Genomic DNA, 72089 nt, shown 5'->3' with positions numbered 1-72089 from the left:
AGTCGAAGTTCAGAGTAATGTTGGTTGGACAGGACCAGAGAGGCAATTCCTGTGCCTGTTCCCGTTGCTCCAAACCCCAGAAGGACTGCTAAGGTGATGGCAGTAACAGGCTCCTGTAAAGGCAGTCGTCTCATTGTGGCTTCTCTTCCTAGAGATCTAGGAATTGATCTGAGGAATAATAGGTTAGTCTAGGTGGAAGGGACCTAAGTGCCCTGAGTGGCATCTCTGGTGCTACCCTGTTTGCTGTGCTACCTGCCAGCCACAGGCTGTGTCAAGCTGGCCCAACATGGCTATGACTACCTGTTTCACCAAGGCCAGCAAGTCCACCAAGCCTTTCTGATACCTTGAATAAAAATTCATCACTGCCCTTGGAAACATGACCCCTGCTGCCAGACTGGATTTGTGACAAGCAGTGTCCCTGCTCATCCCAGAACATGATTGACTATGGGACTTGTATACTGTGTGAAAGGTCTCAAACACAGTTTGATATAAAGTTCCCACTGTCCCCCCACAGGAACTCTGAGCAGAGTGATAACAGGGTTAAAGGGCTGGTGGGTGTTGCTGTGGGCGAGGACAACAGCCTGGAGGGCTTGCCTGAGGGACAGCATTTGAAACAGAATTAGTTTCCTCAGGAGAGGAGCTATCTCTCCTGGGCAGATCAGGTATATTTACAGCTCTAAGCAGGCGTTCTGATAACCATCTGGGAGCAGAGTGTATCTGGTCAGGAATGCAGGCCGAACCTCGTCCCTATATAAGGACTGGGTCAGGGCCCTTCCAAGGACCCGTGAGGGGATCTTGCCACATGGCTAGTGGCCGGGTGGCATCTGGAGAAGGGTGCCAGTGCCTGTCAGCGCCAGAGTGCCATGCAGCATCTAAGGTGAGGAAGTTGAGAACAAACAGAGCATGGCTCAATTGATCTCTGGAGGAGGTAAAATGAAGGTTACAAGACTTGAGGCGAGCCAACCAGGTCTTTAGGGTCTAGTGGGCTCGTTTTATTATGCCCTGTCCCTGGGGATTGTAAGTTATCCCTGTGGTATGAATAATTTGTAGACTCTCACAAAATTTTTGAAGCCTGTGCTGGTATAAGCAGGGCCATTGTCTGTCTTTATCTTAGCTGGTTTTCCCACGGCAGAAAAGGCAAGAATTAGGTGAGAAAGAACATCCTTTGTGGCTTCCCCAGCATGAGGAGAGGTGAAGATAAAGCCACTAATGGTAGCTATAGAGACATGGGGCAATGAGTAACATGTGTCTGCCAGATTTGGTTGGTAAGGAGGCCTTGAGGGTTGACTGCCAAGTGTGGGGCAGCGTGAGAAACAACACAAGAGGGACATTGTTTGACAATTTCTCGGGCCTGTTGTTTAGAGATCTTAAAAAAGATAGAGGGTCTGAGAATTTAAATGGTGGATCTTATGAGCAGTTTGGGCCTATAGGACTGAGCCGACCATGACAGGGAAAGTTAGCCTGGTGGCGGTATTGGCCTGTGTATTGCCATCAGTTAACAGTCCAGGAAGATCACTATGGGCTCTAATATGGCCTATAAAAAATGGGTGTTGGCGAGTCAGGACAAGCTGTTGAATCTGGGAGAAAAGTGGGGTGGTGTTGGAGGTAGGCCTTATGGCTGGAGAGGTTTCTAACAAGGGGATGGAAAAGGCAATATAGGCACTATCTGTATAGATATTAATAGGTTTATCAGAATAAGTCTGAAAAACCTTTAAAATTGCTGAAAGTTCAACCAACTGCGAGGACTGGAAAGGCGTTAGGGAGGAGGTAGGGTGGCCTTGGGCCACAAAAGCTGCAAAACCATTAGCGGAACCATCAGTAAAGACGGTAAGTGCACGAGAAATGGGACCAGTTTTTGTAATTTTTGGAAAAATGAAGGGATGTAGCCGGGCAAAATGGAGCAAGAGGACATCTGGGAGGTGATTATCCAAGGTCCCCATAAACCCTGCCAAGGCAACCCCCCACTTATCTAAGGTTTGGAACAAAAACTGGGTTTGATCCTTGGAATAGGGTGTGAGTATGATATCAGGGTCCTTACCAAAATATTGGCAAGAGTTCTGTCGTCCTTTCATAATGAGTGAGGCCACCTGTTTGAGGTAGAAGGAAATGATTCTTGAAAGGGCAGCAGGCATGTGGACTCTTAGGAGTATCTTGCCCTTATGTTTTGGTTTCTGAGCATGTTGCCAAAAGACTCCTGTGGGTGTGTGTGGTGTGAGCAGAACTATAAAATAAAGAGGTATGGCATAGGAAATCTGAAAGCAAGACTGTTGGTTAATGGCAATGGCTATCTGAATCAAAGCCTCGTTGGCTGAGGGGAAAGCACACAGGGTGATGTGGGGTCAGGGTCGCCCCGGAGGATCTCATAGAGGGGAAGGAGAGAATCCGTAGGAAGTTTAAGATAAGACCTAAGCCATTGGATATGGCCAAGCAATTTTTAGAAATCACTTAGGGTATGGAGATGGTCAGTGCGTAACTGGATTCGAGGAAGGAGGACCCTGTTTGAATGGAGTTCCCACCCCAGGTAATTGAAAGGATCCTGGGTTTGGACTTTATCTGGAGCAATCTGTAGTCCCAGTCCATTAAGGGCTCTACTGAATTCTGAAAAACATCGCTCAAGGGAGATGGGGTCAGGTGCAGTGAGGAGAAGGTCATCCATGTAATGTAAGATATATATCTGGGGCCAATTAAGTCTGACAGGGTCCACAGCCTAAGCCACGAATTTCTGGCAGAGAGTAAGACTGTTGGCCATGCCCTGGAGTAATACTTTCCATTGTTAGCGAAGCATGGGTCCCTGAAAATTGGGGCAGGGAAGGCTGAATGCAAAATAGGCTCTGTCCTCGGGGTGCAAGGGAATAGTAAAGAAACAATCTTTAAGGTCAATGACCATCTTGTAAAATTTAGTAGGAATAGCCACAGGTGAAGGCAATCCAGGCTGAAGTGCCCCCATAGGCCTCATTACCTTATTTACTGCCCTTAAGTCTTGAAGGAGCCTCCATTTTCCTGACTTCTTTTTGATAGCAAATATAGGTGTATTCCAAGGGGAGTTGGAAGGCTCAATGTGACCAGCCATAAGCTGCTCCTGTACAAGCATAGTGGAGGCCTATAGCTTTTCTTGAGTAAGGGGCCACTAATCCACCCACACAGGGGTCTGTGTCATCCAGGTAATTTTGTCTGCATGGGGTACAGGAGGGTCAGTGGCCACTACTAAAAACCCAAATATCCCAGCCCATGTGTATCCTCCTTGGGAACGGGCTGAATTGGTTGGACTCTCTCCTGAGCTGCCTTGCCCAAGCCTGTGCCAGGGATATAATTCATCCATAGCATTTGTTGTGTGACTGTAGAGTTTGGGCTATATAAGATTATGTGCATTTGTGAAAGTATGTCCCTTCCCCAAAGAGTAACAGGCAGGCCCATAACCACAAAAGGAGTGACAGTCCCCTGGTTTCCTTCCTCGTCCTTTCAGAAAAGTGTCCTTGAACTAATTAAAGGATTATTAGACTGACCGATTCCTTTTAAATCGGTGAGGGATGGAACCAGTGGCCAAGTGGACGGCCAGTGAGACTGTGAAATGACTGTGGTGTCTGCCCCTGTATCCAAGATACCCTGAAACTTCTTTCCCTCTATAGTAAGGGTGAGAGTAGGGTGATCCTGAGTAACAGGCTGGACCCAGTAGGGGTCCTAGGAGCCCAATCCAGCTGACCCCCAAGGGGTGTTTGTAATTGAGGGATTATCACAGACAGAGGAGGGTAGAGGAACTAGCTGTGCCAAGCGTGTACCTTGAGGAATCGTGACCATGCCATTTACAGCAGTGGCCAGAATCTTACTTTCACCTGTGAAATCATTATCTATTATGCCAGGGTAGACCTGGACCCCTCAGAGGGCCTCAGAAGCATGGCCAAGGACAAGCACGCAAACATTAGGAGGTAAGGGCCCTGTCACCCCTCTAGGGATGACCTGAGCCCCTTCAAGGGAGTTTAATACTGTTTCGGTGGCGGCACACAAGTCCAATCCGGCACTGCCTGGAAGGAGAAGAATGGAACTGGGGCAGGAGAATTTGTTGAGGCTGGGGAGGCAGGAGGTGAGCAGACCTCAAGGCCCCAGGGTGCACTCTTGGAGGCATTGTGGCCAGGGGCTGGCCCCTTTGGAAGTTTCCCGGCACCCGCGGAGTTGTTTACAGAAATAACAGGTGCGGGCTCCAGGCTGTTGTGGAGCCCTGAGGGCAGCACCTATAGCTAATCCCATGGCATGGGCGGTGCCAACACCTGAACAGAGTCTCACATATTCAGGCAGGTCTGCTCTGTTTTTATGAGGGCAGAGGACTTCCTGGCAGGCAGGGTTTGCATTTTCAAAGGCCAAGTGTTTAACAAAAGTACTTTCGTGTTTGTTTGGCCCAAAAAGTCTTTCAGCTGCATCATTTAAGCGAGAGACAAATTCACTAAAAGGTTCATCAGGGCCCTGATGAATCTTTGCTAATGAGGTGGTAGCCGAACCCTTTAGGGGCAGGCGTTTCCAGGCCCGGACCCTGAGTTTTGAATCTGGGCCAGGAGGCCAGAAGGGAATGTTGCTAAAGGGGGTTGCTGAGGAGTTTCTTTAGTGTCCATGTTTTTGAGGACAGCTGTTCAATATTTTTTTGAGCAACTTCTCGACAATTTTCTGTAAATTCTATTTTCCAGAGGACAAAGTCACCCCCTGAAAGAGCTGCACAGGCCAGAAAATACCAGTCATTAGGGGTCAATCAATGTTCACTCTGGTTTACCACCAAGGCTAATGTAAAAGGAGCCGTAGGACCATACTGAGCACAGGCAGATTTCAGCGGAAACTTAATTTTTGATAAGTCTGTCCTGGCGGGGGTCCTCTGGTGATGGCTCCTCCTCCTCCTCTGCCTCCCCCTCCTCCCCCTCCTCATTTTGATCTTCCAAACCTCCTGAGGGGCTGCTCTGGGTGGCCACCTCTGACGAGTCCCCAGAGGTCTGTCTTCTGGTAACAGGAAATGCCAAGACAGGCTGAGGCTTACTCTTCGATTTACTAGATTTTTGAGATTAGCGGGCCAGGATCCACCACCTCAAGGGCAAGATCTTAAAATTCTTTGTCAAGAGTTTTCAATTCCCTTAAAAGCTCAACATGTTCCCTACGAGCCTGGAGGGCCCGTCCCAGTGAGCCGAGATCTGGGACAGGGGGAGCCAACTCATCAAGAATAGGCCCACAAAAATGGGAAGAAGGAGAAACATAGGGAGGGGGTATTGTGGAAGAGGGAACTGCTGGAGATTTTTGAGGTGGTATAAAAGGGCCCAAGGACTCCTGTGTTAAGGGGATATTTTTGCAGGGGGGCCCATCTGGATTATGATAACGGGCCACCCCTTTCTCTAGGGAAGCCTCCTTGGTGGGTTCTAGAAGGGAGATAGAGGTCAAATTAACAGAGGGATGAGGATGGGCAGGATCAGATAGATTCCTGGTGATTGTTAGGTTTAAAAGTCGTGAGCATCCCCTCTTCCATAGAGCTCAGGTCGTGAACCGAGGGACAGACTGAAGGCAGACCAGAAAGCGCTGGGGGGGGGGATGTGTCTTAGGGCAGGTAGAGAGGGAGCAAAAGGCTTCTTTGAAGATTTTTTTCTCCTATATTAATAAGCTTTTGTATGTCAGGGGAATATTTATAGACCCTGAGAATGTCATTAATAATCAACAAAGGCTTTAAGGTCTTTTTTCTTTACCCTAGTTCCTTGTATCTTGAGGGGCTCATTTAGGCCAGAAATAAATAAACCTTGTGACGAAGTTGCCTGTCCTATGGCTCATCACTTTCTTAAGTGTGTCGTCTCTGCTCTCATCTGGGATCCTGTCCTGAACCGGGCGATTTCAGGGGGATCCAACAACTTCACCAAGGCCTTGGTCTTCCTCCGGGAAACAACATTCCAAATCCTCAAGAGGTGGTTTCATCCATGTTGGGCGCCAGTTGACCCACCTGCAGGGTTTCAATGGGTTCTCAACCACCCTAAGGACGGAATGATAGGGAAAGGAGATACAAAGGAAATACACCAAGTCTAGATTCTGATCAAAGTGCCACTTTATTTCTCTCCAAGAAGGTTTATATAGTTCCTGCAGGGTGGGGGGAGAAAGAAGCTGTTATTTACATAAGGTGGGGTAAGCTAACAGGATGTTTGTATAGGATATTGACAGGGTGAAAGGGTCAAGGGCTCTGCCTCAATGTCCTGTTGTTTGGCAACCTAACTGTAAGATGATCTAGTTGCCTGTCCTTAGAGATTCTGTCCTTGTCCCTGACATTGTCAGGGCCTTGGAAGGCTAGAATGCTAGTCAAAGGTAAGGAGGCAATTTAGAAACCACTGGTTCATTGACCAGTTGAAGAAACAGCCTTTGCATCAGTTGGATTAGTTTATATCAGCTTTCATGAAGTTCAGGGCTCATACTCATGTGGAGCAGATGTCATTAACAATTGATGCTTGGATGTGTCTGTCAGCAAAGTGCAAACCTGTGGAAACAGATATAAACTAGGAACAGAATTAAAAATTTATGACCTTATTTGGAACTTTTAGACCCATATAATGCAAGCCTTTATGTCATCAGACCTTCATATTTCTCAGACCCTTGTCAGGACCAGCCAACCCGTCAAACAATACCTGAATAGGGGAGTGTAGATTAAGAAAAGACAGAAAAAACAGAGACATACAAGAAAGACAGAGACATAGGATAGATTTGGGAGGACTATCACTGAATACTGTTCTATCCTGTTTATTCCACCCAGTGCTTACATACAGCTGAGCAATAGACAAGGGAGCATCATCAAAGAATACTACATTGTTACAGACTTCTTTATCTGAAGGTTCTTTGGCTTCAAGGAGCAGTTAAGCCACTTCACTGCAACACAGATCTTAAAAGGTCTTATTAATAAAAAACCAAGAGCCAGATATTGGGGTAAAAGCTAAAAGATTAGAGAGGTAGAGAGCAAGCTACTACATCTTAGCCCTATGAAATCCTCTACCAAAAGAGAGAGTTAGCTCCACTATGCACCCTGCCTTATCACTTCCTCTCTTCAGAACCTTTCAACATAGTCACTGAATCTCAGTATGCAGAAAAAGTGGTCCTACATATTGAAACTGCAGAATTTATCCGTGATGAGTCAGAATTAACTGTTATTTATTCATTTACAAGATATAATCAGAAACAGGAAGTATCCCTTATATATAACTCACATCCAATACCATATGAGTCTGTCAGGCCCTTTAGCACAAGAAAATGAGGAGATTGTTCAATTATTGATAAGAAATGTACAGAAGGCCTCAGAGTTTCATAAAAAAAATCATGTCAATAGTGAGGTTTTAAAAAAGGATTTTTCCATAACCTGGAAACAAGATAAGGAAGTTATATGAAAATATCCTACTTGTTCATTTTACAATCAGAATCCACTACCCAAAGGATGTAACCCAAAGGGCACTCAGAGGAATGAAATCTGGCAGATGGATGCATTTCATTTTGTAGAATTTGGAAAATTGAAACATGTGCACCACACCATTGATACCTACTCAGGATTTCCATGAGCAACTGCTCTGAGTTTCAAAAAGGTTGATTCTGTAATCCAGAAATTGCTAGAAGTTATGGCCATCATGGGTATACCTATATATGTTAAACCTAACAATATCTAGCCTATGTCTCTGGTAAAATGAAACAGTTTTTTGCTTATTACAATATAAAACATATTACAGGTATACCACACAATGCTACAGGAGAAACAGTCATAGAAACATCAAATTGAACTCTAAAGAGTATCTAAATAAAGAAAAAGGAGCAACAAAATACCCCAGAAATAGATTACATAATGCTTTATTAATTTTGTATTTTCTCAATGCTAATGAGAAAGGAATAAACCTGCAGAGAGACATTGGATAATAGAAAAAAAAATACAGAGTTAAGTCAGCCTGTATATTTTAAGGATGTGCTGACCTCAGAATGGAAACCAGGATATGTGTTACCTTGGGGATGAGGTTTTGCTTTTGTTTCTATCAGAGAAGGTAAGCTATAAATACCATCAAAATTGATAAAGGGCCAGGCGGTGGTGGCGGCGCATGCCTTTAATCCAAGCACTCGGGAGGCAGAGCCAGCAGATCTTTGTGAGTTCAAGGCCAGCCAGGTCTACAGAGCGAGATCCAGGAAAGGCACAAAGCTACACAGAGAAACCCTGTCTCGAAAAAAACCAAAAAAATTATGGGCTTGGGGATTTAGCTCAGTGGTAGAGTGCTTGCCTAGCATGTGCAAGACCCTGGGTTTGATCCTCAGCTCCAGAAAAAAAACTGATAAAAGTTCGATTTGAACAAGACAGACATCTTAATTAGAAGAGGTGGTAATTCCTCAACCATCAGGAGCATCCAATTTAAAGTAACTTGGCCTATTGGTATTACATCACACATAAAATTCATAAGTCTTCCTAAATGTTTGTTTTTAACTCTTCTCTACAAACACTTATCACAAATGGTGTTTATGTAGTCCCAGATCAATTAAAAATTAAAGCTGGCTTTGAAGTTGGATAATGACTCTCTCATTCTTTAAAGCCAAGCATTTTGTTAAAAAGAAAATGCATAATCTCTGTATCATGTCAGAAGAATCAACTGATATGGGGCAGAAGAAAGCCAAAATTAAGGGACGATTCTATTGCCACTGTTCTCATAATACTTTGATGCCATTTTGATTCTTTAAACTTTCCTTAAAGTATGAATTTTATATCAAAATGTATATATATATATATATATATTTGTAACTCAACATAAATCCAGTTACTCTGATCCTAATAGGAGAAAAAGTAGGAAGTAGTCTTGAACACATTGGCATAGGAGATCACTTCCTAAATATAACACCAGTATCACAGTCACTGAGAAAAACAATAAATCAATGGGACCTATTATACCAGAGAAGCTTTTGTAGAGAAAAGGACACAGTCAACAAGACAAAGTGACAGCCTACAGAATGGGAAAAGATCTTCAGCAACCCCACATCTGACAGAGGGCTGATATCCAGAATATATAAAGAACTCAAGAAATTAGACATCAAAATACCCCACAGTCCAATTAAGAAATGGGCTACAGAGCTAAACAGAGGATTCTCAACAGAGGAGGCTCAAATGGCTGAAAGACATTTAAGGAATTGCTCAACCTCCCTAATCAGCAGGGAAATGCAAATCAAAAGGACTGTGAGATACCACCTAATCACATCAGAATGGCTAAGATCAAAAACATTGGAGAGGATGTAGAGCAAGAGAAACACTCCTACATTGTTGGTGGAAATGCAAGCTTGTACTTTTCCACTTTGGAAATGAATATGGCGATTTCTTAGAAAATTGGGACTCAATCTCTCCCAAACACAGCTATACCACTCTTGGGCATATACCCAAGAAATGCTCAATCATACCACAAGGGCACATGCTCAGCTATGTTCATAGCAGTATTTTTTGTAATAGCCAGAACCTGGAAACAACCTAGATGCCCTTCGACTGAAGAATGGATAAATAAAATGTGGTGCATATACACAATGGAGTACTACTCAACAGAGAAAAACAATGACATCATGAGGTTTACAGGCAAATGGGTGGATTTAGAAAAAAAATCATCCTGAGTGAGGTAACCCATACTCAGAAAGACAAACAAAACGAAGGATGACTAGAGTTCCAGGGAGGCTACCTAGAAAACAGAACCCTAAGAAAGACACAGGGATCACCCAACAACGGAGAAATGAATGAGGTCTACATGAGCAAACTGGACATGAGGGGAGTTAATGAAGGGCAAGTGTCAGGGGAAAGAGAGCTTAGGGAAGTGGGAGGTCCAAGCTGGATCAGGAACAGAGAGGGAGAACAAGGAAAAAGAGACCAAGATAAATGAAGACCCCATGGGAATAGGAAGAAGAAAAGTGCTAGAGAAGTCCCCAGAAATCAACAAAGATACCTCCACAATAGACTGCTGGCAATGGTCAAGAGAAAGCCCGAACTGACCTTCTCTGGTGATCAGATGGCTAACCACCCTAACTGTCGTGCTAAAACTCTCCTCCAAAGACTGATGGAAGTGGATGCAGAGATCCACGGCCAGGCCCCAGGTGGAGCTCCAGGAGTTCGATCAGTGAGAGAGAAGAGGGATTGTGTGAGCAAGAGATATTGAGACCATCATTGGAAAAAGCACAGGGACAAATAGCCAAACTAGTGGAAGCACATCAGCTATGAACCAATAGCTGAGGAGCCCCCAACTGGATGAGGTCCTCTGGATAAGTGAGACAGTTGATTAGCTTGAATTATTTAGGAGGCCCCGAGGCAGTGGGACCAGAACCTATTCTTAGTGCATGAGCTGGGTTTTTTTTGGAGCCCAGAGCCTATGCTTGGACTCTTTGCTCAGCCTGGGTGAAGGGAGCAGGGGACTGGACCTGACTCCACTGAATCTACCAGGCTGTACTGAATCCCCAGGGGAGTCCTTGCACTGGAGCAGATGGGAATGGTGTGTGGATTGGGGGAAGAGTGATGGGGGGGGACCTGTAGAAGGGACGACAGTGGAATATATGGCTGATACATAAAATTAAATTAATTATAAAATTAAAGAAAATGAAGTGCTTCTTCCATCAGTGCTAAAAGAAAAAAAAATCTGTTTTTGCAAGCTTTGCTGACTCTGATGTCTGCCCCCCAGCATGTAACAGGATCCTCTTAAATTCTGATTTTTTTCAGTGGAAAAACTTTTACAACTCCCAAACATATTCTGTTACAGTAGTTTATTGAAAAATTTTTCTCCCATTTAAATTGGGGCAGTTCACTTCCACTCAAACAAATGTTCCAAATAAGAATAGCAAGACAGAGAAGAAAATATTAATAGCTGAACTCAATACATACTACATGAGGTATAGTAAGTCACCAAAATCGTTTATGTGCTTTTATTAAAATACAACAATGGGCACAGGTGGCATTTATTTTTTATTAGATTAGCCAGATAAGGATTAGAATTCTGAGATTGGAACAGGCAAACACAACTCTATATTTAGGATCAAACAAGTTGATTTCTACCTTCCCTCTCCATCTTCTTTACTTTTAGCATCTGAAAGTGGCTAATCAATAAAGAATAGCCAGCTGGTGAGTCTTTCCAAATGGCAAAGGACAGGAGCCACGCACAATATTTGGTAATGGTCATGAAGAGAAGTGTTAATTTTTTTCAACCAAGTGAAGTGATTCTCTGCTCTGAAGCATAATTTTCAGCATTTTTGTAAGTTTAATATCTGATTCCTTTGTTCCCAGAAAGAGATGTTCTCCAGAAATAGACGTGAGGCTTAGCTCATATAAATGCTAGCTTGTAACCCCACACACAAAAAGAAACATAAAAAAACAAAGTCCCACTTATGAAGGAAGTGATTTTGTAAGTCATGCCTTGTGACAGCACCCATCTCCATGGTGTATCCCAACCCATCTTTCTCTAGGTAGAAGAAACTGGCATGCAGAGAGGCTAAACTGCCAAAGACATAACCAAGAATTTCCTGGGTGTGCCTGCTTGTCCTGCCCTTGTTTTGCACACTGTTCCTCAGACCTGCATTCTAAAGCTTTACCTGTGGCTATTTCAGACCTTATTCTCCTTGGATAACCTTTCATGTAACTCAAAAGGGCCTGTTTCATGTCCTAGGAGGAGAAGGAAAAAATCAAAGTGACTTTTCACATCTGATAAGGTCTATTTACTTTCAAAGGAGAAAATTTGTCAAAGATCCATTTACAGAAACCCTGTTGAAGAGGCACAGAAGTTAGAGTGATACCGACAAGTTTTTATAGGGATCTATGTACATCAGCCCTGGAGTTAATCTCCAACATAAGGTAACTAGTGGACACATTGCCAATCATTATTTATACCCCCACATACCTGGAATTTATGGTGCTACATTGCTCTCAGCTTTAAGGAGCCTCTTATGACCTTCAAGGAAGGACATAACATAAGATTGAGATTCATTTTCAAGGCAGTGAATTCAGACCCAGTTCCCCATATCTGAAAATTCCAATGATCAGGAAATTCAAGGAATAATACATTCGTTGAAGTGAGGCTTGTATATAACACATTAGAAGAATTTAGCATGGTACTTGTTATGGCAAGACAATATCAGAGGACACTTGTTGACAGGGTGAAGTGGTTTGTGAGTCTTTGGGTGTCTCTGGGTCTTTGTAAAACTGTGACAGGGAAACACAGGTTGGGTTCAGGAGGAAGTAGGATCTCTTCTTCTGAGACAGATAAGGTGCTGTTGAGCATTTCATGAAACACACATCTCACTGATTGTGAAAATCCCTCTGTCATATAGTGCTTTCTTAATATCTTTATTGCACTGAATTATCAGGCACAGCAACTTAGAATGAGAAAAATTGATCATAGCCCACAATTCCAGGTAATAGTTCCATTTTTAGAAAATCAGAATAGGAACTCAGCTAATCATAGTGCTGTGGGATGGTCTGTATGTCAAATGTGTTGCTGATTGGTCAATAAATAAATCACTGCTTGGCCAGTGGCCAGGCAGGAAGTATAGGTGGGATAACGAGGAGAATAAAGCTGGGAAGTGGAAAGCTGAGTCAGAGAGACAATGCCAGCCTCCACGATGACAAACAGCATGTGAAGATGCCGGTAAGCCACGAGCCATGTGGCAGGGTATAGATTAATGGAAATGGATTAATTTAAGCTGTAAGAAAAGTTAGCAAGAAGCCTGCCACGGCTATACACTTTGTAAGCAATATAATTCTCTGTGTTTACTTGTTCGGGTCTGTGCGACTGTGGGACTGGCAGGTGAGAGAGATTTGTCCTGACTGTGGGCCAGGCAGGAAAACTCAAGCTACATCATATCATATCCACAGCCAAGAGCAGAGATAAACAAATGTACCCATGCTGCCTGTTTGCTTATGCTTATGCTCTAGCTTCTTCATACTTACACAGTATAGGGTGCAGACAATGAAATATTCTGCCCATTTTAGGGAGTCTTATCTCAATTAACAATTAATAAAATCCCACAGAGACAAGTTCAAAGAAAAATCTGATCTATATAATTCCTCATTGAGGGTCCCTCTTCCCAGGTGACTAGTTTGATTCAGTCTGATAATCAAAACTAAGAATCACACTGCCATACCATCACTGCCAGGATTTGAGATTTCTGCCTGCATTCAGAGCTGTGGTCCTCAGCCTGTGTGAGTCACCACCCCATTGGGGGTCACATATCAGATATACTGCTCATCAAATATTTGAATTACAATTCATAACAGTAGCAAAATTAGGGCTGGAGAGATGGCTCAGAGGTTAAAAGCACTGCTTGATCTTCCAAAAATCCTGAGTTCAATTCCCAGCAACCACATGGTGACTCACAACCATCTGTAATGATATCCGGTGCCCTCTTCTGGCCTGCAGGGATATGTGCATACAGAATACTGTATACATAATTAATAAATAAAACTTTAAAAAAAACAGTAGCAAAATTAAAGTTAAGAAACAACGAAGTAGTTATGTTTATGGCTCACCACAACATGAGGAACTACTGTTCATGCTATTTAAAGATTTATTTATTTATTTATTTATTTATTTATTTATTTATTTATTTATTTATTTTTTGGTTTTTCGAGACAGGGTTTTTCTGTGTAGCTTTTTGCCTTTCCTGGGACTCACTTGGTAGCCCAGGCTGGCCTCAAACTCACAGAGATCCACTTGGCTCTGCCTCCCGAGTGCTGGGATTAAAGGCGTGTGCCACCACCACCTGGCTATTTAAAGATTTAAAGGGTCAGAGAATTGGAAAAAAATACCATTGATCTAGAGTGTTCAGTGGAACCCGAGTATCTATGTTGCTAACTATGAAGGGGCTAGCAAAGGATTTTCCTGAATATCCTTTGCTCTAAGGGAAACTCAAGTTCTGTGGGGAAGACTCCAGCTATCTGGCCACCTTTACTACCCAGTAATAGCAGACCACTTTGAGCTACTGAACAGAGAGTACAACACCCACTACACACATGCTGATGACACAGATTTTAGTCACAGTGGTCTCCATGACCATATCACGCTCCTATGAGTGCTTGTTCCTAGACTGTATCAGCCTCTTCCTCTAGCATAACTCTGCCTAGCTGTTTCCTGTAGACTCTTTACCAAAATGTTGTTCAACAAGTGTCCTTCTCAGTCAGCATTAAGTCTATAATGTCTTGTGGCTTAAGGAGATAAGGAGATGTAGGTACTTTTTTTTATTTTACATCTTTTTTGTATTGTTTTTTTTTTTCATTTTTCATTATTAAGAAATTTTCTCCTCACCCCACATACTGTCCACAGACCCCCGTTCATCCCTCTACCCACCCCCATCCTTCTCTCCCAAGCCACTGCACATCCCCACATCCCCCAAATCGAGGTCTTCCATGGGCAGTCAGCAGAGTCCAGAACACTGAGCCTAGGCAGGTCCAACCCCCTCCACATAAACCAAAGCTGTTCAAGGTGTCACACCACAGGCACTGGGTTCCAGAGGCCTGTCCATTGACCATGGATTGATCCCTGTCCCATGTCTGGGTGCCTCCCAAACAGTTCGAGCTGAACAACCATCTTCTGTATCCACAGGACCTAGTCCAGTCTAATGGGGGCTCCACAGCCACTAATCCACAGTTCATAGGTTTCCACTAGTGTGGCCAGTCACTTCAGATGCGGTACTTATGATGAACTTTAGCATATATAAATTTCTATGATATTATTACCTTGTGTACATAAAATTTCAGTAGGAGATAAAGATTCAGTTCTACACAGGGAAAGAACTGAAGGATGTTCAATCACTCAGGGAGAGATCTCTGGGTTTGGATGAAGGGGATGCTGAAGGGCTTCCTTTGTATCCCAGCAGAGGCTCCTGCAAAGGAAAACTTGACTTCCAGTGCAAGGAAAGCTCTTACCAATATCAGTTCCCATGACATCTGCAGCTCCTCCCTATACATTCTATTGTATCCTAGAGAACCCTGGCATCCTCTGTGATGTCACTATGTTGTGGCCACACTCACTGTCCTTGGGAAGTTTATTCAGTGCCTTCACCATTTACTGATGAACATGATGGCATACTGAAGAGTCTAATTCAGAAAGAGAATGGAGAGGTTAGAGAAACCAGAGAGTGACTGAAGAAAGCTGACCTTCAGCCTCAATGTAAAACGTCAAGAAAAAATGGTCAAGAGAATCATGTAATGAGTTCTGTGCAAGAAAAGGGAATCTTCCTGGAGGAAGTGGGCTTGTGCTGAATCTTCCAGTAATGGGGAACAGAAAGCTGGAGTCTCTGGGAACCAACAGAACTTCCATGCTTGTCATGCCTCTTGAAATTCAAGGATTCCAGGATATTAATTGTTCTGGCTCAGAAGTCAGGAACTGGTTAGGCCAATGCTTTATGCTGGGAACTCTTGGCTTTCATTCCTTTTGGTAGATAGGCATTGATGTGTGAACATGAGACCGACATTAAAGCGGGAGGGATTAATGAGGTGTGCCCATTTCAAGGCAAGGCATCACTCTACTTCAACCACAGTGGCTAACTTTAGGTACTTCCCAGCTGCTGTGTTCCTCAGTTGTCAGTGAGGAGACTTGTTGAGTTTGGTGACCATGTTCTGCCCTTATATGTCTTCTCCATAAATAGTTATATGGTTAGAGTGACCTGTCAAGATATTTGGGGAACCTCTAAATGACTGGGGTGATTATGAACTATGGCAATTTTTTCCTGACTTGTAAACCCACAGGCTTGTGGACTCTGCAGCCAAGTTGAATTCTGAGTCTGCAGCTGTGAATGAGCCTAAAGAGGCTATCTCCTAGGTTACTTGGAGCATGTGCTATGAGGGCAGAGAAAACCAGATAGCTGGGAAAACCACTTCCCTTCAAATAGAGGAGACAGCTGAGTTCCCCAGAGGGGGCATCTGAAGCACAGGACAAAATAATTTGGGGTGTCACCGAGTCACTGGTAAACAAGCTTTCTCAAACATTTGATTAGGACTCAGTGTGTTCTGTCCATTATCTTTGCCTTGTGATACTGCAAGTTTATTTATGTTCATCTACCCACAAGGAGCACCTGAGTGCCACCATCCCACCAAACCTTCCTCACCAAGATACAGGTGAAGCCGAAGGTGCAGACTGGCCACTCAGCTACAGGAAATGACTACTGAAAAATATAACAGTGATTTCGCCTGATGTTTATCACAGGAGAGAGCATGAAGATTAGGTATCCATTCTTTCAAAACCTGTGGTTTCAATCTCAGGTCCACTCTGTCATCATTACTTTATTTTATATAAGGTCTGTGATTCTGGTAGGCTGCATCTTCAGGGTATGCCTTCAGGGTATGCCAAAATCATGTCTCTGAACTCCTCCCAAAGGCAGAACCTCAAATGTGGACAGGAATGATATGAGGACATAGACTATTCTGCTTCCTCTAAAAAGAAACAAAAACAGAGCCTGTGGCATGAGTCATAGTACTCATGGACTGAGGCAGTAGTAGGTGAGTTATCAGCATGAATTTGAAGAGATTCTATAAAGTGCTGGCGAGTGTGAGATGTTAGTTGCTGTGAGTTTGAGTTAATTTTTTTGTTACTTACTTTAAAAGGCCTTGTAAATTTGATTCTCCAAGCAGCAGTTGGAGAGGCCTAGTCACATATCTAAATGTGTCCATACAGGGACTCAGACTGATCCCTGCTCCTTTTGTTCCCCTCTGAGAGGACACACCTGCAGGCATTTGTTCAGCATCCAATTGATAGAGTTCTCCCACTCTCATTCAGTCTTTCTTTCTCTGTCTCTCTAAGTATCTCTTTGTCTCTCTGTTTCTTACATACATGTGTTTATGTTATGTATTTTTCTATGTGTTTGTGCATGTATTTCCCTATAGTCCCTGCAGTCAGGGATTTGTGGTTGGGCATGAGCACTTCCCTATCTCACAGTTCCCAGGTGATACATTGGTGAAAATTGGGAGTACCAATTTGAGTATTATAGTTCCACCAGTATACTTACTTTAGTGACACATAGATATTTCCATGCAGGTGTTTATAAATCTGTCATGATGTTGACTCCCATCCTCAAAACTGTTCATGATGTTATTTTGGTCTCCATTGTGACAGGTCCCATCATAGACAATTTGTTTTTTAAGACAGAAGATACATCATCACAGACTCTGGAGGGTACACATCTGTGGAGTAGACACCAGGGAAATTCTTAGACAGCTATTTCGGCAAGCCTCCTGAGAGAGCTCATGCAGCTCCACCTCCCATCATCTACACAGGCTGCCTCTACCGGTGTAGGGTCAGCATAGGTATAAGTAAATTGTTTTCAAATCTGTGGGCTGGTCCCGGGTTTGGGTACCAACAATATAAGTAAATTTGTTGCAACAACTCTGGGGAAAGGTGTCCTGACTACCTGGGGTGTCAGGCAACGCCTTGATCTGCTTAGGACAGCTCTGATGGCTGGAACTGCAAGGAGACAGTTTATCCTGGAGGACGAGGAATCCCACACACCTTGAGCTGATCATAACAGCAGCTCTGCCTTGAAGGTGCCCTGGACACCTGAAGTTGTTTAGCACAGCTCTGATGGCTGAAACTGCAAGGGACAGTTTAGCCCTGGAGGGTGAGGTATTCCGGACTCCTCAAGCTGCTCACAACAGCTCTGCCCTGAAGGTATCCCAGAGACCTGGAGCTGTTGTGCACAGCTCTGACAGCTGGAACTGCAAAGAAACAGCCCAAAACTGGACGGGACAATTTTCTTACTTCTTGGGAAATTCAGGCCTGGCACTGATGGGGGATGATCTTCTTGCAGGATACAAAAATCCTGCTCTTCTCCTGGAGAGCTGCTACAGCTGAGTTTTGCTCAGTCCCCTCATAAGGGGGCTTCCTAGTAGAGCTCTGCTTCTCTTGCCTATGCTGTGGCTTTCTTTTGCTTCACTCTGCAAAAAGGGAAAAAAAAACCTTCAGAAATGTAGCAATGTACTATGGCTCTGGAGAAAAGTGTTACTTTTTAGCTCTTTATGGCTCTGTCCACTGAGGGACGTCTCATCAAAGATCTTCTGTTCAGCTCCTCCTTGCTCTGCTCTTTCAGCTCCCTCTTGCTCTGTCCACTGGGAGACATCTCAACAAGGATCTTCTCTATGCCAGTGAATGAAGATCATCACACCCAAAATTTTTTTGAGAAAGATATTTATTTAGGAAGGAGGAGTCCAGGAGAGTAGCTGCCTCTACCAGGGTGGACAGAACAGCCTTTTTTTTTAAATGACCAGTCAGGGCCGTTTATACTGGATGTTTTAGAGGTGTAGTCAACCACAGGTTGACTTGGGGCCCAGGGTTCTACTGTTCTGCTCTGTGATTGGTTGATTTCACAAGTCAGTTGGCCAGGGGCAGAGACAGCTCTGATCTGACTGAGACAGTGTGTTTCTTTCTGCCCTGATCTGAGTCTTTCCTCCCTAGTTCTGGGCTCCAGGGTCAGGGTGGGTTTCTTTAGCCAGTCCCTTGACCCTATAATAGCAAGTTTAATAAATACCAGAAGTTCCCAGCACTTAATAGACAGGATGTGGCGTCCCATGACATCCAGTAGTCTAGAACACACCCTGAATTCCTGTGATACTTGAGGACTATGTTCATGGAGTTCATTACCTCTAGGTCCAGGACCTACTACCAGCCAAATCCTTTCTATGAAAAGCTCAAGATGGGACATGAGCAGGTTATGTCACACATGCAGAGCTTAAAGAATGAGAACACCAAGGCCTCAGAGAAATTAAATAGTCTGGCCGAGGAGTCAGTCTTCCATTATTAAGTGCCTGTTGTTCAGGGGACCACAACATTGTGCAGTGGCCATCTCTGGCTTTCCTTGTTGCTGTACTGCAGAGTCTGAAGCTCTGGCTCCAGCCTTTCTGCCTCTTAGCAAGCTTCCTTAGCAAATAGTGCTTTGTCTTATGCATCTCATTCTCAGCATTGCCAATAGTGAAAGAGACTGTTAGATACTCACAACCCCATATTGTCATACTTAATAGCCTCCAGAACTACTATTTTTAACCATCCTAATGGCTTGAACATTGAATAATAATTCCTCATGTTTTGACATTTCACCATAAAATTATTTTTCTTGCTATGTCATAACTGTAATCACTACTGTGATCAATCATAATGTAAATATCTGTTATGCAGATTATCTGAGATGCCTCCCCCTTGAAAGAGTAATTCCATCACCAAATGAGTCATGACACTTAGAAGTCCAGTTTGCAACATGAGATGGATATCATGTATGGTTTTGTGCAGGGGTCTTTTGCCATAGGATTGCTATACCACCAGTGTCTCCTACCCTCACTCAGACAGAATTTGTTCTCTACTTGCTGATGTTTCCCCATTTCCATGGTCAGAGAAGGGTAGATGGGCAATCTGTTTTCTTACAATAGGTTCTTGGATTTCTTTTGTTGTTGGAGTTTTCAGAAATAGTATGATTCTTTCTGGAATTCCCTTTTCTCTACCAGTGGCCAAGAGGAAAATGTCAGAGACCCCCCAGACACAGAAAGAGCAGGTAAGAACAAGCAGCTGGGTCAAGGTTAGGTCCAGCACCATTTCCTCCTGTAACATTAGCCTCTTTAACCTTCAACCCACTTGTGTTTAATTCATCACTTTACTCATACACACATACCTCCCCACACACACATTCAACCCCATCACCACTTTCATGACAGTCAATTGTTTATTTTTTTGTCCATGTACCAGTAGTTCTGGGAAGTGAGTGTTTTGTGAGAATCATTTGGCAATCAATCCCTGCTTCTCTGCCTGAAGCTGAAGTCCAATGATGCAGATGGATCAGTCACACATGACATATCTTCACGTCATTATGAGGAGAGAGGTGCTATGAACAGCCTTGAGGGAATAAGTACAAAGTCCAGCACCATTTGCTTTTTGGACATTTGCTTTTCAGGGTTTATGTATGATCACAGTGGGGATAGCAGCTTGCAAGTAGAAGAGCCCTCTGCAAAGGTCAAGTGAGTCATTCTCTTTGTCACCTTGTTGGGTGGCATGTGGCCTTCTTCCTCCCATTCTCTGCATGCCAAGGTGGTCTCTTCACTTTGACAAGCTGTTAGTTCACACTTATAGAGACGTCAGAGGGAGATAGGCAGCAGTGTTTACTGTGTGTTCTGTTCTCTTTTCTTTTGTCCTCTCCCATCGTTGTTGACCAAATTCCCTATCTGATGCTCTCCAAAATGTTGGAGCCACAGTGTCAATAACACTAGGGAAGACAATGTATTGTCACTTTTGAACGTGATGCCCATATTACCACTGAGGGACTGTTTTACTCTCCTTGTCAGTATGTAGCTCTGCCATGCTGAGAGGTCTTGAGCTCTGCTCCCTGACTCAGCATCAGTGATTTTTTTTTCTGAAGCTTCTGGGCCCTGACCAGGTAATTGTGAGGTTCCATTCATCCTTCCATTTGTGTGGTCTTTTAACTTGAAGTGGTGTCATTCTTATTAGAGGAGTGTGTTATATACGGCGATCCTTTTTTATAGAACTAAGTGTTTTACTGGTTCTTTTGTATGATTTGTCAGGTTTGATTTTATTAGTATTGGTAGAGTATTCTCTTGTGCTGTATGGGTTGAGATTCAGAACTCATTGACTTGAGTTCTGATCATTGTTGTTTCTTTCTGACTAATGATATTTCATTTTTATGTTTTCAACACATAGTTATTTGTGAATGAACTCATACACATAGCATTCACTCAGTTGTGCACACACTATAACTCACATGTAGATGGTGTATGGGAATAGTTTACTAGTGTTCAATGCCTTTATTCTACCATGTTTCCCAGGATTTGAATTCAGACTTGTTGGCATGTACCTTTACTTGCTGAACCATCTACTAGTCCCTAATTTTTAAATGTATACCTTTATATCAAATAGACTTCGACTTCCCTCTTGCAACACTTTATTTTTTGTAGATTCCAATGCTCTGTTATTTTCATACATTTCAAGAATGTTATGCTCTATTCCTACCACCATTTGTGTCTAAGAACTTTGGAATCCACTCCCAATTTCTTTAGCATTTCACTGATTGTTCAGTGTTTTGTTTTCTAGCCTCCATGTGTTTACATATTTTCTATAGTTTATTTTTGTTCTTTTTTGTATTTTTTATACTGTGATCTTATAAAAATAAAAATTATTTCAATTACCTTGTTTTTGAGAAGATTTGCTTTGCATAAAACCATCTTGAAAAGTAACTGCTCAGGCTGCTGATAAAAATGAATTCTGCTACTGTTCCATGGAAAGTTCTGTAAATGTTAAATCAGTCCACTTATTTGTATATCAGTTGTTCATTGCTTTTCTTTTGTTTTGATAACTGATATAATCATGTATTAAAATCACCCCAAATAATGATGAGTTCAATCTGTTATCTCATATTTTATAGTGAGTGCTTTATAAAATTGGGAACATCAATGTCACAAGAACATGTGTTTATGGACTCTTGTTGAATTTCTCACTTTATCAATATGTAGTGACCTTCATTTTCTCATTCACTAATTTAACTTTAAAGGGTAAATTGTGGACTATCAGTATGGTTATACCTGTTTGTTTCCACATGTGATTTTCTGCCTATTACTTTGGCACTGAAGTTCATTTGTTGTAGGTACCAAGTAACTCTATGTAATAGAATATTATTTTAAGGTGTACTGCTTTTGTTCATGTTGAATTTGTTTAAGTCTGTGAAGCTATGTTACTGTGCCTGTGTAAAACACCTGATGATTTAATAAAGAACTGGCCAATAGCAAGAAAGGAGAAAGGATAGGTGGGACTTGCAGGCTCAGAGCATATATAGGAGAAAACTGGGTAGAAAGCTCTAAAATCAAGGAGTCAGAGGAGGAGGAGGAGGAGGAGGAGGAGGAGGAGGAGGAGGAGGAGGGCTCCAGGAGCCAGCCACCCAGCTACACAGCAAGCCACAGAGTAAGAGTAAGAATTGCAGAATTTAGAGAATAAGAAAAGCCAAAGGCAAAAGATAAAAGGGTTAATTTAAGAAAAGCTGGCTGGAAATTAAGCCAAACTAATGGCTGAGTACTCATAAGTAAGAATAAGCCTAAATGTATGATTTACTTAGGAGCTGGATGGAGGACCATCAAAAGAGCAATAACCTCCAAAACCAGCTCTCTTTCACTTATACAGACTATTCTGTCAGGCTATTTCTTCTAATTGGAATGTAAGACACTTAAAAGTCAGAATTATCTCAAGTTATAAAGTAATTACTATCAGTTTATTATATCTCCTTTATGCTGTGGATATCGCTCTACATAAATAAAGCACTGATTGGCCAGTGACCAGGCAGGAATTATAGGTGGGACAAGGAGAGAGGAGAATGGAGGAAGGAGGAAGGAAAGAGAGACCAGCTGGAGCCACTGTCAAGACAAGAAAGATGTAAAGTACTGGTAAGCCATGAGCCACGTGGCAAAGTAAAGATTAATAGAAATGGGCTGAATATAAGAGTGAGAGTTAGACAATGATAAGCCTGAGCTAATGGCCAAGCAGTTTAAATAATGTAAGAGTCTGTGTGTTTATTTTATAAGTGGGCTCCGGAACTAGCGGGACTTGGTGGTGGGAGCTGGAGAAAAATTCTCCAGCTACAAATGGCGCCCAATGGCTCGAGTTTCCACCTTAAACCTAACAATATATTTTTTTAAAGATTTATTTATTTATTATGTATAGAGCATGTATGACTGCTGGCCAGAAGAGGGCACCAGATCCCATTACAGATGGTTGTGAGCCACCATGTGGTTGCTGGGAATTGAACTCAGGACCTCTGGAACAGCAGTCACTGCTCTTAACCTCTGAGCCATTTCTCCAGCCCAAAAGGGAAAGCTCTTCTTTTTTTTTTTTTTTTGGATTTTCGAGACAGGGTTTCTCTGTGTAGCTTTGCACCTCTCCTGGGACTCAATTGGTAGCCCAGGCTGGCCTCAAACTCACAGAGATCCACCTGGCTCTGCCTCCCGAGTGCTGGGATCAAAGGCGTGCGCCACCACCGCCCAGCAAACCTAACAATATTTAATAACCAATTCTAAACAGAGCCAAAAACAGGTTCCTGCTAAATGTCTCATATGGGCAGCTAGATGCTGCAAAACGCAGGTTTGAGTACTGGCAGGTTCCTGGCATGTGCACTTGACCTGCAGTATGGCGTGAATGAGACGTGTGCCAGCGGTACATTACACTGTGTGGTAGATTTAGTCTTTACTAGTATTTTTAAAAAAAAGAGAAAGAGAGCTTTCTGGGCTACACGCTGCTTTGATAAAAGCATAGACCCAATATTTCTGAGACTTGATGGCTCCCAGAGCTGGCAGAACCGCCATATTGGGAAGCTAAAGTGGGCAGAGCCAACAGCCACAGTGCCGTAGGCTTCAAAAAGAGATAAAAAGGAATATATACAGTTATATAAACAAATAGTTTTTAAAAGTAAAGTCTTTAAAGAAATAATAAAGGTAATGAGTCACGTAAAGATGGCTATCACACAGAGAATCTAGATTATGTTGTCTTTGATATTTGTAACTGAAGAAAAACATTTAATTGTAAAAGCTGTTCAGTTATGCCAAAATGTAAATTTTAAAGGTACCTTGACTTCAAAATTTGGATATAAGGATATGTTACTTTGGAAAAGAGGTTCTGCTTTTGTTTCCACAGAAAGCCAAGGAATGCTCAATCATACCACAAGGGCACTTGCTCAGCTATGTTCATATCAGCATTGTTTGTAATAGCCAGAACCTGGAAACAACCTAGATGCCCTTCAACAGAAGAAGGGATAAATAAAATGTGGTATATATACACAATGGAGTACTACTCAGCAGAAGAAAACAATGACGTCGTGAGGTTTGCAGGCAAATGGATGGATCTAGAGAAAATCATCCTGAGTGAAGTAACCCAGACTCAGAAACACAAACATGGTATGTACTCACTCATAGGAGGATACTAGATGTAAAACAAAGGAAGACTAGACTGCTACTCCCAACTCCAGGGAGGCTACCTAGAAAACAAGACCCTAAGAAAGACACAGAGATTGCCCAATGACAGAGAAATGGATGAGATCTATATGAACAACCTGGACGTGAGTGGGGTTATTGACGGCAAGGGTTGATGGAAAGAAAGCTTAGGGGAGCAGGAGATCCCAGCTGGATCAAGAACAGAGAGGGAGAACAAGGAATAAAAGACCAAGATAAATGAAGACCACATGAGAATAGGAAGAAACAAAATACTAGAGAGGTCCCCAGTAATCCACAAAGATACCTCCACAATAGATTACTGGCAATGGTCAAGAGAAAGCCTGAACTGACCTACTCTGGTATAGGATGGCCAAACACCCTAACTGTTGTGCTAGAAATCTCATCCAATGACTGAGGGAAGTGGATGCAAAGATCTACAGCCAGGCCGCAGGTGGAGCTCCAGGAGTCCAATTGGTGAGAAAGAGGAGGGATTGTATGAGCAAGAATTATCGAGACCAAAATTGGAAAAAACACAAGGACAAATAGCCCATGAACTATGAACCAATAGCTGAGGAGCCCCCAACTGGATCAGGCCCTCTGGATAAGTGAGACAGTTGATTAGTTTCATCTGTTTGGGAGGCATCCAGGCAGTGGGACCGGAACCTGCCCTTAGTGCATGAGCTTGCGGTATGGAACCTGGGACTTATGCAGAGACACTTCTCTCAGGCTGGGAGTAGGGGACTGGACCTGCCTGGACAGAGTCTACCAGGTTGAGCTGAATCCCCATGGGAGTCTTTGCCCTGGAGGAGATGGAAATGGGTGATGGGCTGGGAGGAAGTGGGGAGTGAGAGGGGGGAGGACAGGGAAATCCATGGCTGATATGTAAAATTAAATCAAATTATAAAATAAAAAATATATACATATAGAACATAGTTAGGTAAATGAAAAAAATTCTCCTCTGATATAAGTCTAATAACTATAAAATATATTGAACACAGAGGATTAAATAGAAATTTTTATCTGATAAAAGTCTATTATCCAAAATGTACATATTAAACACAAAAATTCCAATAAAACAAAAATTCTCGTCTGATAAAAGTCTAATAACTAAAATAAATATACTTGTTGAACACAAAAAATTAAATAAAATAAAAATTCTCATCTGATATTGGTCAAATATAAAAATATACATTGAACACAAGAATTCAGATAAACAAAACAAAAATTCTCATCTGAAAAAAGTCTAATATCCAAAATGTACATATTGAACACAGGAAATCATAAACAGGACAAAATTCTCATGTGATAAAAGTCAAATATCAAAAATATACTTATCGAACACAAGAATTAAATAAAAGAAAAATTCTCTGCAGGTAAAGTTCTAATATCCAAAATATACACATTGATGACAAGAAGAAAACAGATAAATAAAACAAAAATTCTCAAATGTTAACAGTCTAATAACCAAAAAAACACACTGAACACCAAAAATCAGATAAATAAAATGAAAATTCTCATCTGATAAAGTTCAAATATTAAAAATGTATTTATATTACACAAGAAACTATATAAAACAAAATTTTTTCACTGAGAAAATTCTAATATCCAAAATAAACATATTGAACACAAGAAGTTCAATAAAACAAAATTTCTCATCTTGTAGAGGTAGAATATCAAAAATATACACATTGGACACAAGAAATTAGGTAAATAAAACAAAAATTCTCATCTGATAAAGGTCTAATATCAACAATATCATTATTGAGCACAAAACTAAAGAAAAGAATTCTAATCTAATAAAAGTTTAATATTAAAATTATACATATTAAACATAAGTAAATAAAGCAAAAATTGTTATCTGATAAAGGTGTAATATCAACAATATACATATTAAACTCAAGAAATCATAAAAAGACAAAATTCTCGTGTGATAAAAGTCAAATATCAGACATATAGTTATTGAACACAAGAAATTAAATAAAACAAAACTTCTCAACTTATAAAAGTCTAATATCAAAATTATACATATTTGTATATTTCTAACTGTATTTATACCATTCATTTAACAATGTAATACAATTTTCTGATCCTTGAATGTTATTATTACCAACTATTAGGATATAAAGAAAAGAAAGTTAGTAGTTAGACATTATAATAAAACTTGTAGCCAAATTTGGTATGTTTTCAAAATTGAGCAGATATATTTTAGATAGACAGGTCATCTTCAAACCCTTCAGAGATCTACAGAATATGGCATTTAAAATGTTTTAATAACTTGGAAATTTTTTCTTTTTTGTTATGACTATGAGACATGTCAGATCCTGGCAGTACCAATCTACTTCAGAGAAAATGTGGGCATTGAAAAAACTGCAATTAGGGTTAACTTTCATTGTGGCAAAAGGTAGCCACTGGACAACAAAGTATCCCCGAATCAATTGCTGACAAACAGGATAGACAGGACACGAAACAAAGGACTACTGATTCTTGCCAAATCAAGTGTGGTTATGGCTTTATCAAAAGGCATTTTCTGAGGCCAGGATAATATGGCACCATCTCTGAAGTGGCCTTCACAATCCAGAAAGGGTACAGTGCCCTTTTCTTCGAAGGCAGCTGAACAGGCAGTGGGCCGATGGCTTCTGAGGTGCAATGGAACAGCAGCTGAAACAGTTATTCTTGAAGAGTAATTAAGCTTACGCCTCTCAATAGTAGAATGGCATTAAAGAGAGGGATGTGGAGAAGAACAGGATGCTGAGATGAAGCCACATACACACATAGCCAAGAAGAATGGACAGCTGCATTCAAAAAACATCAACAATTTCCAGAATTTAAAATCCTGAATCATGACATGACACTAGTGGAATTCAGGTTTTTCTGGTACATGGACTGCTCTCACCCAATGTGATGTTGAACTGTTGACCTTGTGTCCATCCTACTTCACAAATGAGTCTGTCAGATATGCTAAGCCTATAGGCTGAAGATGATGCCTCAACACTGCGGAGAAACCTCAGGTGATTGTCCAAGAAGCTGGCTGTTTCTTTCAACTCACAATTTTTTGGAAGTTGCTTGCATGTACTTCCTGTTTTTATTTTTGTTAGCTAATATTATTTCCTTCTTGGGTCTCTGAGGGAGTCGAAGATTAGTTAATCATAGTTGAAGATTAATTAGGATAGAAAGTGAATTAGATACATTTTGGACTTAACAAAATAGGATAGATAATGGAATTATTTTCTCTGAATTTGTCAAATACAAATGGACTAGACATTTTTTAGGTATTTATTACTTGTATATATTGTATATAGTTATTGTACTTTTGTATATAGTTTTTCTTATGTTAGTTATAAGGTTTTTCCTTTTTTTCTTTTTATTAAAATAGAAAAAGGGAAATATGGTAATATTTTATTTTGTACTAAAATGTTATTTGTATGTTAATAAATAAAGTTTTCTGGGGGGTCAGAGCTATTAGCAAGCCATAGAAAAGGTGGGCGGTGGTGGCGTATGCTTGTAATGCCAGCACTTGGTAGGCAGAACTAGGTAAGTCTCTGTGTATTGAGGAATACAGCCAGCATTGGATACACATGCCTTTAATCTCAATACCAACCATAGAAGACCTGGAGCTCTATACAGACAGGCAGTGAGGAGGTAGTCATGTGGTTGGGATTACAACCAATAAGAAGGCAGAACAGAAAGTCTATATAAAGACTTTAACACCGGAAATAGCTCTGTTTCGGAGAGGTAAGACCACTGCAGGAGGAAGGGTAAGGTTTTAGCTCTTAGCTCTGTCCTCTTGGCTTTCTTCTTTGCATTGCTTCTGTGTTTCTTATTTAATAAGATGGTTGGTTACATCTACACCTTATAAAGAACTAATATCAAAAATATTCATACTGAACACGTGAAATCAAATATTTAAACAAAAATTCTCATCTGATAAGGTCTAATATCCAAAATATACAAATTGAACATAAATAGATAAATAAAACAAAATTTCTCATCTGTTAAAGGTCTAATATTCCAAAATATACATACTGAACACGAGAAATTAAATAAAAGAAAATTCTCACCTGATAAAGTTCTAATATCCTAAATATGCACATGGCATATAATTAGATAAATAAAACAAAAATTCTGATCTGATGAACATCTAATATCCAAAATACACATATTGAACATAATTAGAAAAGCAACACAAAAGTTTCTTATCTGAAAGTATTCTAATATCCAAAATATACATATTGAACACAAGAAAATAAATGAAACAAATATTCTCACCTGATAATTGTCATTATCCAAAATATACAAAATTGAAAACTAGAAATCACATAAAATAAAAATTCTGTTGTGATGTAGGTATAATATCAAAAATATACATATTGAACATAATCAGATAAATAAAACAAAAATTCCCATCTGATATAGGTCTATTATCCAAAATATACATAAGGAACATAATTAGATAAGTAAAACAAAAATTCTGTTCTGATAAATTTCTCATATCCAAAACATACATATTGAAAACCAGAAATTAAATAAAAGAAAAATTTTTCTTTGATAAAGCTCTAATATAAAAAAAAACATATTGAAAAAAAAGAAATCAGATAAATAAGTCAAAAACTCTGGTCTGATAAAGGTCTAATATCCTAAATACACACATTGAATACAAGAAATCTGATAAATAAAACAAAAATTCTCTCCTGATAAGGGTCTAATATCTAAAATATACATATTGAACACAAGATATCAGGTAAATAAAACAAAATTCTCATTTCATAAAAGTATAATAATTTAAATATACATTTTGAACACATTAATTGAGAAAAAAAACAAAAATTATCAGTGTTAGGTCTAATATTCACAATATACATATTGAACACAGGAAATCAGATAATTAAAAAAATTATGATCTGATAAAGCTCTAATACCAGAATATACATATTGAACACAAGAAATTAAATAATCTAAAAATTCTAACCTGACAAAGGTCATCTTCCAAAATATATATATTGAAAATTAGAAATCAGATAAATAAAACAAATATTCTGATTTGATAAAGGTCCTAAATCTAAAACAGACATACTGAACATTACTAGATAAATAAAACAAAAATTTTCATCTCATGAAGGTCTAATATCCAAAATATACACACTGAACATGAGAAATTAAATAAAACAAAAATCCACCTGATAACAAACTAATATCCAAAATATGCATACTATACACAAGAAATCAAATATATAAAATAAAAGTACTCATCTTCTAAAGGTGTAATATCAAAAAATGGACACATTTAACATAATTAGATAAATAAAATGCAAATTCTCATCTGATAAAGGTCTAATATCCAAAATATATGTACTGAACACAAGAAATTAAATAAAACAGAAATTCTTATCTGATAAATGTCTAATACCCAAAATATACACATTGAACACAAGAATTTAGACAAATAAAACAAAAATTCAGATCTGATAAAGGTCTAATACCAAAAATATTCATATCAAACACAAGAGGTCAGATAAATAAAACAAAAATTCTCCTCCAGTAAACATCTAATATCCAAAATCTACATATTGAACACAATAAACTAGAAAAGAAAATTATCAGTGTAACTTTAAAATTAAAAATATTACACTCAGGAGGCAGAGCCAGGCCGATCTCTGTGAGTTCGAGGCCAGCCTGGGCTACCAAGTGAGTTCCATGAGAGGCACAAAGCTACACAGAGAAATCCTATCTTGAAAAAACAAAACAAACAAAACAAAAAAAAAATATAAAAATTGAACATAAGAAATCAGCCGGGCGGTGGTGGCGCACGCCTTTAATCCCAACACTTGGGGGGCAGAGGCAGGCGGATCTCTGTGAGTTCAAGGCCAGCCTGGGCTACCAAGTGAGTTCCAGGAAAGGCACAAAGCTACACAGAGAAACCCTGCCTCGAAAAAAAAAAAAAGAAATCAGATAAATATAACTAAAATTCTGAACTGAGAATGGTCTTATATCAAATATGCACATATTGAGCATAATTAGATAAACAAAACAATAATTCATCTGATAAAAGTAACATCAAAAATATTCACACTGAACAAAAGAAATTAAATGAAACAAAAATTCTCACATGATAAAGGTCTATTATCCAAAATATACATATTGAACACAAGAAATCAGACAAATAAAAGAAAAATACTCATGTGATAAAGATCTAATATCAAAAATATACATATTGATCACATGAAATCAGATAAATAAAAAATTTTCATCTGATAAAGGTCTAATATCGAAAATATACATATTGATCACAAGATTAAAAAAATATTATCATGTGTCAAAGGTCAAATTACAAAAATATTATTATGAAACACCAGAAATTAAATAAAACAAAAATTCTCATCTGATAATGTTCTAATATAAAAAATACACCTATTGAACACAAGAAACTGGACAAATAAAACAAAAATTCACATCTGATAAAGATCTAATATCCAAAATATACAGGAAATTCTCATACAATAATGGTCTAATATCAAAAATATGCATACGGAGCACAAGAAACTGGATAAATAAAACAAAAATTCTCATCTGATAAATGTCTAATATCCAAAATATACATATTAAACACAGGATACAATATTAAAAAAAACAAAAATTCTCATCTAATAACAATCTAATATCAAAAATATATATATATATTGAACAAAAGAAATCAGATAAATAGAACAATTCCCATCTGATAAAAATCTAATATCTAAAATATACATATTGAATACAATAATTAAAAAAAACAAAAATTATCAATGATAGTTCTAATATCCACAACATACATATTGAACTCAAGAAATCAGAAAAATAAAACATAAATTCTGATCTGATAAATGTCAAATATCCAAATCAGATATACTGAAGATAATTAGATAAATAAAACAAAAATTGTCACCTGATAAATATTTAGTATCCAAAATATACACATTGAACACAAGAAATCAGATAAATAAAACAAAAAATCTCATCTGACATAGATCTAATATGGAAAATATAAATATTGAATAAAAGAAATCAGATAAAGAAAATGAATATTCACATCAGATAAAGGTGTATTATCCAAAACAGATGTATTGAAAGTAAGTAGTTAAATTAAAGGAAAATTCTCATCTAATAAAAGTCTAATATCCAAAATAAACATACAGAACACAAGAAATCAGATAAATAAAATGAAATTTCTCATCTGATAAAGGTGTATTGTCAAAAATATACATATTGAACACAGAAATTAAATAAAACAAAAATGCTCACCTGAGAAAAACTGTATCCAAAATACACATATGAACACAAGAAATCAAATATATAAAACAAAAATTTTCACCTGATCAAGGTTGAATATACAAAATATACATATTGAACACAATAAATCAGATAAATAAACCAAAGTTCTCACCAGATAAAGGTCTAATATTAAAAATATACATATGGAACACATGAAATTAGAAAAACAAAGCAAAATTCTCATCTGATAATGGTTTAATATCCAAAATGTGAATATTGAATACAATTACTAAAAAAAAATTATTAGTGGTAGATCTAATATCCAAAATATACATATTAAACACAAGAAATCAGATAAAAAAATTCTGAGCTGAAAAACGTCAAATATCCAAAACAGACATATTCAATATAATTAAATAAATAAAACAAAAATTCTCACCTGATAAATGTTTAATATCTAAAATATACATATATAACACAAGAAATCAGATAAATAAAACAAAAATTCTCATCTGATAAAGGTCTAATATCAAAAATATACATATTGAACACAGGAAATCAGATAAATAAAATGAAAATTCTCTAATAAAGATCTGATATCCAAAATATACATATTGAATACACAAAATCATAGAAATGAAACAAAAATTCTCATCTGATAAAGATATAATATCCAAAGTATATATGTTGAACACAAGAAATTAGATAAATAAAAAAATTTTTTCTGATAAATGCCTAATATACAAAATATACATATTGAAAACAATAAACAAGAAAAAAACAAAAATTGTCAGTGGTAGGTCTAATATCCAGAATATACATATTGAACACAAGAAATCAAATAAAAGAAAAATTCTCATCTAATAAAGATCTAATATCCAAAACAGACATAATAAACATAATTATATGAATAAAACAAAAATTCCACCTGATAAATATATCATATCCAAAATATGTATATTGAACACAAGAATTAAGACAAATAAAACAAATATTCTTATCTGATAAAGATCTAATATCAAAACTATACATGTTGAACACAAGAAATCAGATAAATATAACTAAATTTCTTACCTTATAAAGGTCTAATATTCAAAATGTGTATATAAAACACAAGAAATCAGATAAACAAAACAAAATTCTCACTGATTAAGGTCTAATATCCAAAATATACATATTGAACACAATAAATTAGAAAAAAAATAAAAAATTATTTGCTGTAGCTCTAATACCCAAAATATGCATATTGACCACTAGAAATCAGATAAATATGAAAACATTCTGATCTGATAATGCTCTAATATTGCAAAAGGACATATTGAACATAATTAGATAAATAAAATGAAAATTCTCATCTGATAAAGGTCTAATATCCAAAATATACATATTAAAGACAGGATATGAGATAAATAAAACAAAAATTCTCATCTGATGAAGGTCTAATATCAAATATGTACATATTGAACACAAGAAATTAAATAAAACAAAAATTCTCACCTGAGAAAGTTCTAACATTCAAAATATATAGATAGAACACAAGAAATCAAAAAAACAAAACAAAATTCTAATGCGTTGAAGGACTAAAAAGAAAAATATTCATATTGATTGTAATTAGATAAATAAAACAGAAATTATCAGCTGATAAAAATCAAATGTCCAAAATATACATATTGAACACAAGAAATCAGATAAATAAAATAAATTCTCATCCAGTAAATGTATAATATCCAAAATATACATGTTGAACACAATGAATAAAAAAAACCAAAAATTATCAGCAGTAGGTCTAATATCCAAAATATACATATTGAACACATGAAATCAGATAAATAAAATAAAAATTCTGATCTGATAAAGGCCTAATATTCAAAACAGACATATTGAACATTATTTAAATAAAAGAAAAATTCTTCTCTGATAAATGTCTAATACCCAAAATATACACATTGAACATAATTATATACATGATAAAGATATAATATACAAAATATACATATCAACACAAAAAATTACATAAGTAAAACAAAAATTCTTATCTCATAAATGTCTAATATCCAAAATATACATATTAAAAACAGGATACCAGAGAAATAAAATGAAAAATCTCATCTGATGCAGGTCTAATACCAAAAACATGCATGTAGAACACAAGAAATTAGAAAATAAAATAAAAATTCTTATCTGATATAAACCTAATATCAAAAGTATACATATTAAAAATGAGAAATCAGATAAAAAACTGTCATTTGATAAAAGTGTAATATCCAAAATATACATACTGAACCTAATAAATAAGAAAAAAACAAAAATTCTCACCTATTGGTCTAACATCCACAATATACATATTGAACACAAGAAATCAGATAAATACAACAAAATTGTGATCTGATAAAGGTCTAATATCTAAAACAGACATATTGAACATAATTCGATAAATAAAACAAAAATTCTCATCTGATAAAGATCTAATATCCAAAATATACATACTGAACACAAGAAATCAGATATATAAACAAAGACTCTCATCTGATAAAGGTCTACTATTCAAAATATACATATAGAACACAAGAATTCAGAAAAACAAAATAAATTTTTCATGTGATAAAGGACTAATATAAAAATATACATATTGAAAACAAGAAATTAAATAAACAAAAATTCTGATTTGAAATAAATATCTATTTTCCTAAATATAAATTTTGAACACAAGCAATCAGGTGTATAAAATGAAAATTCTCATCTGATAAACCAGTAAGATCCAAAATATACATATTGAACACAATAACATAGAAAAAAACAGAATTTATCAGCAGTATATCTAATATCCACAATATACAAATTGAACACAAGAAATCAGATAATTGAAACATAAATTCTCACCATATAGGTCCAATACCAAAACGTATATATTGAAAACAAGAAATTAAATAAATCAAAAATTCTAACCTGATAAATGTCATTATCCAAAATAAACATATTGAAGACTAAAAATCAGATAAATGAAATTAAATAAAACAAAAATTCTCATATGATGAAGGTCTAATATCCAATATATACATATCAAATACAAGAAATTAAATAAAACAAAAATTCTCATCTCATAAAGTCATTATCCAAAATATACGTATTGAAAACTAGAAATCAGATAAATAATAGAAAAGTTCTCACTGGTTAAAGGTGTAATATCTAAATTATACATATTGAACACAAGAAATCAGATAAACAAAATGAAAATTCTCATCTGATAAAGGTCTAATATAAAAAATATGCATATCAAACACAAGATTTAAATAAATAAAACAAAAATGCTCATCTGATAAAGATCTAATATTCAAAACATAAATATTGAACACAGGATAACAGATAAATACAACAAAAATTCTCATCTGATAAAAGTCTAACATCAAACATATTCATATTGAACACTAGAAATTAAATAAAACAAAATTATCAACTGATTAAAGTCATTATCCAAAATATACATATTGAAAACTAGAAATCAGATAAATAATACAAAAATTCTGATCTGATACATGTCTAATATCAAGTATATACATATTGAATGTAACTGGATAAATGAAACAAAAATTCTCATCTGATGAAGGTCTAAAATCCAAAATATACATATTGCACATAATTAGATTAATAAAACAAAAATCCTCATCTGATAAAAGTTAAATATCCAAAGTATACATACTGAACACAAAAAAATCAGACAAATAATAAAAAATGTCATCGGCTAAAGATCTAATATCAAAAATATACATATTGTACACCAGAAATCAGATAAAGAAAACAAAATTTCTGATCTGATAAAGGTCTAATATCCAAAATAGACATAAAGAACACAAGATAATAGCTTTAAAAAACAAAAATCATATTTAATAAAGGTCTAATGTCCAAAATATAGATATTCAACTCAAGATACCAGATATAGAAAAGGGAAATTCCATCTGATAAATATCCAATAACAAAACATACATACTGAACACAAGAAATCAGATAAATAAAACTAAAATTCCAATCTGATAAAAAATTCAAATATCAAATATATATATATATTAAACACAGGATACTAGATAAATGAAATAATTCACATCTGATAAAGGACTAATATCAAAAATATGCACATTAAACACAAGAAATTAGATAAATAAAACAAAATTTCTCATCTGATAAAGATCTAATATCAAAAATATACATGTTGAACACAAGAAATCGAATAAATAAAAAAAATTTGTCATATGATAAAAGTATAATATCCCTCGGGAGGCAGAGCCAGGAGGAGCTCTATGAGTTCGAGGCCAGCCTGGGCTACCAAGTGAGTTCCAGGAAAGGCATAAAGCTACACAGAGAAACCCTGTCTTGAAAATCCGAAAAATAAAAAAGTATAATATCCACAATATACATATTGAACACAATAAATAAGAAAAAATATATTGGCAGTAGGTCTAATATCAACAATATACATATTGAACATTAGAAATCACATAAACAAAATAAAAATTCACATCTGATAAAGATCTAATAACCAAAATATACATATTGAACACAAGAAATCAGATAAACAAAAAAATTCTCCTCTGATGAAAGTATAATATCCAAAATATACATATTGAATGAAATTAAAAAATTATCAGCGGTAGGTCTAATATCCAAAATATGAACATTGAACAGAAGAAATCAGATAAATAAAACCAAAATTCTCTTCTGATACAAGTCTAATATCATTAAGAAATATATTGAACATAACTCACTAAAAGAAAAATTCTCATCTTTTAAAGGTCTCATTACCAAAATAGACATACAGAACACAGGATATCCGATAAATAATAAGAAAATTCTCATCTCATAAAGGTCTAATATAAAAAATACACATATTGAACACAAAAAATTAAAAAAATTCTCACCTGATAAAGAAGTAATATCGAAAATATACATATGAACACAAGAAATCAAATTTATAAAACAAAAATTATCATCTGATAAAAGTCTAATATTCAAAATATACTTACTGAACACAAGAAATAAAAAATCAAAAATTTTGATCTCATAACGAACTAATATAAAAAATATGCATACTGAACACAAGAAATCAATATATACATAAAACAAAAATTCTCACCTGATAAATGTCTAATATCCAAAATATACATATTGAACATAATTAGATAAATAAAACAAAAATTCTTACCTGACAAAGGTCTAACATCCAAAACATATATAGTAAACACAGCATACCAGATTAAAAAAAACAAAAATTCTCATCTGATAAAGGTCTAATATCAAAAATATGTGTATCCAACACAAGAAATAAGATAAATAAAAATTGTCATCTGATAGAGGTCCAATATCAAATATATACATATTGAACACAAGAAATAAATAAAATAAAAATTCTCACATGATAAAGAACTAATATTGAAAATATGCATGCTGAATACAAGAAATCAAATACATAAAACAAAAATTCTCATCTGATCAAGGTCTAATATCCAAAACATTCATATTGAACACAAGATATCTGATAAATAAAGCAAATACTTTCATGTGTTAAAGATCTAATATCCAAAATATACATATTGTACACTGGAAATTAGATAAATAAAATGAAAATTCTCATCTGATAAAGGTCTCATATCAAAAATCTGCATTTTGAACACAAGATACTAGATAAATAAGCAAAAATTCTCACCTGATAAATGTCTAATATAAAAAATATACATATTAAACACATGAAATCAGATAAATAAATTCCAATCTGATAAAAGTCTAATATCTAAAATATACATATTGAATACTATTTTTAGAAAATAAAAATTATCAGCGGTAGGCCCCTCAACTGAAGAATGGATAAAGAAAATGTGGCACATATATACAATGGTAAATATAAATGGTAAATAATATATACAGGAGTAAAAAACAATGATATCATGAAATTTGCAGGCAAATGGATGGAACTAGAAAATATCATCTTGAGTGAAGTAACCCAGACTCAGAAGGACTAACATAGTATGTACTCACTCATAAGTAGATACCAGATGTGAGGGAAAGGATGGCCAGACTGCAACCCACAACTCCAGAGAGGCTAGCTAACAGGAAAAGACCCTAGGAGGGACACATGGATGATCTTGTGAAGGAGAAGTGGATGAGGTCTACATGAGTGGACTGGGTGTGGGGGGGTGGCAGAGGGTGAGGAGTGGGGGATGAGAACATAGGGACATGGGAGGGTCAAGCTGGAACAGGAACAGAGTGAGAGGGCAGGGAGAAAGATACCATGATAGATGAGGACATCATGGGAATAGGAAAAGGCAGGGTGCTGGGGTGGCTTTCAGGAATCCACAAGGTTGATCCTACCTTGGTCTGCTGGCAGTGGTCCAGAGGGTGCCTGGACCAGTCTACTCTGGTGACCAGTCTAGTGAATAACCTAGTTGTCATCATAGAGCCTTTGTCCAGTGACTGATAGAGACAGATTCACAGCCAGGCACCAGGCTGAGCTCTGGGAATCCAATTGATGAGAGAGAGGAGAGATACTGCAGACAAGAGACATCGAGATGATACTGCAGACAAGAGATCATGATGGGAGGATGTGCAGAGATGACCGGCCACACTAGTGGAAGCCCATGAACTATGGACTGTGTGGACTGGTGGCTGTGGAGCCCCAATGGGACTGGACTAGGCCTTCTGGATATGGAAGATGGTTGTTTGGCTCAAACTGTTTGGGGAACACCCAGGCAGGGGGATCAGAATCCATTCCTGCTGCATGGGCAGGGCTTTAGGTATCCGGTGCCTGTAGTGTGGTGCCCTGCGCAGCCTTGGTACAGTGGGAAAGGGCTTGGACCTGTCTAGGCTCAGTGTGCAGGGCTCTGCTGACTCCCCATGGGAGACCTTGTTATGAGGGAAGTGCAGATATGGAGTGGCTTGGGCTGGAGGTTTGGGAGATGGGAGGAGGGAGGCGATGGGACTGTGGGTGGTATATAGAGTGAGTAGAAAATTTCTTAATAAAGAAAAGAAATATACATATGGAACACAAGAAATTAGATAAAACAAACATTCTCACCGGTAAAGTTCTACTATCAAAAATATACTTATAGAACACAAGAAATCAGAAAAATAAAACAAAATCTCTCATCTGACAATAGTCTAATATCCAAAATATACATATTGAACATAATTAGTTAAATAAAACAAAAATTCTCATGTGATAAAGGTCTAATACCTAAACTATAAATATTGAATACAAGACATCATCCATATATAAAAATTCTCATCTGACATAAGTCTTATATCCAAAATATACATGTTGAACACAAGAAATCAGATAAATCAAACAAAAATTCATATCTGATAAAGGTCTAAAATCCTAAATATACACATTGAACCAAAGAAATCAGATAAATAAATCAAAAATTCTCACCTGATTAGGGTCTAATTTCCAAAATATACATATCAAATATAATTAGATAAATAAAACAAAAATTATCATCTGATAATTTTCTAATATCCAAAATATACATATAGAACAGAAAAAATCAGAAAAAGAAAACAAAATTTTCATGCGATAAAGCTCAAATATCAAAAATATAATTAAAGAACACAAGAAATAAAATAAAACAAAAATTCTATTCTGATAAAGGTCTCATATCCAAAATATACATACAGAACACAAGAAATCAGGTAAAGAAAACAAAAACTCTCATCTGATAAAGTACTAATTTCCAAAATATTCATAATCAAATCCAAGAAACCAAGGAAGTAAAGCAAAAATTCTCATCTGATAAAGATCTAATATCAAAAATATACATACTCAACACAAGAAATCACATAAAAATACAAAAATTCTCATCTGATGAAGGTCTAAAAACAAAAATATACATATTGAACACAAGAAATTAAATAAAACAAAAATTCATCTGCTAAATTCTAATATCCAAAATATATATGTTTAAATCAAGAAATTAGAGACAACAAAATTCTCACCGGTAGGTCTAATATATAAAATATACTTATTGAAAACAAGAAATTAGATAAAACAAAAATTCTTACCAGTAGAGTTTTAATATCCAAATTATACATATTGAACACAAGAAATTAGATAAATAAAATAGAATTGTCACCTGATAAAGGTCTAATATACAAAATATACATATTGAAAAAAGAAAACAGAAAAACAAAGCAATAATTATCATCGGATAAAGGTCGAGTACCCAAAATATACATATTGAACATACTTGGATAAATAAAGCAAAAAATCCTCATTGGATAAAAGTCTAATATCACAAATATACTTATTGAACACAAGAAACTAAATAAAACAAAAATTCTCATCTGATCAAGGTCTAATATCCAAAATTACATATTGAACACAAGAAATCAAATAAATAAAGCAAAAATTGTCACAGGGTAAAGGTCTAATATCCAAATTACACATATTGAACACAAGAAGTCAGATAAACAAAAATTCTCATCTGAAAAGGACTAATATCCAAAATAATACATGTTGAATCCAAGAAATCAGGTAAATAAAACAAAAATTTTCATCTTATAAAACTTTAATATCCAAAATATATATATTGAACACAAGATATTAAATAAAAGAAAAATTCTCATCTCATAAAGGTCTAATATCCAAAATACATGTTGAACACCAGAAATCAGAAAAATAAAACAAAAATTATCATTAGATAAAGGTCTAATATCTAAAATATACATATTGAACACAAGAAATCAGGTAAATAGAACAAATATTGTCATCAGATAAAGGTCTAATATCCAAAATATACATATGGAACTCAAGAAATCAAATAAATAAAACAAAAAAATCTCATCTGATAAAGGTCTAATACCATAATATACAGAGTGAAGACAAGAAATCAGATAAGTAAATCAAAAATTCTCATCTGATAAAAGTCTAATATCCAAAATATTTTCATTTAACACAATAAATTAAATAAAACAAAAATTCTCATCTTTTAAAGGTCTAATATCAAAAATATACACATTGAACACTGGAAATCAGATAAATAAAACAAAAATTCTCATCTGATAAACGTCTAATATCAAAAATATACACATTGATCCTAAGAAGTCAGATAAATAAAAAAAAATCATTTGATAATGTTCTAATACCCAAAGTATACACATTGAACATGATAACATAAATAAAACAAAAATTATCTCATGATAAATTTCTAGTATCCAAAATATACATACAGAACACAAGAAATTAATTAAAACAAAATTTCTCATCTGATAAAGGTCTAATATCCAAAATATACATATTGAACACAATAAATAATATAAATAAAATGAAAATTCTCATCTGATAGAGGTCTACTATCCCTAATATACTTTTTGAACACAGATATTAAATGAAACAAAAATTCTCATATGATAAAGGTCTACTATCCCAAACATACACATCAAACATAATTAGATAAATAAAAAAATTCTCACCTAATAAAGGTCTAATATCAGAAATATACATATTGTACACAAGACGTCAGATAAATAAAACAAAAATTTGCATCTGATAAAGTTCTAATATTCAAAATATACATAATGAACACAGAAATCAGATAAATAAAACAAAACTTCTCATCTGATAAAGGACTAAGCCAAAATATAAATACTGAACACTAGAAATCAGATAAATAAAACAGAAATCCTCATCTGATAAATGTAACATAATTAGATAAATTAAACAAAAATCCTAATCTGATAAACTTCTAATGTTGGAAATTACATATTGAACTCAAGAAATTAAATAAAACAAAAATTTTAATCTGATAAAGATCTAGTATCCTATATATATATATATATATATATATATATATATATATATATATATATATATTAAACACAAGAAATCATATACACAACACAAAAATTCTCATCTGATAAAGGTTTAATAACCAAAATATACATATTGAATGCAAGAAATTAAATAAAACAAAAATTCTCACCTAATAAATGTCTATATGCAAAATATAAATATTGAAAATGAGAAATCAGATTTCAAATCTTGAGCTGTTTCCCTCAAATATTTAATTGCTTTCTTTTGGCTTTCAAGGGATTTACTGATTGCTTCCCATTTTTTGTTTGACTTTTCCTCTAATTCTTTAAGGGAATTTTTCATTTCCTCTTTAAAGATCTCTATCATCTTCTTAAGGTCATTTTTAAGGTCGATTTCTTCTGTTTCTTCTGTGTTGGGATGTTCAGGTCTTGCTGGTGTAGGTTCTGATGGAACCATGGTGTGTTTTTTGTTGTTGACTGTACTTTTGCACTGGCCTCTATCCATCTCTTTCTCCACTTGGTGCAAGTGGTGTCTGTGTCTGAGGGAGGCTCTCTCAGTCGGATCAATAATCTTGGTCCAGTGGGAGCTCTTGGTTTATTGGGTTCTGATGGACTGTTTGTCTCAGGGAGAAGCTCTTAGTCCAATTGGCCCTTGTGGGCTCTGTCTCAGGGAGTAGTTGTAATCTTGGCACACAGGTGGGTTGGGAGGGGTGGGACTTGTGAGTTACAAGGTCTGGTGGGGGATGGTGGAAGTCTGAACTGCCTGCAGTAGGTCTGCCTGCTGACTGGCCTGAAACTGGGACTGCAATGGGTAGTGGTGTAGGGGTGCAGGGTTGCGCCCCTGGGCCCAAAGCCTAGGGGCTGGGGTGTTCAGGATTGAGGATAAAGACTCACCTCTTAGTCCAATCGGGTCTTGGCCATCTCTGTCTCAGGGAACAGTTGCAGTCTCGAAGAATGGGTGGGATGGGGGGAGGTGGGGCTTGGTTACAGGGTCTCATGGGGGATGGTGGTAGTCTGATCTGCCTGCAGGAGGTCTGCTGCCCGACTGAAATGGAGACAAAGAAGACACAAACTGAGGAAATGCTGGAAGTGTAAATCTGAATAAATGAACAGGAACTACAGATGCAAGCATAACCAACAGAGTGCAAGAGATGGAAGAGCTAATCTCTGGTGTTGAAGATACGGTAGAGGAAATAGATTCATCATCAGTCAAAGAAAACACTAAAGCCAACAAAGTCATGACCCAAAATGTCCAAGAAATTTGGGACACCATAAAAAGACCAAACCTAAGAATAATAGGGATAGAAGAATGAAAAGAATACCAACTCAAAGGCACAGAAAATATATTCAACAAAATCTTAGAAGAAAATTTTCACAACCTAAAGAAGGAAACGCCTATAAAGATACCTTTATCAGATGAGAATTCTTCTTTTGTCTGATTTTTTGTGTTCAATAAGTATATTTTTATATTAGACCATTATCAGAACATAAGTTTTGTTTTGTTTAATTTCTTGTGTTCAATAAATGCATTTTTCATGTTAAACCTTTATCACATGAGAATTTTGTTTTGTTTTTCTGATTTCTTGTGTTTTTTGTATATTTTGAATATTAGACCTTTATCAGGTTAGAATTCTTGATTTATTTATCTGATACCATGTGTTCAGTATGCATATTTTGGATATTAGTTCTTTCTCAGGTGAGAATTTTTGTTTTATTTAATCTCTTGTGTTTAATACATATATTTTTGATATTAGACCTTTATCAGATGAGAATTTTTGTTTTATTTATCTGAGTTCTTGTGTTCAATATATATACTTGTCATTAGATCTTGATCAGATGAGAAATTTTGTTTTATTTATCTGGTATCCTGTTTTCAATATCTATGTTTTGGATATCAGACTTTTTTTTTTTTAGTTTTTTTTTTTTTGAAACAGGGTTTCCCTGTGTAGCTTTGTGCCTTTCCTGGAACTCACTTTGTAGACCAGGCTGGCCTCGAACTCACAGAGATCAGCATGGCTCTGCCTCCCGAGTGCTGGGATTAAAGGCGTGTGCCACCGCCGCACGGCTTGGATATTAGACTTTTATCCAATGAGAATTTTTGTTTTCATTTATCTAAATATGTTCAATATGTATATTTGAATATTAGACCTACCTCTAATAATTTTTTTTTCTCATTTATTTTGTTCAATATGTGTATTTTGGATATTAAAATTTTCTCACATGAAAATTTATTTTTGTTTATCTGATTTCCTTTGTTCAAACTGTATATTTGGATATTAGACCTCTATCAAATGAGAATTTTTCTTTAATATATTTGATTTCTTGTGTTCAGTATGCATATTTTGGATATTAGTCTTTTTCTCAGGTGAGAACGACTGTTTTATTTAATTTATTGTGTTCAGTAAATATATTGTGGATATTAGACTTTTATCAGATCAGAATTTTTGTTTTATTTACCTAATTATGTTCAATATGTATATATTGGATATGAGACATTTCTCAAATGAGATTTTTTTTTATATATTTGATTCTTGTGTTCAGTATGCATAATTTTGGATATTACACCTTTATCAGATGAGAATTTTCATTTAAATTATCTGATTTCTTGTGTTCCGTATGTATATTTTTGATATTATACCTTAATAAGATGAGAATTTTTCTTTTATTTATCCAATTATGTTCAGTATGTCTGTTTTGTATATTAGACCTTTATCAGATCAGAATTTTTGTTTTATTTATCTGTTTTCTTGTGTTCAATATGTATATTTTGGATATTAGACTTACTGCTGATAATTTTTGTTTTTTTCTTATTTATTGTTTTCAATTTATATTTTGGATATTATACATTTATCAGATGAGAATTTTTTTATTTATCTGAATTCTTGTGTTCAATGTGTATATTTTTGATAATAGACTGACCCGTCCCGCGGGCCACGTTATTTGATGAGACCCGAGGAGGCACCTCCTGAAAGATCAATGGGGGTGAGAGAGAAAGGAGACCAGGCGCGTAAAGGAAGACAAAGTCAGTCTGAGTTGCGTCAAGGTCTCGTTTATTGCAAGGGGAATCGGGTTTATATATGCTAGGAGCTAGGAGAAGTAGATAGGGGTATGGAAAGTTACTAGGAGGAAGTTAGGGTAAGGTAGGGTTCAGGAAAAGGTCTCTTTGTTCCAAGGCCTGATCAACGGACCATACAGCAAACCATTATGTTTCAGGGAGTAGATCAAAAGGTACATACTGTGGTTTTGTTGAAAAATGGTTGCTATTGAAACTGTTAACGGAAGATTGGGTACACTGCTTTTTCGAAGAATGGTTGCTATTGAAACTGTTAACGGAAGATTGGGTACACTGCTTTTTCCCATGAGAATCAGTTAGGCTACTTGGCTCCTGACAATTCCCCCTTCTTTCTATAAAATGGCCAAAGCAGGCTTTGGTCATAAATCGAGAGGGCCCCTGTCTTAGGCTATATGGGGTGCAGTCCTGTCTGGCAACGTGCCATGTTGAGCCGGTCTCTGGCGACCTCTGTACGTTGTGCTCCCAGCACAGGCCCCATACTATTCCCGTCATTGAGTACCCTCTAGCTTTTAGTTATAGGGGTTTTTAGGTTCGTAGGCCACTGAACCTGAGCCTTTCACCTGTTTCAATAGTTTCCTCTCGAGTTTCTGTCCGATGGTAATGTACTGAAACAGTTTTTGATAGGGCCAAATCGATCTGATTTTTGATGAATTGTGTTAGTCGTTGAAAAGCCCAAGGACCAAAGGTGAGGAGGAGAAGAAAAATGATCAAGGGGGCCAAGAGGGTGGGGATCAGAGTAGAAAGCCAAGGGGACCCCTTTAGCCAACCCTCAAACCAATTGTTTTGATTTTCAAAATCACGTTTTCTTTGTGCTAATCTTTCTCTTAATTTCTCCATTGATTCTCTAACTACCCCAGTGTGATCAGCATAAAAGCAGCATTCTTCCTTCAAGGCTGCACATAAACCTCCCTCCTTGAAAAATAGTAAATCCAGACCTCTTCTGTTTTGTAACACAACCTCAGAGAGCGAGGTTAAAGACTTCTCCAGGGCAGAAATGGATCTTTCTATGGCCTCTAGGTCAGTAGTCATAGCCATTTGTAACTGCATAAGGTGGTTGCTCTGCATGAGGGCAGCAGTTCCTGTACCAACTCCTGCAGCAATGCCTCCAATACCTAACAATAGGGCAATAGTCATAGACACAGGTTCTCAAGTGTATCTGCCTCTCTGCTCAAAGAATTCCATCACTGAGCTTTCTTGATGATAAGTGACACGAGGCCATAATTGGACTATCACACAAAATTCATGGGAATCATCAAATATCTGAGCAGATATGCAAGGGGTCAATCCTGTGTTACAGGCCCAGTAGGACCCATTGGGTGCTTCGAGATAATAGCTTCCTTTATAGGGTGTCAGAGTTTGTTTACAGAGGTGACTATGGGTTGATGGAATCTTGCCCAAACAAGAACCTTGTCCGGAGACTTCAGGGAGTGTTAGTTTATGTGGCTTAGTCTGACACCTATTGCTCGGGGAAGTAAGGTTATTGGCAGTAGACTGAAAGGCGATTCCTTCATAATAAGGGGGACTGGAGGTAAGGCAGAGCCAGCAACCCAAGGTTCTGCTTGGATTTGTGGCATTTAGAGCCAGATAAGCTCCCTGGACCAAATTAAACAATCTATCTCCTGTTCCTCCAAAAGGAGTAAGGAGAGTGCCATTACTGGAGTCTAGGATGGTAGTCACGGTGCCTATATGGTAGGGAAAGGGACGAGGATGAGGTGAGGGGGAAGGAGGTGATGGCACCTTTTCATGATTGGAGGGAACTTTTTGGTCAGAGAGAACTACATTGGGTCCTACCGACTGTGGGTACAGGTTTTCTATTGTTAGCAAGATCTTGAAAATGACTCCTTTATCTGTACCATCAAGATACCAGCGGAGTCCCCATGTTTTTCCTGAGGGCCATTCTCGATTCGCCCTACCCTGAGGGGTGAAGGTTATGTTTAAAGGTAATGATAGCCCTGGATTATAGGCTGTCCCAGTATAGGGGCTAAAGCAAAAATGTTTATTCGTGCTAGGCTTACTGTATCCCCTTGTAACTGAAATAAGGTCCCAAGATGAAGTTGGTTTCCAGTAAGCTGCCCCTGTAGTTTCACAACCCCATCGAGCACAAAAGAAGGTCTTGAATCCTCCACATCTAGCAGCCGTGGCTCGGCTTCTACCATCCTTAGGGCAGACATAAAAGTCAGATTGTGCTAACCTACAACGAGCTGTAGGACTAACACAGCCTGGGGCAGTCATCATGGCAGGGTCATTATCATGGAATGTCCCACAAGGGCTTGTCCAAGTGGTTTTAGGACTATGAGGAAATTGATTGCAGTTTGGAATCGTTTGAACCCCTGTACCATTTAACTGGTGTTGGCCAATAGTAGGTATATCCCAAGAATCCACTCCTGCAGCCAGCTGACAGAAGTCAGGAGTGAGTGACGGCCACCAGGAATAGGGAGCATGGTTTGCAGTAATGCTCCAGACCTCCTCCCCTGTTACTGTGAAAATTCGCCAGGTAAGCTTTTTAATAGCATAGGGGCTTTCCTTGGAGATGCAGGAGAGGGGAAGGGGGAAGAGTAGTAAGCAAATGATGAAGCAGGGGTTGGTTTTCCAAGGCTCGCGATGAACAGGTCCTGCCATTGAGATGTCCGTGGCTCCCTTTATTTTCCAAGCTGGAGGCATTTCTGAAAGAAAAAGAGGGAATTTTGTCTCAGGATTGTGTCCTGGACATAACAGTTATTTTTTCCTTAATCTAGGGAGGCAATCTGTGTAGAGTAAAGCTTAATCAGTCTTTCTGGTAGCCAACCAGCCCCATTTTCCTTGGAGTCATAAATACATGCAGACCCCTTTCCCCAGATTATAACTGGATCAGGACCATTCCATATTCCAGTAATTGGATCTTTCCAAAGGGCCTGCGCATATCCTTGTTTGGTTTCTGGGTGCCAGTGTCGCTCAGCCGCAAATTTTCCAAAAGCGTCCAATGTCAGAAAATTTAATACGAATAGGGTGTGAGAAGGCAGAGCTTTGTGGTTTCCCTTAAGGGGAAATAGTGTCTCTTGTGAGCTAAGTTTATTAAGAGTATTTTTTTAAAGTTTGGTTAGCTCTCTCCACGATACCTTGACCTTGAGGGTTATAGGATATTCCAGTGATGTGTTTAATTCCTAATTGTAAACAAAATTGTCTAAATTTGCTACTAGTATATCCTGGACCATTATCAGTTTTTATACATTTTGGCTGACCTAGCACTGTGAAGACATGTAACATATGATTGATAACATCTTTGGTGGCTTCTCCATTATGAGCGGAGGCATAAATAAATCCACTGAAGGTATCTACAGTAACATGTATAAACTTTAATTTGCCAAAAGAAGGAACATGGGTGACATCCATCTGCCATAGTTGTCCAGGAATAAGCCCTCTGGGGTTTACTCCATAATGAGGTTCAGGTAAGAGCATCAGGCAATTTTTGCAGCTTTTTACAATTTCCCTAGCCTGTTCTCTAGTAATTGAGAACGTTAGTCTCAAAGTTTGAGCATTGAGGTGATGAAGGCGGTGCGCCTCACGAGCAGCTGCTACCTGATCATGTTCCAAGTGAGAAATCAAGATAGAACGTGTAGCAGAATCGGCAAGTTCATTTCCCTGAGCTAGGGGTCCAGGTAGGCCTGTGTGGGCACGAATATGGCCAACATAAAAGGGTAGTGACCTTTGTTGGATTAATTTTTGTAATTCAGAAAACATTTGAAAGGTGGGAGTAATGGGTTGGATTATTGGGACCATTTCTAAAGCCTGTAAAGCCCCTACCACATATCTACTGTCTGAATACAAATTAAAGGAGCAATCTTCAAAACCTTTAAAGACAGCAAGGGCAGCATATAGTTCCACCAGCTGAGCTGACTTAAAAGGGGTTGTCATAACATTCTTTTGGCCATTGAGGACATAAGCAGCTTTACCATTACTTGACCCATCTATGAAAAGCACAGGGGAGTCCGGGATGGGCTCCATTCGGGTATTTTTAAGGAAAACAAAAGAAGTAAGGGAGAAGAATTGTAGGAGTTTATTGCTGGGCATTTGTGTATCAAGTTTCCCTTCATAGGTGCAGACAAGAATGGCCCAGTCAGGACTACGGGTGCATAACCATTCAAGTTGCTCTTTATCATATGGCATAACAATAATATCAGGGTCATGTCCAAAGTATCGAGTGGAGGCTTTTATTCCTAACATTATCAATTGGCAAACCAGGGAAGGATAAGTAGGAAGGATTTTTCTTTTAGTAACAGGAAGATGTATCCACAGTAAAGGTACGGACTCTTGCCAAAGCAGGCCTGTAGGGGCAAAATCTGTAGAAAAAATGATCAAATACAATGGGAGAGTTGGGTCAAAATATCCCGTGTGTTGTTGAGTGATGGCCGTTTCAACCTTTTGTAACACCCTCTCTGCCTCCACCGTAAGGTATCTAGGGGATTGAGGGTCGGAGTCTCCTCTGAGGATATCCTCAAGGGGGCGTAACTCTCCCTTGGTTATTTTTAAATAGGGTCGCAGCCAATTGATATCCCCTAAAAGCTTTTGAAAATCATTGAGACAACGAAGTGTATCTTTTCTAATCTGGATTTTTTGTGTATAGAGGAGGTCCGGGTGTAACTCGAACCCTAAAAACAGGAAGGGGTATTGGGTTTGTATCTTCTCTGGAGCTATATGAAATCCTCGGTCCTGAAGTGTGATAATTATCTTTTGAGCTACATTTTGTGTTTTTTCTACAGATTTCCCTGCTATTAACAAGTCATCCATATAATGTATAATATAAACTTCAGGGTATTAGACCCTCACTGAATCGATAGACTGAGCTACATATTTTTGACATAGCATAGGGGAATTGGCCATTCCTTGGGAGTCATTGCTAGGAGCTGGGGAGCTTGGAGTCTCTGTTTGCTATAGTGAGTTTTTCATCAAATAATGTAAATGCCATATTCATCAGATCTTTGACAGGTTTGAGGACCATTATCTATTAAATGTATCTGAGCCAAACAAATCTAGGCCCAATCTTAAAAATATCTCTAAATTTGGTAACAATAACCAGGCCAATTTGTTCTCTTATAGATATATTAGTCAAATATACCTCTCAGTTTTTTTATTTAAATAGAACAGTTTATGCTTTAAACTAGTATCTGAATAGCCAGATGACTAGTATTAACTTGTATTTCTTAACACAAAGGACATGCAAACTCAGACATTCAAAACCAAACATACATGTGGCCACATTTTTCATTCATACCTGTAGAGTAGACAGACATTTTTACAACTATGACCCTTTGGAGTTTCAATGTAACAGCAGAATAGCAAGACAAAGAAATCTGAAACATATTTCATTATTTTTATATATATATCTCAAGTCTTTTTTTTTTATAAAAACATTGTTTTTTATCTTAACCAGCAATAATTTGAAACCAAGTCTCTTAAATGATGGCAAGTATTTGTAACCCATTGAACTCAAATGACCAAAACCCATGTAAATTTTTATTTTTCCTGTGAAAACAAAAGCATAATTTTCCCAATGTCTTGAACTGGTAATTTAACATTTCTTTTTAAGCAATACCAGGACAGAGAAGGGTTAACAAGAGAAGCTGCTGGCCGGCAGAAGAAACCTTGAAGTTATCACAGTAAAGGAAGGGAGGGGGAGCAGTGGGCATAGAGCGTGTCCTTGGCTGCCAGTGTTCCTGAAAAAAAGTTTTTGTTAACTCTTCTGACTAAAGTCAGATTCTCTGTTCAGTGTTCACACAGTTTTTGTCAATTGCAGGCAGTCCCCATTGCCCTGTCCAAAGCTCCCGTCTTTGCCTGCCTGTACCGAGAGCACACACCCCCACCCTCCTGAGAGCAGCCAGCTGGCTGCAGTCCTGATAGCAAGAGAGCTAGGGGAGGATGGAGGTAGCCTTTGTTATGCCTCTCTCTCCTCCTCTTCCTCTAGAAAAATAAGGGAGGTTAGTAGACAAAAACAAATAACATTTACACAGACAATCCAAGAACCGGAACATCAGCACTGAGACGACGGCCTCATTCACAGCCAGCAAGCCCTTCCTGCAGTATGCAAGCCCCACCTGGCAGGGGATACCTGTTTATCTCAGTTCAGTCAGGGAGTGGGGGTGGGGGACCCAGTTCCCTCTATTGTGGCTCACACATCCTTTCAGTGGGCTAGGCAAAGGTCTAGTGGAGAAGAAGGGAACTGTCCCATAACGTCCGTCACAATCAAGTCAACAATGAGAACAATTAACACATTACACACAAGACCAAGGGCACACGAAAAAACTTTGTCCCAACGAGACAACCAACAAAGCTCCAAGAACAATGACAGCTTGATGTGCTTTGGGGGGGGGAAGGTTTTGACCCTCCAGGCTCAATCACACCAAAAACAATCCAGACTGGAGGATCTCTGTCCTTAATTAAACAGACATCAGGGGCTTCCACATCCCTGTCAGTCAGACATGCACCTTTTTTCTTCTTGGAAGAGAAGAAGAGAGTAACAATGATCACAACAAAACATACAAAAAAACCCACAAAATGGCTCTGACAAATTCCCGGGACAAAATACAAAGTGGCACTTCCTCCCACCGTGGGGGAAGATACCCAAAGATGCTCCTAAACCAAATCGTCACCTCTGAGGTGGCTTTAGGGCTCTGGGACGTCTCCCTTCGCCGCCAGGTTCACTGTCTGGACACGTCTGTCCCAGTGAGAGCCTGCAAAGTACAAGTCGAGCCTGCAAAGTACAAAACAAAAGTAACAAGACAGAGAGACATAGACAAGACAGAGAGCGCTCTTACCGGTAGATGTTAATAAACCTCTGGACACTTGGGTGTCAGGCAGGGGGAGTTTGAGAGAAAATCCTCTGCAAGGGCTAGTAAATGTGAAACACCCCCATCTCCCTCTGCTTCCTTTAGAAAATCTCTAATCATACCATAAAAACTAAAAAAGGCATCAGGGACATTTTCCCCATCTCTGATTAATTTGTTAATATCTTTTCCAACCTTGTTCCAAGTCAAAGGGTGAATTCCTGGTTCATTAATCACTAACCAGGGACATTTCTCCTCCACATATTGAAAGAACTTTACTAAATCCTCTTTTTTTTAACTCTTAATCCTCTCTCCCGAAGATTCCCTTTCATCTCCTTTAAAAAAACAGCCTCTTTAGATAAATTTTTTCCCATTGATCGATTGGACGACACTTACCTCAAGACTCTCCCGCATTGCACGAGTGATGCGGTCCGGGCGTCTCTACCCTAATTCTCTCCAGGGCCCCTTTTGTTATCCGTCGTCCGGTAGGTCACCGTGCCTCGAGCCCCACGTTCGGGCGCCACTTGACCCGTTCCGCGGGCCACGTTATTTGATGAGACCCGAGGAGGCACCTCCTGAAAGATCAATGGGGGTGAGAGAGAAAGGAGACCAGGCGCGTAAAGGAAGACAAAGTCAGTCTGAGTTGCGTCAAGGTCTTGTTTATTGCAAGGGGAATCGGGTTTATATATGCTAGGAGCTAGGAGAAGTAGATAGGGGTATGGAAAGTTACTAGGAGGAAGTTAGGGTAAGGTAGGGTTCAGGAAAAGGTCTCTTTGTTCCAAGGCCTGATCAACGGACCATACAGCAAACCATTATGTTTCAGGGAGTAGATCAAAAGGTACATACTGTGGTTTTGTTGAAAAATGGTTGCTATTGAAACTGTTAACGGAAGATTGGGTACACTGCTTTTTCAAAGAATGGTTGCTATTGAAACTGTTAACGGAAGATTGGGTACACTGCTTTTTCCCATGAGAATCAGTTAGGCTACTTGGCTCCTGACAATAGACCATTATCAGATGAAAATTTCAGTTTTAATTATCTAATTTCTTGTGTTCAATATGTGTATTATTGGTATTAGACATTTTTGTATTCAACAGGTATGGTTTGGGATATTAGACATTATCAGATGAGAATTTTCCTTTTATTTAATTTCTTGAGTACAAGTACGTTTTTGATGTTAGATGAACATCAGATGACAACTTTTGTTTTATTTATTTGATTTCTTGGGTTAAATATGTATATTATGTATATAAGACATTTATCAGATGACAATTTTCGTTTTATTTATCTGATGTCTTGTGCTCAATATATATTTTGGATTATTAGACATTTATGAGATGATAATTTTTTTATTTATCTAATTATGTTCAATATGTATATTTTTGATATTAGACCTTTATTAGGTGAGAAGTTTTGTTTTATTTAATTTCTTGTTTTCAGTAAGAATATTTTTGATATTTTACCTTTATCACATGAGAATTATGGTTTGCTTTTCTGATTTCTTGTGTTCCATATGTATATTTAGGGTATTCGACCTTTATGAGATGAGAATTTTTGTTTTGTTACTTTGATTTCTTTTATTAAATATGTATATTTTGAATATTAGACTTTTATCATGAGAAAATTTTTGTTTTATTGATTTAATTATGTTCAATTTGTACATCTCTGGTATTAGATTTTTATAAGATTTGAAGTTTTGCTTTATTTATATGATTTCTCGTGTTCAATGTGTATTTTTTGGATATAAGATCTTTATCAAATGAGAATTTGTGTTTTTTTAATTGATTATGTTTTTAAGTATGTTTTTGATATTGGACCTTTATCACATGAGAAATTTTGTTTTCTTTTTCTGATTTCTTGTGTTCAATATGTGTGTTTTGGATATTAGACCTTTATCAGATGAGAATTGTTGTTTTATTTATGTGATTTCTTTCCTTAACTATGTATATTTTGGATAATGGACGTTTATCAGATGTGAATTGTGGTGGTATTGTGTTCCCCAAAATATTGTGCACCGTAATAAACTTATCTGGGGTCAGAGACAGAACAGCCACAATATTAAACCTAATGGTTAGGCAGTGGTAGCACACGCCTTTAATCCTAGATTCCAGAGGCAGAAATTCATGTGTTCAAGGATACAGCCAAGCATGGTGACTGACGCCTTTAATCCCAGAAAGCAAGCCTTTAATCCCAGGGAGTGATGGCAGATAGCACAAAAGTATATAAGGCATGAAGACCAGGAACTAGAAGCTTTTGGCTGGTTAAGGTTTCAGGCTTTGGAGCAGCAGTTCAGCTGAGATTCATTCTGGATGAGGACTCAGAGGCTTCCAGTCTGAGGAAACAGGATTAGCTGATGAAATGGTGTGGTGAGGTGGCTGTGGCCTGTTCTGTCTCTCTGATCTTCCAGTGTTCACCCCAATACCTAGTTCAGGTTTGATTTTATTAATAAGAACTTTTAAGATTCATGCTATAGAGAATTTTTTTTATTTATCTCAAGATATTCAATGTGTCTATTTAGGATATTAAAACTTTATCAGATGCAACTGTTTATTTAATTTACCTAATTATGTTCAATATATATTTTGGATATTAGACCTTTTTAGATGATAGTTTTTGTTTCATTTATGTGATTTCTTGTGTTCAATATGTATATTTTTGATTTTAGACTTTTATCTGATGCGAATTTTTGTTTTATTTATCTGATTTTTTTGTGTTGAATATGTATAATTTTGATACAAGTTCTTTATCTGGTGAGAAGTTTTGTTTTATTTAATTTCTTGTGTTCAATATTATTTTTCAGATATTAGCACTTTTCAGATAAGTATTTTTATTTATTTATCTGATTTCTAGGGTTCCTTTTGTATATTTTGGATATTAGACCTGTATCAGATAAGAATTTTTGTTTTATTTATCTGATTACTTGATTTCAAAATGTATATTTTCGATATTTGGTATTTATGACATGATAATTTTTGATTTATGTAGTAATTTCTTGTGCGCAATAATTGTATTTTTTATATTTGAACTTTATTACATGGGAAATTTTTTTCTTATTTCTTGTGTTCAATATGTATATTTTGGATATTAGACCTTCATCAGGTGAGAATTTGGTTTTATTTAATTTCTTGTGTTCAATAAGTATATTTTTGATATTTCAAATTTATAATATGAGAATTTTATTTTCTTTTTCTAATTTCTTATGCTCACTTTTTATATTTTGGATATTAGACCTTTATCAGATGAGGAATTTTGTTTTATTTATCTGATTTTTGTGTTCAGTATGGGTATTTTGGATGTTAGACTTTTATGAGATAAGAATTTTTTTTTATTTTTCAGATTTCTGTGTCCAATATGTATATTTTGGATATTAGACCTTTATCAGAAGAGAATATTTGTTTTATTCATCTGATTTCTTGTTTTCAATATGTATATTTTGAATATTAGACATTTATCAAAAGAGAATTTTTGTTTGTTTGTTTGGTTTTTTTTTTTTTTTTTTGGTTTTTCAAGACAGGGTTTCTCTATGTAGGTTTGCGCCTTTCCTGTAACTCACTTGGTAGCCCAGGCTGGTCTTGAACTCACAGAGATCCACCTGGCAATGTCTCCCGAGTGCTGGGATTAAAGGCGTGCACTACCACCGCCCGGCTTTTTTTTTTTTTAAAAGATTTATTTATTCATGTATACAGCATGTATGACTGCAGACCAGAAGAGGGCACCAGATCTCATTACAGATGGTTGTGAGTCAACATGTACTTGCTGGGAATTGAACTCAGGACCTCTGGAAGAACAGTCAGTGCTCTTAACCTCTGAGCCATCTCTCCAGCCCGAATTTTTTTTTTAATTTCTTGTGTTCAATAGGTCCATTTTTGATACTAGACATTTATCTGATGATAATTTTCATTTTATTTATCTATTTTTGTTAAATATGTGTATTTTGGATATTAGATATATATCAAATGAGATAAAAAAAAACAAAAAAATCTTATCTGATAAAGGTCTAATATCCAAAATATACATATTGAACTAAAAAAACTGATAAATAAAACAAAAATTCTATTTGATAAAGGTCTAGTATCCAATATATATATATATATATTATATATATATATATATATATATATATATATATATAACTCAAAAAAACAGATTACAAAAACAAAAATTCTCATCTGATAAAGGTTTAATATCAAAAAAATACATTTTAAACTCAAGATATCCGAAAAATTAAAAAAAAATTCTCAAATAATAAAGGTCTAATATCCAAAATATACACATTGAAGACAAGAAATCAGAAAAACAAATCAAATATTCTCACTTGATAAATGTCTAATATCAAAAATATAACTATGGTACACAAGAAATAAAATAAAAAATTCTCATCTGATAAAGAACTAATATACAAAATATACATATTGAACACAAGAAATCACATAAATAAAATAAAAGTTCTCATCTGATAAAGGTCTATTATCCAAAATATATTTATTGAACATAAGAAATTAAATAAAGCGCCGGGTGGTGGTGGCACACGCCTTTAATCCCAGCACTCGGGAGGCAGAGCCAGGCGGATCTCTGTGAGTTTGAGGCCAGCCTGGGCTTCCAAGTGAGTCCCAGGAAAGGCACAAAGCTACACAGAGAAACCCTGTCTCGAAAAACCAAAAAAAAAAAAAAGAAAAGAAATTAAATAAAGCAAAAAAAAATCACCTGATACAGGTCTAATATCCAAAATATACATACTGAACACAAGAAATGAAATAAAACAAAAATTCTCATTTGATATAGGTCTTTTACACAAATATACATATTGAACATAATTAGATAAATAAAATAAAAATTTTCATCTGATAAAGTCTATTATACAATATATATACGAAACACAAGAAATTAAACAAACCAAAAATTCTCATGTGATGAAGGTCTAATATCCAAAACATACATATTGAACACAAGAAAACAGATTAAAAAAAATTCTCACAAGAAAAAGGTCTAATATCCAAAATATGCATATTGAACATAATTAGAAAAATAAAACAAAAATTCTTTTCTGATGAAGTTCTAATCTCCAAACTATAAATATTGAACACAATTAAAAAAACAAAAATAAAAAAATTCTCATGTGATAAAGTTCTAATATGTAAACTATACATATTGACCACAAGACATTAGTGATATAAAACAAAAATTCTCATCTGATACAGGTCTTATATTCAAAATATACATGTTGAACACAAGAAATCAGGTAAATAAAACAAAAATTCTCATCTGATAAAGGTGTAATATCCATAATATACATACTGAAAACTAGAAATCAGATAAATAATACAAAAATTCTCAGCTAATATAGGTCCAATATCAAAAATATACATATTGATACAGGTCTGATATCCAAAATATACAAAAGAAACCCTAGAATTCAGATAAATAAATAAAAATACTTATCTGAAAAGTGCTAATATCTGAAAAATAATATTGAACACAAGAAATTAAATGAAACAAAACTTCTCACCAGATAAAGAACTTGTATCAAAATTATACATATTCAACACAAAAAATCAGATAAATAAAGCAAAAATTCACATAAGATAAAAGTCTAAAATCAGAAATATACATATTGAACACAAGAAATCACATAAATGAAACAAAAACTATCATCTAAAAAGGTCTAATATCCAAAATATATATTGAACATAATTAGATAAATTAAATAAACATTTGCATCTGGTAAAGTTTTAATATCCTAAATAGACACATTGAATATCTTGAGATAAATAAAAAAAATTCTCTATAGCATGAATCTTAAAAGTTCTTATTAATAAAATCAAACCTGAACCAGGTATTGGGGTGAACACTGGAAGATCAGAGAGACAGAACAGGCCACAACCACCTCACCGCGCCATTTCATCAGCCACCACCGCCTGGTGAAAATTTCTTAATAAAGAAAAGAAATATACATATGGAACACAAGAAATTAGATAAAACAAACATTCTCACTAGTAAAGTTCTACTATCCAAAATATACTTATAGAACACAAGAAATCAGAAAAATAAAACAAAATCTCTCATCTGACAATAGTCTAATATCCAAAATATACATATTGAACATAATTAGTTAAATAAAACAAAAATTCTCATGTGATAAAGGTCTAATACCTAAACTATAAATATTGAACACAAGACATCATCTATATATAAAAAATTCTCATCTGACATAAGTCATATCTAAAATATACATGTTGAACACAAGAAATCAGATAAATCAAACAAAAATTCATATCTGATAAAGGTCTAAAATCCTAAATATACACATTGAACCAAAGAAATCAGATAAATAAATCAAAAATTCTCACCTGATTAGGGTCTAATTTCAAAAATATACATATCAAATATAATTAGATAAATAAAACAAAAATTATCATCTGATAATTTTCTAATATCCAAAATATACATATAGAACAGAAAAAATCAGAAAAAGAAAACAAAATTTTCATGCGATAAAGCTCAAACATCAAAAATATAATTAAAGAACACAAGAAATAAAATAAAACAAAAATTCTCTTCTGATAAAGGTCTCATATCCAAAATATACATACAGAACACAAGAAATCAGGTAAAGAAAACAAAAACTCTCATCTGATAAAGTACTAATTTCCAAAATATTCATAATCAAATCCAAGAAACCAAGGAAGTAAAGCAAAAATTCTCATCTGATAAAAATCTAATATCAAAAATATACATACTCAACACAAGAAATCACATAAAAATACAAAAATTCTCATCTGATGAAGGTCTAAAAACAAAAATATACATATTGAACACAAGAAATTAAATAAAGCAAAAATTCATCTGCTAAAGTTCTAATATCCAAAATATATATGTTTAAATCAAGAAATTAGAGACAACAAAATTCTCACCGGTAGGTCTAATATATAAGATATATTTATTGAAAACAAGAAATTAGATAAAACAAAAATTCTCACCAGTAGAGTTTTAATATCCAAATTATACATATTGAACACAAGAAATTAGATAAATAAAATAAAATTGTCACCTGATAAAGGTCTAATATACAAAATATACATATTGAAAAAAAGAAAACAGAAAAACAAAGCAATAATTATCATCTGACAAAGGTCGAGTACCCAAAATATACATATTGAACATACTTGGATAAATAAAGCAAAAAAATCCTCATTGGATAAAAGTCTAATATCACAAATATACTTATTGAACACAAGAAATTAAATAAAACAAAAATTCTCATCTGATCAAGGTCTAATATCCAAAATTACATATTGAACACAAGAAATCAAATAAATAAAGCAAAAATTGTCACAGGGTAAAGGTCTAATATCCAAATTACACATATTGAACACAAGAAGTCAGATAAACAAAAATTCTCATCTGAAAAGGACTAATATCCAAAATATACATGTTGAATCCAAGAAATCAGGTAAATAAAACAAAAATTTTTATCTTATAAAACTTTAATATCCAAAATATATATATTGAACACAAGATATTAAATAAAAGAAAAATTCTCATCTCATAAAGGTCTAATATCCAAAATACATATTGAACACCAGAAATCAGAAAAATAAAACAAAATTATCATTAGATAAAGGTCTAATATCTAAAATATACATATTGAACACAAGAAATCAGGTAAATAGAACAAATATTGTCATCAGATAAAGGTCTAATATCCAAAATATACATATGGAACTCAAGAAATCAAATAAATAAAACAAAAAAATCTCATCTGATAAAGGTCTAATACCATAATATACAGAGTGAAGACAAGAAATCAGACAAGTAAATCAAAAATTCTCATCTGATAAAAGTCTAATATCCAAAATATTTTCATTTAACACAATAAATTAAATAAAACAAAAATTCTCATCTTTTAAAGGTCTAATATCAAAAATATACACATTGAACACTGGAAATCAGTTAAATAAAACAAAAATTCTCATCTGATAAAAGTCTAATATCAAAAATATACACATTGATCCTAAGAAGTCAGATAAATAAAAAAAAGTCATTTGATAATGTTCTAATACCCAAAGTATACACATTGAACATGATAACATAAATAAAACAAAAAATTATCACATGATAAATTTCTAGTATCCAAAATATATATACAGAACACAAGAAATTAATTAAAACTAAATTTCTCATCTGATAAAGGTCTAATATCCAAAATATACATATTGAACACAATAAATAATATAAATAAAATGAAAATTCTCATCTGATAGAGGTCTACTATCCCTAATATACTTTTTGAACACAGATATTAAATGAAACAAAAATTCTCATATGATAAAGGTCTACTATCCCAAACATACACATCAAACATAATTAGATAAATAAAAATTTCTCACCTAATAAAGGTCTAATATCAGAAATATACATATTGTACACAAGACGTCAGATAAATAAAACAAAAATTTGCATCTGATAAAGTTCTAATATTCAAAATATACATAATGAACACAAGAAATCAGATAAATAAAACAAAACTTCTCATCTGATAAAGGACTAAGCCAAAATATAAATACTGAAAACTAGAAATCAGATAAATAAAACAGAAATCCTCATCTGATAAATGTAACATAATTAGATAAATTAAACAAAAATCCTAATCTGATAAACTTCTAATGTTGGAAATTACATATTGAACTCAAGAAATTAAATAAAACAAAAATTTTAATCTGATAAAGATCTAGTATCATATATATATATATATTAAACACAAGAAATCATATACACAACACAAAAATTCTCATCTGATAAAGGTTTAATAACCAAAATATACATATTGAATGCAAGAAATTAAATAAAACAAAAATTCTCACCTAATAAATGTCTATATGCAAAATATACATATTGAAAATGAGAAATCAGATTTCAAATCTTGAGCTGTTTCCCTCAAATATTTAATTGCTTTCTTTTGGCTTTCAAGGGATTTACTGTTTGCTTCCCATTTTTTGTTTGACTTTTCCTCTAATTCTTTAAAGGAAATTTTCATTTCCTCTTTAAAGATCTCTAACATCTTCTTAAGATCATTTTTAAGGTCGATTTCTTCTGTTTCCTCTGTGTTGGGATGTTCAGGTCTTGCTGGTGTAGGTTCTGATGGAACCATGGTGTGTTTTTTGTTCTTGACTGTACTTTTGCACTGGCCTCTATCCATCTCTTTCTCCACTTGGTGCAAGGGTGTCTGTGTCTGAGGGAGGCTCTCTCAGTCGGATCAATAATCTTGGTCCAGTGGGAGCTCTTGGTCTATTGGGTTCTGATGGACTGTTTGTCTCAGGGAGAAGCTCTTAGTCCAATTGGCCCTTGTGGGCTCTGTCTCAGGGAGTAGTTGTAATCTTGGCACACAGGTGGGTTGGGAGGGGTGGGACTTGTGAGTTACAAGGTCTGGTGGGGGATGGTGGAAGTCTGAACTGCCTGCAGTAGGTCTGCCTGCTGACTGGCCTGAAACTGGGACTGCAATGGGTAGTGGTGTAGGGGTGCAGGGTTGCGCCCCTGGGCCCAAAGCCTAGGGGCTGGGGTGTTCAGGATTGAGGATAAAGACTCACCTCTTAGTCCAATCGGGTCTTGGCCATCTCTGTCTCAGGGAACAGTTGCAGTCTCGAAGAATGGGTGGGATGGGGGGAGGTGGGGCTTGGTTACAGGGTCTCATGGGGGATGGTGGTAGTCTGACCTGCCTGCAGGAGGTCTGCTGCCCGACTGAAATGGAGACAAAGAAGACACAAACTGAGGAAATGCTGGAAGTGTAAATCTGAATAAATGAACAGGAACTACAGATGCAAGCATAATCAACAGAGTGCAAGAGATGGAAGACCGGATGTCTGGTGTTGAAGATACGGTAGAGGAAATAGATTCATCAGTCAAAGAAAACACTAAAGCCAACAAAGTCATGACCCAAAATGTCCAAGAAATTTGGGACACCATAAAAAGACCAAACCTAAGAATAATAGGGATAGAAGAACGAAAAGAATACCAACTCAAAGGCACAGAAAATATATTCAACAAAATCATAGAAGAAAACTTTCACAACCTAAAGAAGGAAACGCCTATAAAGATACCTTTATCAGATGAGAATTCTTCTTTTGTCTGATTTCTTGTGTTCAATAAGTATATTTTTATATTAGACCATTATCAGAACATAAGTTTTGTTTTGTTTAATTTCTTGTGTTCAATAAATACATTTTTCATGTTAAACCTTTATCACATGAGAATTTTGTTTTGTTTTTCTGATTTCTTGTGTTTTTTGTATATTTTGAATATTAGACCTTTATCAGGTTAGAATTCTTGATTTATTTATCTGATACCATGTGTTCAGTATGCATATTTTTGATATCAGATGAGAATTTTTGTTTTATTTATCTGATTTCTTGTGTTCAATATATATACTTGTCATTAGATCTTGATCAGATGAGAAATTTTGTTTTATTTATCTGGTATCCTGTTTTCAATATCTATGTTTTGGATATTAGACTTTTTTTTAGTTTTTTTTTTTTTCGAAACAGGGTTTCTCTGTGTAGCTTTGCGCCTTTCCTGGAACTCACTTTGTAGACCAGGCTGGCCTCAAACTCACAGAGATCCGCCTGGCTCTGCCTCCCGAGTGCTGGGATTAAAGGCGTGCGCCACCACCACACGGCTTGGATATTAGACTTTTATTCAATGAGAATTTTTGTTTTCATTTATCTAAATATGTTCAATATGTATATTTGAATATTAGACCTACCTCTAATAATTGTTTTTTTCTCATTTATTTTGTTCAATATGTGTATTTTGGATATTAAAATTTTCTCACATGAAAATTTATTTTTGTTTATCTGATTTCCTTTGTTCAAACTGTATATTTGGATATTAGACCTCTATCAAATGAGAATTTTCCTTTTATTTATCTGATTTCTTGTGTTCACTATGTATATTTTTGATATTAGACCTTTATCTGATGAGAATTTTTGTTTTATTTATCTAATTATGTTCAATATATATATTTTGGATATAGGACCGATTTCAGAGGAGAATTTTTGTTTTATTTGTATGATTTCTTTTATTCAATATGTATATTTTGGATATTAGGCCTTTATCAGATGAAAATTTTTGTCTTATTTAATTTCTTGTGCTTAGTATGTATATTTTGGACATTATATCATTAACGGATGAGAATTTTTATTTTATTTATCTTATTATGTTCAATATGTCTATTTTGGTTATTAGACCTTTTTCAGATGAGAATTTTTTGTTTTATTTAATTTCTTGTGTTCAGTATGTATACTTTGGATATTAGACATTTATCAGATGAGAATTTTTGTTTTATTTATCTAATTTCTTGTGTGCAATATGCATTTTTTGATATTAGATCCTTATCAATTTAGAATTTTCATTTGTTTTGTTGGATTTTTTCGTGTTCAGTATGTATATTTTGGATATTAGACCTTTAACAGATGAAGTTTTTGTTTTATTCATCTGATATCTTGTGTTCACTATGTACATTTTTTATATTAGACCTTTATCAGATCAGAATTTTTGTTTTATTTCATTTCTTCTGTTAAGTATGTATATTTTGGACAGTAAATGTTTAACAGATGATAATTTTTGTTTTATTTATCTTATTAAGTTCAATATGTATATTTTGGATATTAGACCTTTATCAGACGAGAATTTTTGTTTTATATATTTGATTTCTTGTGTCCAGCATGCATATTTTTGATATTAATACTTTATCAGGTGAGAATTTTTGTTATATTAGTCTGATACCTTGTATTCAACATGTATATTTTGGATATTAGACCTTTATCTGATGAAAGTTTTTGTTTTATTGATCGGGTTTCTTCAGTTCAATATGTATATTTTGGATATTAGACCTTTATCAGGTGACAATTATTGTTTTATTTCTTGTATTCAATGTGTATATTTTGGATGTAGACCTTTATCAGATGTGATTTTTTGGTGTTATTTATCTAATTAAGTTCAATATGTATATTTTCAATATAAGACATTTATCAGATGAGAATTTTTTTATTTAGCTAGTTATATTCGATATGTATATTTTGGATATTGCACCTTTATCAGGTGAGAATTTTTAATTGATTAATGATATCTTGTGTTCAATATGTATATTTTTTATATTCGACACTTCTATGATGAAAATTGTTATTTTATTTATCTGATTTCTTCTGTTCAACAGGTTTAATTTAGATATTAAACCATCAGATGAGAATATTTGTTTTATTATTTGATTTCCAGTGTTTAATATAATATTTTTGATATTGGACTTTTATCAGATGACAAAATTTTTTATTTAATTTCTAGTGTTCAGTAAATAATATTTGGATATTAGACATTTATCAGATGAGAAATTTTGTTTATTTATTTGATTTCTTTATTTGAATATGTATACTTTAGATATAAGTTTTTTATCAGGTGAGAATTATTGTGTCATTTAATTTCTTGAGTTCAATATGTATATTTTGGATATTAGATTTTCATGAGTTGTTAATTTTTTTAATTTAATTTAATTTTATTTTAAAATACAATTCAGTTCTACATATCAGCCACAGATTCCTTTGTTCTCCTCCCTCCCACCCGCCTCCCCTTCCCCCCAGGCTACCCCCTATTTCCACCTCTCCCAGGACAAAGCCTCCCCCTGAGGACTGAGATCAACCTGGTAGACTCAGTCCAGGCAGGTCCAGTCTCCTCCTCCCAGGCTGAGCCAAGTGACCCTGTATAAGCCCCAGGTTTCAAACAGCCAACTCATGCAATGAGCACAGGACCCGGTCCCACTGCCTGGATGCCTCCCAAACAGATCAAGCCAATCAAATATCTCACCCATTCAGAGGGCTTCATCCAGTCGGGGGCCCCTCAGTCATTGGTTCATAGTTCATGTGTTTCTATTTGTTTGGCTATTTGTCCCTGTGCTTTACCCAACATTGATCTAGACAATTCTTGCTCATATAAACCCTCTGCTTTCTTGTTAATTGGACTCCCAGAGCTCCACCTGGGGCCAAGCCATGAATCTCTGCATCCAGTTCCCTCAGTCTTTGGATGGGGTTTCTAGCATGACAATTAGGGTGTTTGGCCATCTTATCACCAGAGTAGGACAGTTCGGGCTGTCTCTCAAACATTGTCAGCAGTCTATTGTGGGGGTATCTTTGTGGATTTCTGTGGGCCTCTCTAGCACTTTGCTTCTTCCTATTCTCATGTGGTCTTCATTTACCATGGTCTCTTATTCCTTGTTCTCCCTCTCTGTTCTTGATCCAGCTAGGATCTCCGGCTCCCCCAAGCTCTCTTTCCCTTGACCCTCGCCCTTCATTCCCCCCACTCATGTCCAGATTGTTCATGTAGATCTCATCCATTTCTCCGTCATTGGGTGATCCCTGTGTCTTTCTTGGGGTCCTGTTTTCCAGGTAGCCTCCATGGTGATGTGAGCAACAGTCCAGTCATCCTTGTTCCACATCTAGTATCCTGCTATGAGTGAGTACATACCATGTTTGTCTTCTGAATCTGGGTTACCTCACTCAGGATGATTTTTTTCTAGATCCATCCATTTGTCTGCAAACCTCATGATGTCATTGTTTTTCTCTTCTGAGTAGTATTCCATTTTATTTATCCCTTCTTCCATTGAAGGGCATCTAGGTTGTTTCCAGGTTCTGGCTATTACAAACAATGCTGATATGAACATAGTTGAGCAAGTGCTCTTGTGTTATGATTGGGCATTCCTTGGGTATATGCCCAAGAGTGGTATAGCTGGATCTTGGGGGAGATGGATTCCCAATTTTCTAAGAAAGCGCCATATTGATTTCCAAAGTGGTTGTACAAGTTTGCATTCCCACTAGCAGTGGAGGAGAGTTCCCCTAGCTCCACATACTCTCCTGCATAAGGTATCTTCCTTGTTTTTGATCTTAGCCATCCTGACAGGTGTAAGGTGGTATCTCAGAGTCATTGGGAAGGCATCCCTTTTCCAAGACCCCCGGCAGACCCTTCAATGTCCTCGAGTTGTTAATTTTTATTAGATGAGAATTTTTATATCATTTAACTGATTTCTAGTGTTCAATACGTATATTTTGAATTTTAGACTGCTATCAGGTGAGAATTTTCATTTTATTTGTCTGATTTTTTTGTGTTCATTATATGTATTTTTGGTATTAAACCTCTATCAGGTGAGAATTTTTTTTGTTTATATGATTTCTTGTGTTGAATATGTATATTTTGGATATGAGACCTTTATCATGCAGGAATTTTTGTTTTAGTTATGTGATTTCTTGTGTTCAATTGGTATATTTTTTATATTAGTCCTTTATCAGAACAGAATTTTTGTTTTTGTTTATTTCTTATATTCAATGAGTATATTTTTTCATATTAGACCTTTATCTCATGAGTATTTTGTTTCCTTTTTCTGATTTCTTTTGCTCAATATGTGTATTTTGGATACTAGACTTTTATCAGATAAGAATTTTCCTTTTATTTATCTGATATCTTGTATTCAATATGTATATTTTGAATATGACACCTTTATGAGATGAGAATTTTTGTTTTATTTACTCTTGTGTTCAGTATGTATGTTTTGGATATTAGACTTTCATGAGATAATAATTTTTGTTTTAATTAATTTACTGTGTTCAGTATGTTTTTTATAAAAGACCTTTACTAGATGTGAATTTTTGTTTTATTTATCTGATTTCTTATGTTCAATATATATATTTTGGATATTAGACTTATCAGATGAGAAATTTTGTTTTAAATATACATATTGAACACAAGAAATCATATAAACATAACAAAAATTCTCATCTGATAGAGGTTTAATATAAAAATATGCATAATTAACACAAAAAATCAGACAAATAAAATGAAAATTCTCATCTGAATAATTTCTAATATCAAAAATATGCATACTGAATACAAGAAATTAATTGAAACAAAAATTATCATCTAATAATTTTTTGTGTTTTCAATATGTATATTTTGGATATTAGACATTTTTTAGGTGAGAATTTTTGTTTTATTTACTTTCCTGTGTTTACTATGTATATTTTCAATATTAGACTTTTATCAGATGAGAATTTTTGTTTTATTTATCTAATAATATGAATATGTATATTTTGGATATAAGACCTTTATCAGGTGAGAACTTTTGTTTTATTGATCTGATTTTGTCTGGTCAACATCGATATTTTGGATATTAAAACTGTAACAGATGAGAATTGTCACTTTATTTATCTGATTTCTTGTTTGCAATTGATATATTTTTTATATAAGAACTTTATCAGAACAGAATTTTTGTTTTATTTTATTTCTTGTGTTCAATAAGTATATTTTTCATATTAGACCTTAATCACTCGATTATTTTGTTTTGTTTTCCTGATTTCTTGTGTTCTATATGTATATTTTGTATGTTAAACCTTTATGAGGTTAAAAGTTTTGTTTTATTGATTTGATTTCTTGTTTCAATACGTATATTTGCATAATAGACCTTCAGCAGATGAGAATTTTTGTTTGTTTATATGATTTCTTGCATACCATAGGTATATTTGTGATATTTGACCTTTATCAGATGAGAATTTTTGTTTTATTCATCTAATTATGTTCCACATGCATATTTTTAATATTAGACCTTTATCAGATGAGAATTTTTCTTTTATTTATTTCCTTGTGTACAGTATGTGTATTTTATTTATTAGACCTTTATCAGGTGAGAATTTTTGTTTTATTTATATGATTTCTTGAGGTTTTTATATATATTTTGGATATTAGACTTTTGTCATGTGAGAATTTTTTTCTTTTAATTTCTTGTGTTCAGTATGTACATTTTGGAATATTAGACCATTAACAGGTGAGAAAATTTATTTTTCTAAACATTTTTAATATGTGTATTTTGGATATTAGACCTTATGAGATGAGAAATTTTTTTTCTTTTGTGATTTCATGTGTTCAATATGTATATTTTTGATATTAGAGCTTAATAATATCTGATTTTGTGTTTTATTTAATTTCTTGTGTTAAGTATGTGTATTTTAGAAATCACTACATCATCAGGTGAGAATTTTTGTTTTATTTAACTTCTTGTGTTCATTATGTATATTTTTGATATAAGACCTTTATCAGATGAGACTTTTTATTGTATATTTGATTTCTTACGTTCATTTTGCATATTTTGGATATTAGTTCTTTATTAAGTGAGAATTTTTGTTTTATTTAATTTCTTTCGTTGAATGTGAATATTTTTGATATTAGACCCTAATCAGGTGAGAATTTTTGTTTTATTTATCTAGTGTCCTGTGTTTAAAATGTATATTTTAAATATTAGACATTTATCAGATGAGAATTTTTTATTTGTCTAATTTCTTGTGTTCAATATGCATATTGTGAGTATTAGACCTTTATTAGAGGAGAAATTTTGTTTAATTCATCTAATTTTTTAATATATATATATATATATATATATAAAATATTAGACCTTTATCAGGGCAGAATTTTAGTTCTTTGTCAGTTGAGAATTTTTATTTAATTAATTTATTGTGTTCAGTATGCATATTTTGGATTTTAGATTTTAATCAGATGAGAATTTTTGTTTTATTTATTTAAATATGTTCAATATGTATATTTTTGATATTAGACATTTATCAGGTGATAATTATTGTTATAATAGTCTGATACCTTATGCTCAGCATATATATTTGGCTATTAGACATTTATCTGATGAGACTTTTTGTTTTATTTTTCTGATTTCTTGGGATAAAACATATATTTGGATGGTAGACCTTTATTAGAATAAAATTTTTGATTTTTTTTTATTTCTTAGGTTCATTATGTATATTTTGGATATTCAAATTCTATCAAATGAGAGGTTTTGTTATATTTATTTGATTTCTTAGGTTCAATATGTAAATTTTGGATATAGACCTTTTTTAGGTGAAAATGTTCCTTTATTTATTTTGTTCAATGTGTGTAGATGTAACCAACTGTCTTCCTGCTAATTAAGGGCACTGGTATTCTGTGGGGATCCTGAGGAAATTTAGATTTATGGTCAGGTCTTGATTGGGGTTATTTGTGTGGTTAGTCAATCTCAGCCAGTAGCATTGAAGCTGTTGTGGATATTGGATCATCTTGGCCATCATTCTCATTGGAGATTTTTCAGGGGTTCTTGCAAAATCTAATCATACTAACCCAAAAGTAATCCATAGGTTCTCATCTTCTGTGGAAACAAATTAGAAAATTTTTTTGAAAGCAACATATCCTAAGACACAAATTTTGAAGTCAAGACATCTTTAAAACATATGTGTTGGTTTCGCTTAGCAGCCCCCATAATCAGGTGTGAGTCTGTAGTTAGTTCATTAACAGTCAAAGAATTCAAAGAAAACATAATACTATACATAATCCAGGTGCTTTGTTTATTTTTCATTTTTATGTAGCATATTTTATTTATATTATTATTGTCTCTTTAAGGAAATTTTAAAGTATTTATTTCATTTTATACTGGCCTATACTTTTTTCCTTTTTTTACTCAAACCTACATATATATTTTTAAGTACATCATAACCCATTTAGAGACTTTTCTGTTTGAATTTGTTTTTACTGTGTTTCTTAACCCTTTGTATATGTGACCAAAATGTTGACCTTCCCACAGCATGATGGCTACTGGTGCTTCCCACAGCATGATGACTGCTGGTGCTTTGTGGGATTAACTTCAGCCTGCAGGCAACTTCTGGGATAATCCTCTCTTTAGAGCAGCATGGCCTATGTAAGAGGCTGTAGGATGGACCAATAGTGTCTCCCTGAGACACAGATACTGCTTGTACTGATTGGAGAAATAGATGGGTAGGTGGATGTGCAAGAATGCATTCAACAACAAAAAAGCAATATAGTACCACCAGAACCTAGTGGTTCTACAACAGCAAGACTTGAATATCTCAACATAGACGAAGCAGAGCAAAGTGATCTTAAAATGGCTTTATGAAGATGATAGAGGCCTTTAAAGAGGAAATGAAAAATTCCCTTAAAGAAATAGAAGTAAAGACAAACAAAAAGTTGGAGGAGATCAATAAATCTATTAAAGAAAGCCAAGACACCCAAGAAAAACAATCAAACAAAGAAAACAGATCACGCTTTGAAAATTGAAATTGAGGCAATAAAGAAGACGCAAACTTAGGAAATATTAGAAATGGAAAATCTGAGTAAATGAACAGGAACTACAGATGCAAGCATAACCAACAGTATGCAAGAGATGGAACAGAGAATCTCTAAGCTTTGAAGATGCCAGAGGAAAAAAATATTTTTTTCAGGCAAGGAATACATTCAAGTCAACAGAGTCATAACAAATAAACATCCAGCAAATGTGGGACACAATGAAAAGAACAAACTGAAGAATAATAGGGATGCAAGAAGAAGAATACCAGCTCAAAGGCACAGAAAATATACTCAACAATATGGCTTAATGTTAGAATTAAACAACAGAAATTACAGAAATCATACAAAATAATGAAAACTAAATAAAGCCCAACTGAATTACCAATGAGTGAAAGACAAAATAAAGAAATTAAAGACTTCTTAGAGTTCAATGAATAGAAGTGTACAATGTACCCAAACTTATATTACACTATGAAAGCAGTAGTAAAAGGAAAGTTCATACAACTAAATATCTACATAAAGAATTTTGAGAAATCTCACACTAGTGGCTTAACAGCACATCTGAAAGCTCTAGAGCAAAAAGAAGGAAATTCAACCAGGAGAAAAAGAGGTCAGAAAATAATCAAATTGAGGGCTGAAATCAATAAAGGAGAAACAAAGAGAACAAAACAAAATTCAGTGAAACAAAAAAGTTGGTTCTTTGAGAAAAACCAAGAAGATAGACAAACCCCTAATCAAACTAACCAAAAGGCAGAGAGAATGTCCAGATTAAAACAAAATCAGAAATGAAAAGAAGACATAATAATAGAAAATGAGGAAATATGGAGAATCACGAGGTCATAATTCAGAAACCTGTACTTGACAAAATTAGAAATTCTAAAAGAAATGGACAATTTTCTGAATAGGTACCAACTACACAAACTAAATCAAGACCAGATAAATAATTTAAATAGACCTATAACCCCTAAGGAAATAGAAGCAGTCATTTAAAGTTTGTCAACCAATAAAAGCCCAGGTCCAGATGGTTTCAGCACAGAATTCTACAAGAATTTCAAAGAAGAGCTTATACTGATGCACCTCAAATTGTTCCACACACTAGAAACAGAAGGAATACTGCCAAATTGCTTTATGAGACTTTAATTACCCAAATCAAACAAAGATACAACAAAGAAACATAATTACAGAATTAACAACCCTCATGAACACAGATGGATATATACTCAAAAAAATATTGGCAAACCAAATTCAAGAACACATCAAAATATCCAATATGATCAAGTAGGCTTCATGAAAGAAATGCAGTCATGGTTCAACATACAAAAATCTGTGCATGTAATCCATCATATAAACAAACTGAAAGAAAAGAAATACATGATATTCTCATTAGATTCTGAAAAAGCCTTTCACAAAATCCAACACCACTTCATGATACCCTCAAGGTCTTGGAGAAAGAAGAAACATAAGGAACATACCTAAACATAATAAAGGCAATTTACAGCAAGCCAACAGCCAACATGAAATTAAAGGGAGAAAAACTCAAATATCCAAAATATACATACTGTACACAAGAAATTAAACAAAAGATAAATTCTCATCTGATAAAGGTCTAATATTAAAAATATGCATATGGAACATAATTAGATAAATAAAACAAAAATTCTCAACTGATTAAGGTCTAATATCCCAAATATACATATTGAACACAAGAAATCATATAAACAAATGAAAATTCGCATCTTATAAAGATGTAGTATGAAAAACATACATAAGGACACAAGAAATCAGATCAATAAAACAAAAATTCTCACCTGATAAAGGTCTAACATTGAAAATACACATATAGTAAACAAGAAATCAGAAAAACAAAATTCTCATATAATAAGGTCTAATATGAAAAATATACTTATTGAACAAAAGAAATAAAATAAAACAAAAATTCTATTCTGATAAAAGTCTAATATAAAAAATATTCCTATTGAAAAGAAGAAATCACGTAAATAAAACAAAAAAATTCTCATCTGTTAAAGGTCTAATATCCCAAATATCCATGTTGAACAGAAGAAATCATACCAATAAACAAAAATTCTCACCTGATAAAGGTCTAATATCCAAAATATACATATTGAACACAAAAAATCAACTACATAAAACACAAAATGTATATTCAAAATGTACATTTTGACATTATGAGATAAATAAAATTCTCATATGATAAATGTCTAATATCGAAAATATACATAGTGAACACAAGAAATAAAAAAAAACAGAAATTATCACCTAACAGAAGGCTAATATCCAAAATATACATATTGAATACATGAAATTACATAAATAAAAAAAATTCTCACCTGATAAAGGTCTAATAGCCAAAATATACATACTGAATATATGAAAATAATGAAAGAAAAATTCTGATCTAACAAATGTCTAACGTCAAAAACATGCATATAGAACATAATTAGATAAATAAAATAAAAATTTTAATCTGATAAAATTCTAATATCCAAAATATACATACTGAACACTAGAAATTAGATATATAAAACAAAAATTCTCATCTGATAAAGGTCTAATATCAAAATATACACATTGATCCCAAGAAATCAAGTAAATAAAACAGAAATTCTCACTGATAAAGGTCTAATATCCAAAATATACATATTGAACACTAGAATTGAGATAAATAAAACAAAATTTTTTATCTGATAAATGTCTAATATCCAAAATATAAATACTGAACACAAGAAAATAAATAAAACAAAATTTCTTCCATGATAAAGAATTAATATCCCAAATATACATATTGAAAACAAAAAGATCAGATAAATTAAAAAAAAATTCTCACCTGATAAAGGTCTAACATTCAAAATATACATATAGAACACAAGAAATCAGAAAAACAAAACAAAATTTTCACGTGATAAATATCAAATATGAAAAATATACTTACTGAATACAAGAAATTAAATAAAGCAAAAATTCTGAACTGATAAAGGTATAATATCAAATATCTCCATATGGACCATAATTAGATAAATAAAAAATAATTCTCATCTGATAAAAGTCTCATATCCAAAATATACATACTAAATAAAAGAAATTA

General features: G+C 35.1%; 1 long non-coding RNA gene across 1 annotated transcript; it reads right to left on the bottom strand.

Annotated features, from left to right (window-relative positions):
• Positions 1-20742: 20742 nt before the first annotated feature.
• Positions 20743-37577, bottom strand: LOC131901051 (uncharacterized). Its single transcript, XR_009376305.1, has 3 exons — positions 37532-37577; positions 37199-37282; positions 20743-21244 (listed from the first exon to the last, which is right to left on the bottom strand). It is a non-coding gene; the product is annotated as an uncharacterized LOC131901051 (long non-coding RNA).
• Between the last annotated feature and the right edge of the window lie 34512 nt (positions 37578-72089).

Source organism: Peromyscus eremicus, unplaced genomic scaffold, assembly GCF_949786415.1.
Source record: "Peromyscus eremicus unplaced genomic scaffold, PerEre_H2_v1 PerEre#2#chrX_unloc_2, whole genome shotgun sequence".
NCBI classification, from domain to species: Eukaryota; Metazoa; Chordata; class Mammalia; order Rodentia; family Cricetidae; genus Peromyscus; species Peromyscus eremicus.
The sequence above is the reverse complement of the archived record's forward strand: the minus strand, read 5'-3'. Positions and strand labels throughout refer to the sequence as shown.